Source organism: Electrona antarctica (assembly GCF_951216825.1).
Source record: "Electrona antarctica genome assembly, chromosome: 6".
NCBI lineage: Eukaryota > Metazoa > Chordata > Actinopteri > Myctophiformes > Myctophidae > Electrona > Electrona antarctica.
This window is the reverse complement of record NC_136811.1, coordinates 44,701,671-44,773,759: the sequence shown is the minus strand read 5'-3', so window position 1 is coordinate 44,773,759 and position 72,089 is coordinate 44,701,671. Positions and strand designations below refer to the sequence as shown.

At 43.0% G+C, this 72,089-nt stretch overlaps 2 protein-coding genes across 4 annotated transcripts; one reads left to right on the top strand and one right to left on the bottom strand.

Moving 5' to 3' along the window:
* Positions 1 to 19,377: 19,377 nt before the first annotated feature.
* Positions 19,378 to 22,728, bottom strand: tpbg (trophoblast glycoprotein). Its single transcript, XM_079502651.1, has one exon. It carries the CDS (start codon positions 22,175 to 22,177, stop codon positions 21,032 to 21,034), a length of 1,146 nt encoding a protein of 381 aa, XP_079358777.1. The 5' UTR covers positions 22,178 to 22,728; the 3' UTR covers positions 19,378 to 21,031.
* Positions 22,729 to 27,083: 4,355 nt separating this feature from the next.
* ibtk (inhibitor of Bruton agammaglobulinemia tyrosine kinase) lies at positions 27,084 to 65,526 on the top strand. Of its 3 annotated transcripts, none has more exons than XM_079503065.1 (29): positions 27,084 to 27,248; positions 28,733 to 29,648; positions 30,011 to 30,107; positions 31,908 to 32,032; positions 39,666 to 39,776; positions 39,950 to 40,120; positions 40,537 to 40,654; positions 40,900 to 41,080; positions 41,452 to 41,575; positions 41,720 to 41,897; positions 42,073 to 42,226; positions 44,974 to 45,355; positions 46,448 to 46,716; positions 46,804 to 46,890; positions 47,153 to 47,235; positions 47,526 to 47,563; positions 48,597 to 48,693; positions 48,809 to 48,910; positions 49,023 to 49,140; positions 49,625 to 49,685; positions 51,534 to 51,661; positions 52,315 to 52,427; positions 53,043 to 53,185; positions 53,454 to 53,662; positions 54,566 to 54,664; positions 56,362 to 56,487; positions 58,205 to 58,384; positions 63,199 to 63,331; positions 63,797 to 65,526. In XM_079503065.1, the coding sequence occupies exons 2-29, from the start codon at positions 29,325 to 29,327 to the stop codon at positions 63,920 to 63,922; spliced, it is 4,077 nt and encodes a 1,358-aa protein (XP_079359191.1). In that variant the 5' UTR covers positions 27,084 to 27,248; positions 28,733 to 29,324; the 3' UTR covers positions 63,923 to 65,526. The 3 variants fall into 3 exon arrangements, with proteins under 3 accessions (XP_079359191.1, XP_079359190.1, XP_079359189.1); XM_079503064.1 differs by having other exon boundaries at positions 42,067 to 42,226; positions 56,365 to 56,487; XM_079503063.1 differs by having other exon boundaries at positions 42,067 to 42,226.
* The last annotated feature ends 6,563 nt before the right edge of the window (positions 65,527 to 72,089 follow it).

Genomic DNA, 72,089 nt, shown 5'->3' with positions numbered 1-72,089 from the left:
TAATGATCATTAGACTCAGAGCAATAACCCACCTATTTCCCAGACTCCCCAGTCAGAGTTTAGTTTTAATGAATGTAGAATGTGCAGGATGTAATTTACACACAAATGTGAGGGACTTATTTGACTACGGCAGTATAATCAAATGTAGAAGTAGAGTTTGACAGTGACAGGGACTAAACATGGTGGAACTGGCAAGTGTGGGGGGGGGGGGGGGGGGTGAAAAACAAAACAGTTGGTAAACATAACATACATTTTCCAGGTCTTTGCCTGCTCTAATGGGACTGATATTATTTTCATATTTAGCAGCACAGCGATGTGTGATATTACACATTTTGGAATGTGAGAGGTCCTTTGAGAGAATTAAGCCATAAAGCTGGGCTGATCTTTGAAGAGTAAATGAGGCATAAGATTGAGTTTCCCATTTTAGTCTCTCTGGCCTAATGAGTGATTTGTGCCAAATAATCGTCCAAGTCATTCCACCAAACACAATCCTGGAATCTGCGGTTTCTCATTAGAGTTCACTATCTAATGAGATTGTAAAGATGTGTGGTCTTTTCCCACATTAAGAACGGCCCTGCACTCCAATGCTTCCATCCAATTAATCTTTTTGTCCAATCCAAGTTGTTTTGATCCTGCCATGTACTCTTTTCACTGAATTATTATTTTCTCCTCTCATTATCTCTTCACCATGATAATATTTCTCTACTCTACTGCACAACAGCCCACATCCAATGACTAGCCGTGTGTGTGTGTGTGTGTGTGTGTGTGTGTGTGTGTGTGTGTGTGTGTGTGTGTGTGTGTGTGTGTGTGTGTGTGTGTGTGTGTGTGTGTGTGTGTGTGTGTGTGTGTGTGCGTGCGTGCGTGCGTGCACGCGTGTGTGTCTGCATGTGTGTGTGCACGTGTGCGTGCGTGCGTGCGTGCGTGCGTGCGTGCGTGCGTGCGTGCGTGCGTGCGATGAATCTTGTCCAGGATCTGTTGACTAATTCACTTAGCCCTTGCCGAAATGAAGTTTGGAGCTCCAGGCATTTGTTCATCATTCCATAATTTTTAATGGTCAACACAGCTTAACTAGTTACATCAAATATGACATTCAGTTGTTCCATAGTGACAGCAGGCAACAGGCCTTCCCTGGCAGTGCCTGCCAGGAGCCAGTCATAGTGACGCTAGTTGTTCTCTGTTCCTCCTGTTAGGCGCGTGCGTGCGTGCGTGCGTGCGTGCGTGCGTGCGTGCGTGCGTGCGTGCGTGCGTGCGTGCGTGGGCCAAATGCGGCCCGGGGACAGATATTATACGGCCCTCGGCTTCATACCTGACTTGTATTACCCCAATTTTTTTACATTGTACTTTTGTATAATTTGTCAGGATTCATTGTTCCTTGTTGTCTCATTCTGAAGTGGTAAAAAAAGGCTATTTTACCTTGCACGTCAATTAGTTTTGTGTTTTGTTCACAGCACACCAAACAAAATACAATTGATATTAAATATTGATGATGATAGTTACATAAAAATCGTTTAAATGAGATGTATATGTAGGTACGAGGCGCGTCCATGCACACATAAAAACCCCAGAAAAGTGTTTCTTGTGTCCTAAACCAGTGGTTCCCAAAGTGGGGTCCGGGGACCCCCAGGGGTCCTTCCTTGAGGGAATTGGGGGTACCCAGCTAAATGATAGTTTGGAACCAAATGGACCCTTATGGGTCTGTAACTCTGAGAGTGTACAAATGGAACCATTAGGGTCCATTTGGTTCCATGTGTACACTCTCAGAGTTACATTAACATTGATTTTACAATATAAATCGGGGGTCCCAGAGATAGAAATGCCATTAAATGGGGGTCCGTATATTAATTCATGTCAAACTGGGGGTCCTTGAAATTAAACGGGTTGAGAATCACTGCTAGAGCAGTAGAGCCGTAAAAATCTTCTCTCATGGGGGTCCCTGGCATATCCTTTTCAAATGTAGTGTCAATTTAACATCATTAAAATAAGATCTGGTTGCAAAAGGGGTGAAGTCTTCCACTGCCATCCGTGAATCTGTGAACGGAGGCTGCATGCTCAACAACACCGCTGGCTGACTGGCTGCAGTTATAGTTATGGTGCTCAGTGTGAATAACCCAGCGGTATTGCAGCTGTTTGTACCTCCCAGACAGACAGATGTTGTATCTGTTACCAGCTTATGTCTCCCATATATTGTTGTTTTAACTTTAATCTCCAAAATGACAAAGGCAGACGATGAGTCTAGGATTTACAGTTGTATTTACACGTATGTGTGTAATGACACACAAATAATAATGACACTGTTTTAAATGACAGGGTAAGAGAAGCAACGCACATCCTCCAGTGAACAGTGAACAATGAAAAGAAAGCAGGGGCTCGCAACTCACTTAATGATGCTCCAAACTTTTGTCGCTAAATAAAGTTTGGAGCATCATTAAGTGAGTTGCGAACCCCTGCTTTCTTTTCACTGTTTTAAATGACACCAAAACGTCTGAGGGCTGTTTCTGATAGCAACCAAAGATTAAAGTCATTTAATCTCTGTCATTTCTCTAAAACGACCCACTACCAGCAACTGGACTCGAGTGTTTCCTTCTTCCGATTGGCTATGGCCGATCACGTGACACTCATGTCGACGCACCAGCAAGACATGTTGGGTTACAGGTGCACGATGGGAAGACAGTTATTATTTTGTTATTATTATTATTTTTTTGTTTTGTTTTGTTTTGATTTTTTAAGCTACTGTAGCTGTGAGCGCGCCAAAGGCCTGTGAACCTCTAGAGTAAATACAACTGTAAATCCTAGACTCATCGTCTGCCTTTGTCGTTTTGGAGATTAAAGTTAAAACAACAATGTGACATATTTGGGAGACATAAGCTGTCTAATGCAACATCTGTCTGTCTGGGGTAGAAACAGCCAATACCGCTGGGTGACCTGAAAGGGCCATTCACACTGAGCACTATAACTATAACTGCAGCCGTAAAGTGTCCCGAAACAATGTATGCCATTGCCTGGTTTACAAACACGTTAATGATTCTGCTAACAGCAGAACCTTTCAGCACCACTGCCTTATAGTGTTGTTGTTAGTAGGAATAAACAATGAATCACCCGTGAGGATTGATTGGATGACTCCAAACATGAGGTCAAAATGAAAACAATCGTGATTGGATGACTGTGGACACAAGGACACATGGCTCATTCATTATTCATAATGTCTAAAATAGAATTATGTGAAGCTCAGATCCACATGGGATCCACATCTATGACCGTACTGTATGTATGACATTGACTAATATGTCATACATACATTGACTATTAATGAATTAATGAATGTTAAATATGTAAAAATATGAAACGTGAAACAATTTTTTGGAGCCACTTACTTGGCCTACTAGACGTGTGCTTAACATTCCAGAGGTTGATCCCGGACAAACACACAGACAGATATACAGTAGCCACTCACAGACACCGAATCTAGCCAAAGCCACTTTTAAATCAATAGAAAAAAGATTAAAACAAAAAAGCTCTTTTGTATATTTCACAAATCAGCAACAAGGTTGCATAACGACTCTTGGGGATGTGATTATTGTAGCATGTGCAATAACAATGTCACACATGTTGTGCAAGCTGGTGAAGAGTAAGCGGTTTTCTGGGGTGTCACTATGCTTGTGTCATACATAATGAATTCCTGAATATTGGTTTCTGGACAATGCCTCGTACCTACTGGTGTAGCTGAGCTGTCCCATCATACCCTAGGGCTGGTTGAAGGTACGCCGGTTCTTGATTACAGGCATGGCATCATCCTTTGCTCCAATATTGTCACTGAAGATCACAGAGATCAATGAATGAGCAAACTAATAAACCCCTGGGGGATCCACTGATATGCACCATAACCCTGGTAGTACACTCTAGTATAAAAAAACTAGCAGCCCCTAGAGATCAAGTTGTTCCTTTGAAGATACAGTATAATAGATTTGGAGGTCTCTTGGGTGCAAGTGGATGTTTAGGCCCCTGCCTGAGCTGACAGCCTGCTGTGCCTGCTCCAGGGAAGCTCTGCATAAAATATGGCTAGATGTAGGAATGGGGGATGTTAAAGACGGGGCAATCTGTTCCCACTCATGGCTAAGACAAATGGTTCAATTTACACAGTCCCATGTCTCTTCCATGTGCCTCATGGGTGCATTGGAACAGCCGTGCTGTGGGTGTGCAGCCATTTAGGATATTTGTGGCCAAATATAAAGATAATATGATCCTGCCTTGTGTGTGTGTGTGTGTGTGGGGGGGGGGGGGGGGGTGCAGAAGTCATGCTATATATTATAGAAATATATCATCTTGGTTTTTCATAAAGGTCCAATAATTGTGGCCAGGAAGGGGGAAAAAAAGCAAGAACTTGGAACAAGTTGTAAGTGTGTGTGTGTGTGTGTGTGTGTGTGTGTGTGTGTGTGTGTGTGTGTGTGTGTGTGTGTGTGTGTGTGTGTGCGTGTGCGTGTGCGTGCGTGCATGTGTCATTGGTTTTCAGCTGATTATTGCCTAGGGTGAAGGTCTTAATATGTTTGTGTGGGAGACATACCCCCAGGACACCATGGCATTATATCTTTCAGCTCAAGAAATATGGAGACCAAACCAAAGAAGATGAAATACCAAGAGATATTCCCAATGGCCCTGCTCTGTGTGCATGTGCGCATGCATGCAAGCAATTTCATGTGTATATATGCATGCATGCACATCATTTTACTTACGTCTTGTGTATTGTGCCTTTTGTCTAGACGTGCCCTGCACCACGCCACACCACTGTCTGGTTTTTCTGAATATTCCCAGTGCTCTTCGCATTACTCTCATTCTCAGAGGCATAAAACATTTATCCTGTGATGGAATCATCACTGGGACACAACAAAGACCATCACTCTCCCACTGCGGTGAGCAGAGGAGAGACAGCGAACTCCAGAGACCGTTTCCTTCCAGTCGAGGCTATAATTGTCTTATTTCCCTTCTTATCAGAGAGCGATTGCACTGCTCTGTCAGCATGCCGTGCCTGAGCTTGAATATGATTTTCTTTGTTGCCGTAATGGTGTTTTTAGTTGTGAATGTGCACGGCTGTCTTGTGTTAAACGAGACAGTTTAAGGCAAGCAGCACAGAGTGTATACTCGTCTCAAGGTATTCCCATGCTGCCGCTGGATCTTGACATCTCATCTTCTCTAATGGTGTCTGCGACGTATAGTAGTTAGGACGTTATTCACTCCCGCATTGACAAGTATCATATGTGCTGTACAGGACGAGGAGCATGAATCAGGTGCCACGAATCACGATATGCAATTATAACTTTTCCATTCAGTTGTCATCGTCCACAGGGGGATGAGAAGATTTTCACTGCTGATGTTTTCCGCTCATTACCATACTGAAGCTTTTGGGCTGTCACTTTGCAGCTGCCTGTCATCTTCAGGCCTCTTCACTTACACTTCACTAGGTTGCCGGCGTCTCCGTCAGAATTATTGAACCGGGGAGGGTTCAGTTTATCTCTGTCTCGGCATGCTGCCAGTCTCGTCTTCCAACAGTTATCATATACAGACTTACAGCGTGTCCCAAGACTGGGGCTGAAACATTACTCTGTGTCATGTGTCAGAGAGCCTACTGCTGCCAACGGCTACGAAGGACACATTATCTACTCGCAGATGAAGACACTTCACAGTTCACACACATACTGCTAAGAGGTCACCGCTGATCTCGACAAAGAGATTAATATTTCACTTGCATGTGGGTGCAGTCTGTATGAGAACTGACTTACATTATACTTTCCCGTTTGTAATATCACTATACCACTATCATTGGTGGCATCAGCTGTTTCACCCGTTTCAATCGAAATGGGCCCGCACCCCTCCCAGGAGCCTCTGACTAAGAATTGAATAACCTCACCCACGCTATACTGTATGATTATTTCATTCAAAGCTTTAAATGCCGTTATAACCAGTAAGCAACTCAACATTCACAGCGAAATGGTATAGGCAGGTTATCGATTCTATTTCACTGCAAAGTGCAAACACTATATACCAACAGTGTCAGCTGCTGCAAACTAGTAAATTCTCTGTCTAAAAAAATTCTATAAGCAATTATTTATCACCAACAGTGCATGATAAACAAGAAAAATAATGAGGTCTAGAGTTAACAGTCTCTCAAAGCATGCTGGGCGGTACATGGAGGCAGGGCAATCTGGGACCTTACAATCTGAGCTGTCCATGGTGCTGAAAGTACAGAAAATATGCTATTATGGATGCAAACCAACTTGAATCCCTGATTTTTCTTTTCTCTTTTGTTTTCCCCCTCTTGAAACAGGCCTCCAGAGAGGCTGTCACTGGCCACTATATGTAATGTGCCCTGTGTCCCTCAGCACTGTTCAGGATCATTGTTGATGATGAGATATCTGAATGTTTGGCTCATGGGCACAACATGAAGGAAACTGCAGATGTCAGCTTGTCTTTGTACCGGCTTAGTCACATTGCTTGCTCTGTCTTGTTCATTTCTCTCTCTGGCACACAGACATGCATGCACGCACACGCACACACACACACACACACACACACACACACACACACACACACACACACACACACACACACACACACACACACACACACACACACACACACACACACATGTATGTACGTATGTGCCTGTGAAGCTTCCTGAGGTTGTAGTCTTAAGCCGTACAAAATTAAACAATACAAAAGTACTGTATTGTGGTGTCCTGCCATGCACTATAGTAACAATGCCCCACAGACATAATTGCAGAGTTTTCTGTCTGTTGCTGTGATGTACAGTGGGCCCTAGAGCTTATCTGACTATAAGAATGTATATGAAATCAGCTTAAATTGTGTCACAGGGGAGAGAGAGAGGGAGACGGAATATAAGGTAACAAATCAGGCTAGGAATAAGGAAAAGTAGAAGTGCCAGGCTGAAAGAATTACTTCAGGGGAAATAATTTGTTCTGAGGAGCACGTTTGTGTGTTAAAGGGTCATTTCACCGCTGGAAGAAACTGCAGTCACTCAATGTTAATAGTATTTGTAGTATTTGCACCCTATGGCCAGAAACATAATGTAGTCTGTGTGTTTGACTATAGGGTTTGACTGGATTGTTGAATTCCTACAATGACCACAATAATGCTTTAGTGCACTTCCTCTCCTTGTGGAGAGGCGGAGGCTGCATGGAGGTGTGACTTGTAGTCCTTCCCCTCCTTGTGGAGAGGGGGAGGCTGCATGGAGGTGTGACTTGTAGTCCTTCCCCTCCTTGTGGAGAGGGGGAGACTGCATGGAGGTGTGACTTGTAGTCCTTCCCCTCCTTGTGGAGAGGGGGAGGCTCCATGGAGGTGTGACTTGTAGTCCTTCCCCTCCTTGTGGAGAGGGGGAGACTGCATGGAGGTGTGACTTGTAGTCCTTCCCCTCCTTGTGGAGAGGGGGAGACTGCATGGAGGTGTGACTTGTAGTCCTTCCCCTCCTTGTGGAGAGGGGGAGACTGCATGGAGGTGTGACTTGTAGTCCTTCCCCTCCTTGTGGAGAGGGGGAGACTGCATGGAGGTGTGACTTGTAGTCCTTCCCCTCCTTGTGGAGAGGGGGAGACTGCATGGAGGTGTGACTTGTAGTCCTTCCCCTCCTTGTGGAGAGGGGGAGGCTGCATGGAGGTGTGACTTGTAGTCCAGGAAGGAAGTGAGACCACATTTGCATGACAAATTTTGGTCATGAACATGGCGCCATGACTAAAATATCTAAAAACACATATTACACACATAAAAACCCCATGATAGTGTTTCTTCCTAAACATCATTACCTATGAATATATATTGTTCTGCAGCTCCAGTGTACTGATGCTAGAACTCCAGAGCTAGTTTCTGAGTAGCGTACGAGTTGAGTATATATCAGATCGGTTATTGATTACAGTGCCTGCAGGGGCCTGCAGGTGCTCACAAAGGATAAGTGACAGAATAAGGCAATCTATCATTCTGAAGACAAGTCTGCACTATATATACTTTAGATGATATGCTCTGAACTATACCAAGCAGTGCGATGAGCAGAGTCTTGGAGCAATATGAGTAGGACCTGTAGGTTGACAATGCCTCAATTTGCTGATCATCATGAGCAACAAGGACCCCTAAACCACAGGGCTAGCTGTCGAATCAAGTCTTTGTTCACGTTTTATTCCCACATTGTTGAAGGGATTTGTGAGAGACCATGTTAAGTTAAGCCTCCTTGGCCTGCAATTAATTTATGCTCCAGTGAATTGCAGGAATTTGCATTTCTCAGAGTGAATTCCAATTAAATTCCGGTGTCTCAAGAATCTACATTGTGTACACATAATGAACTTTGCTTGCACTTTGCCATAAAATACAATATATGTGACTGAGGGCATTCAGAGTGGCCAGCTCCTTACAAAAGCTAAATGAGCTTTTATCTTTATTATCTGGCCCTGGGCTTATGTACGTACGTACGGCAGCGTAACTGGAGAGAGCCTAATTGCCCAAAGCGTTGGCTTGTGGATGGTAATAGTAAAGTACTATCTGATATCTGCATATGGAGCTCATGTTACACAGCACTTGAAGAATATTGCATTTCATCTGTCAGGCATGGGGGATGGGGGGCCGTCGGTGCTTGTATCTGAAGCCTATTTCATTATTCTCCATCTCTGCTGCCAGACTAGTGGCATGAGTGCTCGTCTCATTTCATAGAGAGAATAGAGAATGACAAGATGGAGAGCAAGGGGCGGAACGATGCACATGACAACTGGGGGCCGAGATTGTAACCAGAGCATTGTGATTGTAAGTATTTCCACAACCTCTTCAGTTGGCCTTCAGATAAGGTCATGTGATATGTAAATATCAACATATTACACACACACACACACACACACACACACACACACACACACACACACACACACACACACACACACACACACACACACACACACACACACACACACACACACACACACACACACACACAGACACCTGGGGTCCACCAGCGACCAACAGGCATGTTTTGGAACAGCCATTACCGAAAACGACTCTCCTTGCTAATGCTAATCCTGCCTATGAGCACGTATCCTGGGCATAGAAGCTGTATGGACAGCTATGCAGTACTGTCCATATACAAACACCTAGGGAGATACTTAATGCATGTAACTTTATACATGTTTCTAATTTTCTCCCCATGTTTATAGTCCCTGTCACTGCCAACCTAGCCTCGGAGACCACAGGCGTTTTGTTTCAAAGGAGAAAAAAACGCCTGGGCGAGAGATGCATGAGAACTGGCATACGAGCGGAGTGAACGAAAGAGAACCTTGTATTTCCGTTAACCAATAAGAGTGCAGAGGGGCGTCACTCGTGGTGTTCTCTGCTGTGTGGAGTCGGGAGCAGAGAGGGGTGGGGGGGTTGGTGAACCAATAGCCGGGATATGGTCAGCCTTAGCCCCTCTATGCCCAGAAAACCATATAGAAAACCATATAGGTGTCTTTCAGGCTGCCAACCTCTACTAGTTGGTCTTGCGGAAGGTGCAGCGAACCATGTCTCCTCTAATCAAAATGATCACCGGCCACATCTTTGCCTGTGAGGGATTTCCGGCGGCCATAGCTTAATGGGAAACAGAAGGTCCCTCAGTCCCAGGTTTGATTTGCAACCCTGGGTATTTGTCGAGGTGTCCAAGACACTTAACCCTAATTGCTCCACCACATGGCTCATTATGACCATCTGAGCAGTCATCAGCTGGGTGAAGCTGAATTTCCCCCGCAGGATTAATAAGGTCTACACACACATATTCACCGGGAGGTGAACATGTGGAGGAACTTCCTACCACTTCCTCACACAGCTTCCTGCTGAACAACAGGCTCCCCGACCAACCTGTAAGGGTCACTAGCACAGTGAACTTGGCCACCCGTGAACCTGGCTAAATGTGTTCGTTGAAGCGTCCAGCCAAGCCGGAGGCACCATGGAGGATTCTAACCCCATTCTCCATAGCCGTGGGCAGGAACCTTACCTCTGTGCCACCCAGACGCCCATTAGCGGATCAAGCTGCCAAGGAATTGTGAACCATGTAGAACCATTGTAAATTTCGCTGAATATTTATGCCTGAAAACAGATCGATCAGGGTAATAGTTTTTAAATTTCAGCCATCAATAATGATTCTTCAAGGACTGCCGAGCATTCCAATTTGGATAAAACAAAACAAAAGCGACACCATGTTTTCCGATGGGATTGGTTCCCTCTGGCCCCATGGTAAAAGCATGGCTGAGCATCTCGGCTGCCTGGGTCTGCTGTAGTGCAGAGGTCATTACTCACTGTGACACTCTCAGTCTCCACTGATCTACATCGCATTACCAGCCACTTTATATCAGTCTCTGCCGACCACACGGCCTTGCAAAACTGCTGCTATAGGAGGAGGACCCTGGTCTACTAAGTATCCCTTAATAATTACAACCACAACACCTACACTGTAAAATCCTCAATGTTAACTCTGAGGGTGTATAGTGCATTTAGTTCCATTTTTGGTTTCAAATGGATAAATTGATGTGTGCTTTTCATTCTTCTTTCTTTTGCTACCGTTTGTTTATATTTTAATGATAATGATGTACAATTCTCTGATGTAGTTTTGCTAATTATTTAATTGAAATCCAGCCTGTCTCTTTTTTTCTTTTCTTTTTCTTTTAGTTTTTATACCTCATATATGGTTTAAGCCTTAGACCATATATGAGGTATAAAAACTGCCTAAGGCCATGATTATGAAAGTGGGCCCTCGTGGCTCCTCGGGTGGTTCCAAGGGGCCCCCAACCAAATGAGAGTAGTATATTTGAATTAACTTTAATTATAATTCAATTCACTTGACGATATAACAGCAAAACATTATCACATAGTGATATTTGTCAGGTGAAAGAAGCACTGTCTCCATTGTGTTCTTGTCTCCGTTGTGTTCCCCCCCCCATATTAGTATGAATGATTATTGTTTTAGTGTATGTTTGTGTGTCACAACCTCACGCATCGCGGGCTCTGTTTACGTTCGTTTCGCTGCGGTGCGCTGTCTCCGTTTCCCCCCCATTTTATTATTATTTTTATTTTAGTAACGTGTACGTTTCTGTGTCACAACCTCGCGGCCGTTGTTTGCGTTCGTTTCCGACGCCGTGTCAGGGTATGCAGAACTCTTCCCAGTGAGCGAGTGTGTTGATGCTGCTCTGCTGCGCTCTGCAGCCTGCCTGGCTGGCAGGCCATTGGCCAGAGAGGAGGCAGATGTAGCAGACGAGGCAGCCAATCAGATCAGTATGACTAGGTCGCGCGATGGTCGCTTACATTTCATGAGTGTTCATAAGTCACAAAAAAGAAACAGGTATATGAATTACTATTCTAAGAATATGTTTCAGTGTCATCACTGAATCTTTTTGAGTGGTGCAACCACTCCAAGGAACAGCAATGTCCGTGTTAACCTATGTGACTATGTATGTGTGTGACTATGGTCTGGGTTTCCGAGGCTAGTGACTATGTGACTTTAATGAGTACCAGTAGGGGCGCTGTTGTGCCAGAAACAGAGAGAGAGAGATAGTGCTGCACTGTTGCCTGCTAATGAGAGAGAGAGAGAGAGAGAGAGAGAGAGAGAGAGAGAGAGAGAGAGAGAGAGAGGGAGGAGGGGGAGGGGAGTTGCACCACTCAGTTCACACGGGTGTGATTTTTTTAATCAATTATAACATTTAGGCTACACTATTATGAAGCATTTTGGTTTAAATAATAATATAAACCAAGAAATCACACTTGTGTGAAGTGAGGGGCCCACTATGGCTGCCACATATGACGTCACTGCTTAAAGCAAACATTAAAAGTCCATACATTTGGCTGCCACATGACGTCATGAGTGGGGGCCTGTTTTTTGGGGGATGCATGCTTAAAGACAAACATTAAATGTCCATAGACTTGGCTGCCACGTGATGTCATTTCTGGAAGCCAGACGATGGAGGGCCTAGATTAGAGCCCCTCAAAAAGATTCTCATGTTGGGGGACAGAATAATTTGAAATGGGGACCAAGGCTTAATTAAAGTCAATTTGGAGTTCACTTTGGAACATCAAACATTTAGAACCCCTATGTGCGGCAAAAATTCTACTTCTAGACAGACAAGACAGTCAGACAGACTGACCCTAGCCATCTACACTTGGTCTGCACTGAGTTAACATATTGTATATTCTTTTAACAGTTATAAGTACAGTAAAATATAATTGACTATGAATTGATACTGTTTGAGACTGATATTATATGTACAATGTCAGCTGGCCTACAGCAGGGTCTCTGGATAACACAATGTAAAGTCTATCAACAGAGAATATCATTGCCAAATAGAGTCTATCAACAATGAAACCTTATCCTTAACAGGCGTGGTTTAGTAGTGTACATCCTAGTCGTCCATGTGTGAATGTGCCAGAATCAAGCACGAGTCAGTAATCCAAGAACAGAACAGAACATATGGGGGTCAGCCTTGGCTGTGGAGCTTGATGGCTACTGGCACAAAGGACTGTCCAAGTCACTTTATTTTGTGCCCAGGGACAATGAGTCTGTGACTGAATGTGCTTTTCATCCCCATTAGCAAATAATTTAATGTCCTGGTTAAGGCACACTACTTCCATTCCCCGTGGCTTGCATCCTTGTTTTTAACAGATGGAAAACAAATTTTAAAAAGTACAAAAACTGCACAGAAAGCAAAAATAAATAAATCATTTTCACAAGGCAGGCAGTTTTTCTCCACACTAAAGTCTAAAGTCTAAAGTATCTCTTTCTCTTTCCTATGCACCTCAGTTTATATGGATCTGGTAACCTAGTTCTAAAACGGTAAACCTGTCAGGGCATTTTTGGACAAGTAAGAAAAATGTGGATACTTATTCTTGCTCTTGGGCTCTTGTTGTGTATGTGTGTGTGTGTGTGTGTGTGTGTGTGTGTGTGTGTGTGTGTGTGTGTGTGTGTGTGTGTGTGTGTGTGTGTGTGTGTGTGTGCGCGCGTGCGTGCATGTACATTGCACGTGCACACACACACACACACATGGACCATCAGGGCTCAGGACTATGCACGCACTCACACACACACACAGCTCTTGTGTTAACATTCAGGGCTGGATGCATGTGTTGAGGTGCAATGTCAGAAGATAATTCTTTCATCAAAGCTGCATTGCATTACTCATCCATATTTTATTGAAATTACGAATGGTATTTATAATTCCACTGATTTAAATTGAGTTTTGTTTCAATTTAAATTAGTAGGCTACACAAGATGGATTAATAAACAATCTAATTATAGAAGAATCACACTCGTGTTGCATCATCATACATCAGCCAATCAAATCATCACATTCCGTGCTGCAAACACATTACGTGCTCAAACACACCTACACACAAAGCTGGGCATTGGAGGGGCTAGCACCCCTCAAACATCATTGAATTCCCAGAATTATAACACAAAACAAAAACAAGCACTACATTTGCAGATGTAGAGAATAATTCCTGTCACAAACTCTAAATATCTAATAAACCATATGTTTAAGAACAGCTTAATGGCAACTTCTCTACTACAGAGAGAGAGAGAGAGAGAGAGAGAGAGAGAGAGAGAACCGAAATAAATCTAATTGTGGAAAGGGCTTTGTGTCCTGGCATTGTAACCAGAAACAAAATGGTTATGTCTAATGACCCAGAGCTGTGCTGAATCTCTAAGAAGGTGGAGCAGACAGGCAGATGATGTATCAGGCTAGACTAGACGGTCTGCAACATATTGTTTCCATGAGCTCATGGCCAAAGGTATCATAATGCTTTCCAGAGTATTTAGTCCAATGTGATGAGGCCATTTGTAGCAACGGAAGATCATTTACCCTTCAATGACAGTGTGAATGTCTGCCAAGTTAGCAACCATCGATTCTGTTGTTTCCAATACTCTTAACAGCTCCTGAAGTGACCGCTTTGATTACAGCCCATAACTACTTGGATTACAAACCTGTTTTGGGTGATGCTGCGGACAAGAGGGAATGCCAAGGGTGAGGGCCAACATTCTGACCAGTTAGACAATGTCACAATTATCTCCTTGGCAATCCTGCAAGGGTATGCTCACTTAAAGTTGGTGTCAGTTGGAGGCTGCAATTGAGTGATGACTTGATTAATGACTTGAGCATCGGATGGAACATGTGTAGTTTTATCTGCCAGGAGTCACACGTCACACTACATCCTCTAGCCACATGGTATTTTTAGCTTTTTACCCCATTATCTCATGGGGTCAGTTTTAGGAAGGACTGTCTTAAAATGTGCAAAATAAGTACGGGCAAGGCTATCGTCTGCGATCTAAAGGTCAAACCTTAAAGGTCGGTATGTTGTTAACATTTTGCATCTTCAACTACCATTCAACATTTTGTAAAAAAGCCACCAGCTACCTCACACACTAGCCTGGCATGACCAGAATAATATCACTGCAATCTCCCCTTCCTGTGGGCTGTGGCACATTCGTCTGGTTTCCAGGCTAACCTCACACTATCCATTTCTAACTCTTGAGAGTGCATTCATTTGGTTGACTCTCAGTTAGATTTGTACTGAGGATTTTACTGTGTACTTGCCCCCCCACACACACACCCCCCGACTCATATAAAGGTCATTCTCAGTTTTTGTCATCATGCACAGTGACGGCCGGTCAGCATGTTTAACTTTTTTATTTTTGAGTGGTGCAACCATAGGGTGCAGCACTCCTATGCCCAGCTTTGTCCGTCCCTCCCTATGTCTGTCTGTCTGTCTGTATGTTTAGGGTACCAACAGGGGGTGCTGTTGCACCACTCACTTCAGACAGGTCTGATTTTTGAGTGGTGCAAACCACTCCAACAACCAGCTTTGTCTGTATGTTTGTGTACCTGTGTACGTGTCCGTGCACAGCTTTGTCTGTATGTTTGTGTACCTGTGTACGTGTCCGTGCACAGGTGAGCATGGTTACTATGGTCACTGACATTACGTCAGACCACAGCTGATCAGGCTATATAAGACCTTGCACCACTCAGTTCACACGGGTGTGATTTTTTATATATATCTGCTGCCGGGAAGAAACCACCTAACTCCAAAATGCTCATTTTTCAGGAAATGAAAATTATGTTTTGTTTTCCAGGAAATGAAGAAAACCTTATAGGCTATATTGAAAACAAAGCAATACTGCCTCATCAAAGTTGGTGTTGTGACTTTATATATTGTTAATAATACTTGCATGAGAGGGGGAGAGGTGACGGAGTTACCTATATTTTAGCAAACAGTTTGAGAGGTTTTGTCCTTAGTGCTTTTTACTACTTTTCATTGGTTCAATATTGTTTTAACCAACACACAGACGTAAGGGTGTTCAATAGCACTGATTTATGCAAAAAAAATCAAGCCCCTCAAAAATGGAGTTAGGTGGTTTCCTCAGCAACGATATATAACTTATTCCAAGTTCAGTGTATTCATTTTTATGAATGCCACCAGATATCCTGCGTGGCCCTAGTTGGCACTGGCCCATAATAACGCCTCCATCACTCACGTGTTTGTTTCCATGTGTCTGTCTGCATGTTCTGCATGTGTCGGATCAGATGCAGCACGGTAGACGCAGCGACGCGCACACAGCAGAGGCTGTGGTGCTGTCAGCCCAGATCTGTCTTCGTTTAGCAGGATGCTCGTTCATTAAGGCCAGCATGGCTCAGCAGGAGGCGGCATGCCACAGAACACTAATGTGTGCGGCATCATAAATCAACATTAGAGAAGAGGAGGCATCTCATGTTAGAGGGTAGGGGAGAGGCGAGATACTGAACGTGAGGCCACTCGTGCCTGTTTTTACTTGGCCACTGTGTCGCTCGCCGAAACGTGACGCACAAATTGGATCTTTTGCCTGAGTGTCACGGTTGTATGGCCACCAAGTGTAAATGAGGCTTAAACAGCCTGAATTGTATCTTGTACCAGGGAGATTCAGTGTTATTTTAACTTCCTTATTACATCCAGTGAGGACATTTTTACCATTATTCAAGCTCGCAAAGGGCATTCACATGATCACCATTTTCAGAGCCAGTTTTTCCAGTAAAAGGTCAGCGGCTGGTGGCTCGTGGCTGGCCAGGTGTCTGTGAAGTATAGCAGAGCAGACCAGAGCAGGGAATGTAATTATATGGTACTCTGGCAATATGATCACCTGCCAGTCCGTCTCTCAACACTGGCAAATAGGACTGGCATATTAAATGCAAGGTCAACAAACATGGCCATCAGCAGAGCACAGTGAGCGTACGCAGGGTTAAGAAAACAAGTAAAATGATGGTTGCCTGCAACGAACGAACGATTGATCGAAACACAGATACACTTATACAGGTTAAGAGTAGAGATACAGAAGAACTAGTAACACTAATTTGAGAAATATAAGACTTAGTCCGACCGCCAGACCATCTGCAATTGGTCTGGCCAGGTTTAACCAATAGATATGAATATAGGGAGAAGTATCATGTATCACCAGTATGATGTGCATACAGTAGCTATGTATGTAACAATAATATAGACCTTATTAAATTTAGTTTCTTCTTCACCCAGCTACTCAGGTGGTCAAATTGAGTGCTCGGGGGGAGCAATTCGGGGTTAAATGTCTCGCTCAATATGCTCATGGACACCTGGACACATAGCCAGGGCTAGGAATCGAACCTGGGACCTTCTGTTTCCCAGGCGGCAGCTCTACCTTTTTAGCTATTGCTGCAACCAATGTGCAGCGTATCAACAGTGGATCAATATGGATCAATATGTAGTCGATATACAATGAATAACTCCATATCAAATGAGTTCAGATCTGAGACAAGTCTCCTGAGGAGGTGCGTTTGAAGCCTGTCCTGGACAGGGTCTCCGGACGTAAAAACAAATCCATAGTGAGCACTATACAATATATCGATGGTGAAACATCAACAGCAGTAACTCGCAATACATACAATACTTCTTCAAACATGGGGGTTTGTACAGGCTTTTCAAACTATATTAGTAATCATAGGCTATTTGAGGACTGTAGAGTAAAAATATATGCTTTCCCAGTCACAAACATGTTTTGCTCCTGAATTGAGCTGAGGCAATGAGTTTGTTATCAAGACTATACCTGGCACACACAGGAAACCTGGAAGTACATTGCCTAGCGAAGTGGCAAACATGTTTGTCACTCTTCATGGGTGTCTGCTACTCCTCAGACATGACAGTCCCCAGAACAGGATGCCAGACAGGGAACTCAATGCACCCTCTGACCTGTTGTATGAACCTCTGCAAACTATATCTAACCAACTTCCCCTTCTGCTTTTGTATGCTTACAAAGCACTTATGACTCACTATAAGATACAAAAAAAATCACACCTGTGTGAACGGAGTGGTGTAAGGTATTATATAGCCTGATCAGCTCTGACGTAATGAAATCAGCTCTGACGTAATGAAATCACACCTGGGTGAACTGGGTGACCGTAGCAACCATGCTCATTTTTCATGCACTAACAAAGCCAGTTGTAGGAGTGGTTTACACCACTCAAATCACACCCGTGTGAACTGAGTGGTGTAAGGTATTATATAGCCTGATCAGCTCTGACGTAATGAAATCAGCTCTGACGTAATTAAATCACACCCGGGTGAACTGGGTGACCGTAGCAACCATGCTCATTTTTCATGCACTAAAAAAGCCAGTTGTAGGAGTGGTTTACACCACTCAAAAAGGGACATGCAACTCTGTTCAGCTCGCACTTCAGGGATTTTGGTCTGTCACTTTGGACTTTGTCCGCAGACACTTCATTAAAACCTTCATTTAATTTTGTACTTTGGACTCACAGGAAGCCCCATAATAATCATATTTGAACTGGGGATCCCGCAAATTAATATTTGAACTAGGGACCCGTCACCCAGACAAGCACTTGGAATTGTAGGAGTTGAGGCATTACATTTAGCTTGACTCGGTTCCAGATACATATTTTGAAAATAGCAGATCTAAAAACGGTTGCGAGGCGTTGTGAGCTTGTAAATCGGCTAAAAATGCAAAAACTTTGGTCAATGCTTTTTGCCCCCAAAATCATGTGGGGGACCCCCCTGGGGGTCCCAACCCACAGGTTGAGAACCACTGCTTTAGCCTGTACATAATGATCATGAGATGGCTACGGACAACACAGCAAGAAGAAATATCAGCCTCTTTCTTTCTCTGAATTATAAATGGCCATTTCCCAGCATGCCCAGACAGACAGCTCCACGGCCTAGGAACCGACCTGTCCGAGACAGACGTCTGTCTTCTAGGCCTAAAGTTGAAACCACAAGTCAAGCGAAAGCTCTTTAGATGTCAGGGCTGTTATAGGAGACTGGTTTTAACAAGCACAAAGGGCCCACTGTGTGGATCAGACAGGGTGCTGAGGTTGGAACACAGAGCGCTCACCTCCCCCTTTTACTACTTCACATTGCATTTTCTCCCCTTTAATTACACCTGCTCTCCCAAGCGTGACTGGAGGTGTGGAACTTACAGTACTCGTTAATATAAATCTGCAGAGAGTCAGTTCACAGCATGCCATGTGTGTGAGGAGGACTGTCTTCCATGGTCTCTGTGGAAACATTACTGTGCCTCACCCAGCCTGCACCCGTACCTCTCCAGGGGCAGAAACATAAAAAAGACCTCACATTTGAGAAATGGTGTGTGTCTGTCTATGAGCATATGTATATCTTCTGGGGATTATTCATTTACATTATGTGGTAACTCAGTGTTGTTTTAACTCAGAGTGTAAAACAATGAGTTAAATTAACTCTGGGGATTTACCCGCAAATACACTAATGAATGTCCATTATGGAAAGTCATTAACTGCCTCTGGCTTGAGCTGGTTTACCTCACCTGCAAACTGATCAGAAATAAAGCTTTCATCATCAGAAAACAGCAGAATGTTATGAAAAAGACAAACACTGCATATTGTACCGTGACCCTCAATACACTAAGGACTGTCCATTGTGGAAACACGTGCTCATTAATGGCTTCTGGTTTGAGCGGTTTACTATAGACCAATCACGAGCAAAATAAAGCTTCCATCATCAGAAAACAGCAACATGTCACAAAAAAACTAAAATAACATCTGGAATTATGGGCAAATGGCCACCCTCCTTACAATATCTCGGTCTGTTTCCAGGCACATGACTCCAGGGATGCGATGCGAGCTCTGGGAACCACCGACTTGTGAAACTACAGCCGTGGCGGCACATCTTCGGTCCACAGAGACAGTCTTCTTCTCTGCTAGCGGCAGTTGGAAGGAGATGCACAGGGCATTAACACTACCCAGAGCACCAGATCAGACAGTGTTCCAAAGAACAAGAGTGTTGTGAAAAACTTCTAGAAATGATCAAGATTACACCAAGGGCCAACGGTGGCATGGATGAATACAATCCTTTATTTTTATATAATAAAAATATGCTCAGGGAAGACAAACATATTTCAACGTTTTCCCCCACAAAATGCATCCATTGTTCTTTCAAAAAGAATAAATAAAAAATAAGGACATGACACTATACCCCATTTCACTGCTAAATACAGGCCTGACAAACTGAAGGAAATGTGTGGCTGAGGACTGTTATTGTTATGGTCTACGGTATAGCTGCAGGCAGTCAGTTGTTAGCGGTGTGTGTGAGAGAGTATGTTATCTAGGTGGTCTTCAAAATGCTGACACAGTTCAGTGCTTTCTGATTAAGACCAAAAACACACTAATGAGCCATGCTACAGTATTTAAGCATGGCACATTCTTCAAAGGAATACCCTATTTAATATCACAGAATGGTGAGGAAAGAAATTGTAAGTAATAAAAAGATAACACTTGATATTAAAGCCAGTTCAAACAGGGCCACATGAAAGCACAGCCGACTAAGCTTATTTCCATAATACCTCGAGTCAGTGTGCCCCATGAGAATCTTCTGTTCAATGTGCTTTGCGATGCAACAGCCTTCATTCGCTCCTCAAATGTTGTTTTGATTTCAATTATTTGTAAGTACATTTATTGGGAGATTACAGCGAGGCAGTTTCTTCACCTATATACCTATAGATAGATTAGCTGATGGAAGCTACTTCAAATTTAGATTCTAGTGCCCTCCCTTCAACTTGACTCACTCTCTCTATCCTGCAGACAAGCCCAAATCAACTTTGCCCCCTCCCCACGTAAAAAATCCAATATGAAGCTGAAAGTAGCACTTTGAAAACTACAAAGATATTGCATTGTTTTGAGGTGAGTAATGTGAGCTAAGTGCTACCTCTGTGGCAGTGGCATTACCTCAGGGCAGCGTTAGTGCTGTGTGAAAGTAGAAGTGAGTGTGCGCGTGTGTGGCCCTAAATTCTTCTGCAAGCCATTGCTTTACATTCCTCAGACTTGAGATGAAAGGACCTCAGTCAATAGAAGTCAGCAATTCAAGGCATTTTATTTAGCTGAAGATCTTCATGGGAAAAAACAACTATAAATAACATCCACCTACTAAATGCAAAAACTATAAAGTGAGCACTATAAATATTCAAAGTCCTACATCACTAAATCACATATTAAAAAGAATTTACTGTTTAAGCAGCATATCAATGTGCAGTAGAGGCATGTTGAGAATGCTGGAAGTCAGTACCAGACTTGCCAGATATATTTGCCATCTTATTTAAAAAGTCAAATAAACTCCATTTGTTTATCCTTTGGAGAAAAACAATAAACACAGGACAAAAATCACAACACTGTCCATGATTCATTGTCCATGCAATGGTTAAGTGCATGAAACAAAGGGAATTGGACATCGTTATCACAAGGGCTGTTGTGTGGACAGGGGCATGCACAGGGCTGTTGTGTGGACAGGGGCATGCACAGGGATGTTGTGTGGACAGGGGCATGCACAAGTGGCTGAATGGAGGTCGTGACATCGGTACAGGGACTAAGTTGAGATCAATGTATTATCTGAAGAAGTGGCAGAGGAAGCCGCTCATGCATGCATATCGATATTGCAATAGCATAAAGTCATGTAATGTCCCCTTGCAGGACCAAGAGTATCCTGTCCTCACTCAAACATCTGAATTGATGCTGAGGTTGGCCATCCGCGGATCAGTGTTTATCTCATACCTATAATGGTACCCCTCCATGTGGTCCCTGCACGCATCACGGATGTTATATATCCAACGCTTGATCCCCTTCCTGTTTAGGTAAAGCACCAGCAGGAATATGACACCAATCAGGCACAACACCATCCCCAGGAAGGCATACGAGGTTTCCAGTACTCCTTTCATGTCACCGGAATAGTTGCACTCCAACTGAGACGGCTCTAACTGCAACAGAGGCAGGTTTTTCAGGACTTCTGGGTCTGCACAGGTCAGGTTCTGTGCATCGGTGACCTGATCTGAGCTTTTCAGCCAAACTACGAGGTCCTCAATGAAGCAGTCACAGCGCCAGGGGTTCCCTGCCATGTGGACCTGGAGATCAGTCTTGAGGCTGAAGTCTGCCAGTGTGGTGTTGGGCAGCTCCCTCAGACCGTTGTCCCTCAGGTCAAGTTCCTGCAGTGGAGGAACCCGCAGCGTTCCGTTCTGAAGAGAGATGATGGAGCTGTTTTGCAGGCTGAGGTTGGTAAGCTTAGGGAGGTCCATGAATATTCCATCTGGCAGAACCACAAGGTGATTGTTCGACATGTCCAAGTTTGTAAGCTGGACAAAATTCCCTTTCTGTAGCACACTCAGGACCACGTCCATAGACGAATAGTTGTGGAAAGAACTGCTGAGGTTCAACACCTGTAATTTATTGTCTTCAGAGAAAGCTATAGCACTGATATTCAGAATGTTGTTGTTGCTCAAGTCCACACGCTCGAGGTTTGGTAGGTTGTGGAATGCCCCTGAATCCACATACTCCAGCTCGTTCCCGTTGAGATACAGCTCTGTTAATAGGTCGAGGCGGGTCTGAAAAGACTCCACACCGATGCGGGATATTTTGTTCCCTGTAACGAACAGTTGTCTTGTGTTGGCTGGCAATGGATGCGGAATAACCTTTAAATCCTGGTTTTGGCATTTCACAGTTTGTGTGGAGCACAAGCATTTATCTGGGCAACACTCACAACATGACAAAACGAAAGCTAAGAAGAAAAATGCATACGCAAGACCCAACTTCTTTGTCCTGTTTGGGATTTTTCCGCGTAAACGCCCAAACAAACTCGCTACGCACATTTTTAACTCAATTGGTTTAAATCGAACTATAATACCGTGGAAAGGATAGGTTCAGGACAAATACTACCTCGGCTCGGCTGCTCGGCACGACTTTGTTCCTCAGTCTGGGTGGGAATGGAAACTTTTCAGCGTTTCTCCCACTTTATCCCCTTGGATCTAGTCCCACGGTCCCACCTCCGACACAAATCTGTTGGAAACGACCCAAATCATAACCCCAAACCGTTCTGGTGTGGGGCTTACATATCCATGAGGTTCAGCGGGTTAACTTGTGCGCCAAGCTCGCTAAATTTAAGTTATATCCTAATCCTCTTCGTGATCATATTCGTTTTCTTTTTCCCATCCGAGCTATGAAGCCTACGATGAGTATATCCTCTTGTCCTGTCGGTCGAAATGGCCTTCTTAAGACGGCAAACAACTTATTTTATTTCTCTGAAACAGACAACAAACAATCTGTGTCTCCCAAAGGTGGCATCCATCCATCCGACACGCGCACTAACCTCGCCGATCTCCAAGCCCCGGAGAATGATGAACACTCCAAAATAGTGCCACGGTGCAGCCCACCGGAGTCTCGGAGAACGGGAACATACCACTTCTCTGGTAAAAGGGGCGAACAATGAAACTTTTTTTAGATTGCAATCGGCCCGCAAAATGAAGATTCTTGTGTTATGTTTCTATTTAATTCACATTTACTTAATGCTTTTTTTTATATAGTCCCGTACAATAACAAAATCGAAGTTTATACTAGGCCTATAACTGGGATTGGTATGCGCCAATTTCACTACTTGGGATTTAAGACAATATAAGACTATTGGTCAAACAAATCTAATAAATCTATTGCAATATTACATATCGGATAATTTAATCTGCATATGATAGGCTAGTGTGCGCGCGCACATGGCATTTGAAACGTTTCAGCATATCTAATATAGTGGGAGATATAGCCTCCTATAGTGCCATATTTCATCTGGAAAAAGCAGGATTGTTTTATAATTATTTTTTTTAAATAACAAAATGCTTCCATAGCATGCAGAAACAAGATAGAAGACTCTTCTAGGTCACCCCAGACTGCACTGCACACCACCAAAAAGGGAAATTTAACCCATGTTGACTTATGCATCTGCTGTCTGTGATGGTGTCAGTTCACACAAGCCCCCCCTTTGCTGCTGCCGGTGCACATGCACGACCGACACACATGCACGCATAGGGGAGAGAGGGAGGGAGATATCGTCCAGGCGTCCAGAGAGACACACACACACACACACACACACACACACACACACACACACGTGTGTGTGTGTGTGTGTGTGTGTGTGTGTGTGTGTGTGTGTGTGTGTTCCACAACATTATGCATTGTGTGTGTGTGACACACACACACACACAATGCATAATGTTGTGGAACTTGTGGTGTATGTTATTGATAGCAGGAATGCCAACTTCGTATAAAGTATAAAGAGTATACAGACAGGATTCCCCCTTTTCAGCGTTCCGCTAGATGTCTAAATGTCTAAACCTCACATGAACTATGCATAAACCTAACCTCAAAACCACGCTCATCCGAGGCGAGACCCTCTGAAAAGAGAGAGACTCAGTTATGCACAGTCGATTGGAATGTTATTTGGCTCTAAATACTAGTGAATACACTGGCAGAACACACTAGTCTGTGACTGATGCTAAACTAATCCTTTATATGTACAGAGCACAGCCTGATGACTGAGAGAGGCTGCCACAGGCAAACCTGGCTGGCTCAATAGAGCAGCCAGACTGTGCACCCACAGAGCTGCATATTTAACTACCTGCCAACTACACCAGAGTCACATCCCGCAGTTGAAACATTCAAAAAGAGTTTGAGAACACGACTAACAAAAAAGACGTCCATATCTGCTGGGTGAAGTCATTATAGGGTGGGATGACTAGAGGACAGAGCAACTTCAGAAAGGTTATTTTGAGAGAGAAATGTCCCGCAAAATGAATACAATATGTTATATTTTGATGGTAACTGTTGTATAACCACAATATTGCACTTGCAATAAATAGAGTTCATGCGTAGCAGTGGCTCAGAGCCTCAGCCTGATGGCCTCAAATGTCTAATATCTCCCCCAGTCCATAGGGATATCCCTTTGGTTTAGTGGTTAAGATATTGGACTTTCACACAGGAGACCAGAGTTCGAATCCCAGGTGTTTTCATGTACCGATTAGCGTGAGGTTTTGATAAAATAATAGCAATATAAAAAATATATATTATTAGATAAGTCGGCCCTCCTGGTGGGGCTATACCAGGCCCACGTGAAAAATTGTTGCAGAGGTTCTTCTCTGTCATCCAAGCGAGTGTGTGTTCACAGTTTTGTTGCGACTAAGCCAACGGTGCCGGAGATTAGCTGCTCACAGACGGGGACACACACGGACAGACGGACGGAGTGACGGACAGGGTGCAAAATGTAGTCTCGGCCACGCCTTCGGCCTGGGGGTAGAAAATAAGCAGGCTGACACCCACAAGAGACACACACAGAGTCTAGTTTTGGCTGTCTTTGCACTCCATGTTACATTCAAGCACCTCCTTCTGTCTGAGAAGGCCTATCTGAGACCTCCTTCTAGTGTCTCAATGAGGGGCCCCGTGAGAGAGGCCCTCTCCACATGAGGAGTCGGACATGGAGAGCTGACAGAGGTGCATGAAGTCTAGCCTGGCTGAGGCCTGACTGCTTGGACAGACTTTTAAAACGGTGGGGAGATGACTAAATACCTGTGTAAAATACCATGTAGTGCTGTAAGTAGTAAGAAAACACTGATTAATTGACAATTTTGACAAGATAGCCATTTTACGATTACGTTATATACTCAGGTCAACACCAACCCATGAAGTATCTTTAAGCAGACTTTATAGGCACTGTGCATGTAAGTCAATAGACTAGCATAATGAACCTGCAGGTTTGCTATAGATTAGGCTACTCCCTTTTGTGTGCTCATATAGCAAATTTGTTTTTGATTTATTATTATTTTGTTCAGAACTGAGCAACTTGCAATGGGCCTGGTCTTCAAGATAAGCAAGAAACCAGAGATACCCAACCCATATACTGTACCTGTCAGACTACTTCAATAGTGTAAAAGACACACACAGGCACAACACCAGAAGGAGCCCCACTGATCTCACTGAACCCAGTTTCCTCAAAAATGGGGTCAAATTCGTTCTACTGCTATATGCCACCAGAATTCCCTATCAAAAGTCTTAAAAAAGTGTGACTCTTTATACCCTCCTTCAAAACCACTCTAAAATAGCACCAACAGGTGGCTGAAAATTGTAACTGGCCTCAGTAAAAAGTAGAAAGTCTAAGCGTATCACCAGAGATGCCCCCCCCCCCAACTGTTTACTGTACGTATATCTTTCTTGTATTACTACTCGTAATTTTTCTCGTAATGATGTTTTTGCATATTACATGTATATTATTGTTTGTCTTTGAATTGAATACTTTTCTTTTGTATGAATCTGTGCCACTGTGCCTTTTTTTTTATCAATTTTATTCAGTCAATCAGTAAAAAAAATAAATAAATCACACCCGTGTGAAGTGAAGGGCGCTCTTACATCATCCATTCATTGTTAATGGGAATTAAATCTTTGTGTGGGACAAAAATAGCCGATTTGCTCGTCTACATATGTTGTAAATTCTCCATTCATTGTCAATGGGAATTTAATCTTTGTGTAGGACAAACATAGCCGATTTGCTCATCCACATATGATGTAAATTCTCCATTCATTGTCAAAGGTAATTTAATGTTTGTGTAAGACGAAAATATAGCTGAATATAGCGCCCCTCAAAAAAACAAAATAAAACATCATGTGCAGTGGTGGACAAAAGCCTACTCAACTCCAGTACTTATAGTCTACCCCTCTCCAGTGTTCACTGTACTGATCTTGTCCTTCTAATGGAGCAGGACAACAACAATTAGAGAAGGCAATGGAGCAGCTTAGACAGTTAAAGCCTCTTTTATTAAGGTTCCAGGTACAAGTAATGACTGACGTTTTGAGTCATGACTCTGAGGAAAGGCTTTTTGCCTTTATTGATAGATTTACAGTAGTTTTGACAGGAAAGGGGGAGAGATGGGGGGAAGACAAAGCAAAGCAAAGGTTGTCGGGATCGGGACTCAAACCCGCGACACGCTGTCAGGTTACCTGCCTATAGGTGCCTGGACCGCTCGGCCGGCCCAGGCCGCAAGAACTTGATTTTTGTACGGAATCTCCTCACGGGTCACAGTGGTCAGTAAGAATACTTTGAAGACTAACAAAATGTATTTCCTATGCCACAAAAATGTGGAATGCCCTATAGCAACAGTCGTAAAGGAATTTTAATCCCTACTACTCTCCTTCAAAACCGCTCTCAAAGAGCACTTAAGGGTGGCTGCGATTCGAAACTGCAGGGCCCAGTAAAAAAGTCAGTAGCATACGATACATTATTTTCTTTTTTTTTAAGATTTATTTTTGGCTTTTTGCCTTTATTGACAGTTACCAGTGAATATAGACAGGAAAGAGGGAGAAGGGGAGAGACATGCAGCAAAGGTGGTCATGAGCGGGACTCGAACACGTGACACGCTGTCAGGCCAGAGCCTATATGTGGCATGCACCTGGACCACTAGGCCAGCGGGCGCCCATTATTTTCTTTTCTAAACAATTTATATGATGTACTGTATATTTATGTCATTAAATATTCTGATGAATTGAAAATGGAGGACCCCAATGGAAACAAGCCTTCTGCAAACTGTTAATAAAGTTTGAAGGGGGGGGGGGGGGGGGTTAGGGGGCGTGACCGTAGCACCCAATAGGGAACCAGGATGTTTTACTGCTCTGCTCTGCTCTGAGCCAATCAGAAATCATAGTACTACCCAAGACCTGCCCTGGGTCCCGCCTGTCTGTCAGCAACAACATTATCCTACAGTTCTTCTGCACCCAGCCGGGTTTCTTTCCAAGTTGACTGTAAACTGTAAAACACGTTGTTTTGCATTTATTCACAGTATAATGACACAGTGGATGTGTTCTGTTGTTGATGCACGCTCCATGACTTCTCCTTTCTTCATCTAACGGAAGGTGAGAGGAAGAACAGAAACGGTCCGCCGGGTCTGGCTTGTTGTTTGTAACGTCGTTAGCTAGCTGCTTCGCTGCAGCTGCATACATGGCCTGATGCGCCGCAGGAAATAGCCGATCTACAAGCTCACAACGCGTTGCGGACGTGACGCGTTGTGAGCTTGTAGATCCACTATTTTTAGGAGGAGGCGCGGCACGTAGCCAAGGGGCTAGCGCTGATGTGTCAGTGAACGTTAGCTGCTGTGCTTATGGTGTTGGCTTGTTAAATTATTATGTGCATGGCTTATTATGCTGGTTATAATAGCAGTTGTGACACTAATAGTTTACCTGTTTCTGCAGTGTCTCTAATAAACGCTAATATTGAAACTATAATAAAGGCTAGTATGTCTCTTTACGTCCAGGCTCCAGCTACGCTATTACATAATGTTATAACGGTGTATCTACGATATCATTTTCATTTTGGTGGGGTTTAGAGTCAAATTTGACGCCAAAAATATGATACTTTAGCAAGGAAATAATGCAATGAATGAATTGCTAATCATCCAAGCTAGCTCTGAACCCTTGTTGCATAATATTATCCTATTCGCTTGCTTGCCTTTCAACCAGCATGATGAATTCCTGTTCTGTCTATAGAAGTGTCTATTTGTACGTCTCTAAATGTTTTGATGATTTGAACATGGTGGACCCTATTGGAAACAAGTGTAATGCTTAATTGAGTCGTCCACTCACAGTTAACAGCCTTTGTATTGAGTTTGTGCTTGAAATGTACTGTAATTCTGCAAACTGTTAATAAATTCTTCAATCAATCAATCAAGCAACTCATTGCTGAGAGCAAGAGAGCCTATACTAGCCTAAATATACAACCCAGATAAAGGTTGTAACTTCTTTACGAAACTATGCAATTCTGTACCCAATTGAATTCCCCAAATATGTTACACATGGTATTTGTCTAGTATAGCGAAACTAGCTGGCAAGAGTATTGTCAACAATAACTTGCATTTGTCTGCTACCAATGCAGATTGACCATAGGCAAAACTTGTGGGCAGTGCAAGTGTGACATTTGCATTTCCTTTCTTTGGCAAGGTTTCCCATGCCCAGAACGATTTTAAATTGAATTAATTTAATTGAGGGAGAGAGAGGGCATTATGATTCATTAATTTTGAACAATAATGTGTCAGCAATATTCTGTATTAGTCAGCTACCAATGCAGATCGATCACAGAGGAGGCAAAATGTGTGACTCTTGCATTTTCAGGTCTATATATAGCTTTCAACTGTGTTTTGTAGGTCAAAGTGGAGACCTGACTGATTGATTGATTGAAAATTGTATTCACTTTCAATTAATCAGAAACTATCTTTTTTTTGTGGTTCATTTAGCTCTTTAACACATGCCTAAATTAATTAAATGGATTCCACTTAGGTTTAATGTTTTTTAATGTAGCATCATGGTTTAACATTTTGAGTAAATATTCACTTTTTCTTTCTCAGGTGCATCATACAATTATGGAGTTTTGAAAGCCCGGCCTGGTGTTTTGGGGGGAAAGGGAACCTTTCCCCTCAAGTTGGATGGTTGGACTGCTGGATAATGTCAGAGGGTTGCCTTTTTGTAAATTATTTAAAAGTAACAAGTGAGAAACTATTTTTTGAATATTTGTAAAATTTTGTATAAAATATATAGAACTTAATAGTTATTAACGTATTGATGCCATTGTATATGTATACTGAAAGCACCTTAGATTGTATTGTACTGCCGCCAGTCGAAATGGTAGATTGAGACGAGTCAAAGTAAGGCTCTGGGGTTGCTAGGGTGCAGTGGAACCTCAACACAAGCACAATTCTAGCACCTCAACTATCTCAACCATATCATTGTATAAATACATCACTTACTTTGAGTGCAGCTCTTTTACGATAACTATTCATTTGGTAAGCTGTGCTTGCCTGGAGGGATATTCTCTGGAGTTTTTTTTGTTTGTTAGTTTGTTTTGGATTTGTTTGTGTTTTATTCTTTATTTAGCTATTGGTTGTATAGGTGGTTGGTCTTTAGGAGAACAGGGTTAGGGTTATAGGACTGGACTGGAGGATGAGCCTAGCTACACCGGACTGCACACCAAAATGCAGCTCACCTCGCCATGCAGACGAGGTGGTGGCGGCCATAACCGGTGGCTCTGAGGGGCAGCTGCGAGGGTTCCTCACCGCACACTGCCACAATGCAGCCACTTTGAGGGATGCCTTTGGTCGCACCGCCCTGCACCTGGCTGCCTCGCTGGGCAAGAAGGCCCTGCTCGAATGGCTCCTTGAGTTTAAGAATGCTGACCTGACAGTAAAGGACAAGGAGTCTGGCTGGACTGCTCTGCACCGCAGCGCCTTCTACGGACATATCCACTGCCTCATGGCCCTGGTTAAGGTGGGTGGCTGGTGGATCATGGGTGTTGCAATGTTAGATTATAAATCATTAGAATGCAATGCTATCCACACACTCCAATTAGTGTGCTTGTCGATGCAATGTTTCAACTGAACACTTAAAAGTAAGGCATATTGATAGATTATAACAAAGTTATAGATTATACAATGTCATTATTAGCAATCAATAGTGATTGATTTTCATGTAATCAAACAGTGCTCAAAGAGTGTCTTAAGACATTTTCTTGATATTTGTCATTTGAAACTTGAATAATGGTGGCTAGAATGTCCTCCACAACTACAGTAAGGCAATATAGGGAGTGTTTGTCCTGTAGTTGCATCCTCTTTTTCCTTCTCTTATTTTAGCATGGTGGACTACTCTCTACCCAGGACAAGGAGGGTCACTCTGTCCTGGACTTAACAATGAAGGACAGACCAGCACATGTTGTATTTAAACACACTGGTAAGAAAAGAAAAGCTATGAAAATACATTCTCTGGAACTCGATTTAAATTGTTGTGCCTCAGTTAGCTTGTGCTCTTACTGGAATGGTTTTACTGACATGACAATGTACACTTTAGCTATTTAGCTGATACTCTCATCCAGAGTGACTAATGAAAGCACAAAATAGGAGTCACAACCCTCATCAAGTCATCAATCAACAGGTGGCAAGTGGTTGAGTAATTACAGTGCTAAGAAGTATGTGCTACAATACAACATCTAACCTCTATCAAAATAACAAACTTGTTAGATGTACAGTATGTTAACTTATTCAGATGCTATCTAAATAAGTAAACATATCAACGTCTGTATAAATAACACAACTAGCATCTATCTAATAGAGCGTCGCAGTCCCGCCCTCTTTCATGACGACGCCAGGCCCAGGAAATGAATCCCAATGCATTTTTCCCATAGACATTTAAGTATTTATTTAAAGACCTTTTAAGCGTCGTACGAAGCCAACTCGAGTCGTGACAAATCATGACAACAAACACAATATTTTGGACCAAACAAATAATTACAAAGAAGAAAAACAACAATTTTTTTCTAATTCTTTGTTTGGCCCAAAACATTGTGTTTATTGTCATGATTTGTCACGACAAGAGTTGGCTTTGTCCGCGGCGTAAACGTCTTTAAATAAATACTTTCTGAAAAGTCTATGAGGAAAATGAACGGGGATTTCTTTTCCGGGTCTCTCTCGAGGGGGCGGGACTGCGACACTCTATAGGCCAACATGACCTGGCTGCAGACAAGAAGGCGGACCTCCACAAAAAGTACCTCTGTACAGTTGCCAGTAAATCACGTGACCTCCGCAACGGAATTCGATCCTGGGCTACTTCACTGAATCAGACTTTTGGTGAATGAGTTAGAATCCCCCATACAGACCTAGCAGGCTAGCCAGCCAGCCTCCAGTTGACATCTAAAGGCAGCTGCTACTTAATGAGGGGAAAAGACCACCTTCTGTTGCTGAGGTCATATGATTTAAACGTCCACTGTTAAAGGACCACTTCACCACTTTTCAACCTATCTTCATATAATAGGTCCTCACTAATAATCATGATAAAATGGCACGATTTTTTTCTACTCAATCTTTGTCTCATAGGAGGGCTGTGGGCAGTTTAGAAACCGTCTTCCAGTGACATCATCATTAGGCAGATTTTTTTTTTAAACAAGATTTTTTTACAAAAATGTTTAGATTTTCATTATCGTGAGAATGATGGCTTCCATTTTTGCATTGCAACTTTTCAGGACTAGAAAGACTGCAGTTTCTATTAGCTTGTATTCCCCATCGATGATGTCACTGGAAGACGGTTTCTGAACTGCCCACAGCCCTCCTATGAGACACAGACCGAGTAGAAAAAAAATCATTTTTTTCATGATTATTAGTGAGGACCTATTATATGAAGATAGGTTGAAAAGTGGTGAAGTGGTCCTTTAAGGTGTCAAAGGTACACTGGTACAAAGGTACAAAGGTATACTGTCAAAGGTTGAGGTGCCTCTTGCACCAGATCTCAAGTGCAGAATAAGGAGTGATAGGGGATGAGGTGGAGTCTGAAGGGGTGACTTATCAGACTGCTGCGGTGGAGGCACTATGCTATTTCCAATAGCTCAGTGCTGTGCTATTTGACAGCATGTTCTTAAAGTGCAGGTTCTGTCCATTGGCCGGCACTCAACTCAACAAGGTGCTGCTCAGTTGCACTGACATTTGAAAAATGTACATCAAAAGGCTTGTGTTCTCTTTCTTTATCTTGTTGTCTTCCCAGACCCAACTGAGGTGTACACTTGGGGCAACAATACAAATTTCACTCTTGGGCATGGGAACCAGGAGAGCAGACAGCACCCTGAGCTTGTCGACGTCTTCGCCAGGACGGGAGTCTACATCAAGCAAGTAAGCCAATAATAAATTGTTTTTGTCTCAGCTCTCATGAGGGCATGAGGGTGTTTGTCAACGTTATGTAAGGTGTTGTATTAAAAAAAAACATCTTGTTTTTGAACCAGCATGTTACCTGGGTCACCCTGCAAAACATTGCCTCCCCAAAGACCTCCCTGAGTCTGAGCCTCTCTCTAGGGTGGTGTTTCTCAATGGGGCGCTACCGCCGCTCAGGGGGTTGTTCAGAGAACGTTGGGGGCACTGGAAGAAATATTGCTGACAAGATGTTTCATGTTCACTCTCTCTTTACTGAAGCCAGTTAAAACAGAGAAATAAGTATACATTGCTGTACTGTCCTCGCTACGTGTACATTAGTGTACATAGTTAGACAGTCAGCCAAACTCCTTTAAAAATGAGATGGGAGTCAGGATGTAGTGTCCAAGCTCCAGTATTTAATGTCACACTTCATATCACCAATAAATGGAGTAAAACTATAAAAAAGAAAGAAAAAGACAGGCTCAAACAAGCAGGTGAACACACTGAGCTATAATCTACACAAAATCTCAATCTATCATAGCACATGTGGAAATAAAACAATTAGGCCTATGCATGAACACACTATAAAGTTTGCATACCAAAACAGAAACTACATACACTGACATAAGAACATGAAAAGTTCCCACTTACAGACAATGCTGTCGACTGCACAACAAGAGATGGTGTAATGAGGGTTTTCAGAGCACACACATAATTAACAGCACATACACCTGTGTGCTTCTCCTAATCAGGGCAATACACAGCACACCTGTTCTATATAATGAATTGAATGACCAGTAAGTGGCTCTGGTAACACTTTGCCATTTAAGGGCAGAACACTCCCCGTCTGGTGTTATACACCACTACAACATTTTGACATACTGTAAGAAATAAAGAACACTCAGTCCACCTTAGGTAAGAAAAGTACTGATAAGGTTCTAAAGAACTGCTTTACTGCCCCTTGCGCTTCTTCGGGCTGGCCAATTCCGTGGGGTCCACTTCCCCGTCCGGCCGGTTCCATGTTATCTTTAATCTTGGAGTAGTGGTGCTTCTTTTTCTTCCTCTTCCACAGTCGGTCGAGCATGTGTCCATATGGGCTGCTGAGGTCTGGCTTCTGGGGCCCGGAGATGGGTCTTCTGGAAGACGTGGGTCTCTTTGGAGAAGGAAGATGGTTGATTTTAAGAGAGCGGCTGGTGTTTCTGAGCACCATGGGCCCCCATGCTGTGTGGTAGCAAACATCCTGTTGCTCCCCGCCGTGGCTTGCCCTCTCTCGCACGTGGACTTTGCCAAGGCAAACATCTCCCACCAACACCCAACCCAAGTCCAATCTTTGGGCAAAGGGGGCATCGTGAGGTCCATTAATTTGCTCTCTTGCTTTATGCACCCTTACAACATCTCTCCCTAGCAGGAGGAGGATAGATGCCTTTGGGTCCAATGCTGGGATGTGTGGGGCTATGAGCTTTAGATGGGCATGGTGGAGTGCTGCCTCAGGTGTCGGTATCTCCAATCGGTTATTAGGGATTTCACTGCATTCTATCAGTGGTGGTAAGTCTATAGCCACCCCTCCACTAATGGCCTCCACACAGAACCCTTCTGCCTTTCTTCCCATCATCTCCAATTGTCCAGCGCAGGTTTTCAATGAGTAACGGGCTCGGCTGCTCGCAATGTCAAATATGTCGAAAAGGTCTGGTCGTGCGAGTGACCGGTTACTTTGGTCATCGATTATGGCATATGTCTTTACTGAACGATCACGCTGTCCTTGTGGATAGACCCTTACGAGACATATTTTGGAGCACGATTGTCCCGTGAAACCGTGACCGCACACTTCTGTGCATAAGGAGCTCACTGGTGGTGCAGTGGTTGAGGCTGAGGCTCTTCGATAGGGGGGTTACTGGTTTCAGAGGCAGGACTGGGGTGCATAGCGGTGCTGTGACGTTCACTGTCACACTCCATGCATCTTAGCACTGTCCTACAGTCTCTTGCAATGTGGGAAACAGATGCACAACAGCGAAAGCATATCCCCCTGTCCTTGTGGTAGGCTTTGCGTTCCTCAATGGTCTGGTTTCTGAAACCTCTGCATTTTGCAAGTGGATGAGGCTTAAGGTGGATAGGACATTGTTTTCCAGGATCCTCTTCCTCCTTTGCTGCGTCTGTGCTGGAGTCAGTTTTAGCATCTAATTCCGTCTTATGCACAGATATGGGCATCCTTGTGCTTACGTACCCTGACATGGGTTTCTCAAACTTTGAGGGTCCACTACTGAAGCTGGACAAGGCAAAGGCTGGATCATTTTTAATTTGGGCTTCTCTGTAAATTAAATGTGCAAAGAACAAAAAGGGGGGGAAGCACCTGTTTTCTTCTTTGAATCTCGAGCCTACAGAAATCCATTTCTCTTTCAGAGGGTGGGGCAATTTCTCTACAATTGGGTTTATGCCACGGGGAGTATCTAAATAACTAAGCCCAGGTAGGTATCCATCTGCTTTAGCTGCCATTAACTCCATTAATAGGTCTCCAAGCTCTCTAAGTTTGGAGTAATCTTTGTTACCTATTTTAGGAAAATTGTCTAGCCTATTAAAGAGGGCTTGCTCTATTACCTCTGGGGCACAGTAACATTCTCTAAGCCTTTCCCAGACCATTTTAAGGGCAGTGACAGGATCATTGATGTACACGGACCGGATCCTCTGGGCGTGTACTGATGATTCTTTTCCGAGCCATGATGACAATAGATCTAACTCCTCACTAGCACTCAAGCCTAAACCACCAGTAGCATTAAAGAAGGATGATTCCCATGCTCTAAAGCTCTCGGGCCTGTCATCAAATTTTGTGAGCCCCGTTTTTACAAGTTCTCTGCGAGCTAAATATTGGGCAAAGTCTGTCATGTTGGGAGTCTGTGCATGAGTTGTTAGAGTGTGATCATGTTGGGAAGACTGTGAATGGACAGAAGGCTGCCAGGCTGATTTACTGAATGTCACCGTGGCCGGTTTGCTCATTGTAACTTTGGTCTGTGACTGGGTGGGGGGTTGCCATGCCGGCTTGCTCACTGTAACATTGGACTGTGACTGGACGGGAGTCTGATATGACGGCTTGCTGGTCGTCATGTCGGACTGTGACTGAATGGGAGTCTGATGATGGCTTGCTGATGGTCATGTTAGACTGTGACTCGATGGGAGTCTGACATGACGGCTTGCTGATGGTCATGTTAGACTGTGACTCGATGGGAGTCTGACATGACGGCTTGCTGATGGTCATGTTAGACTGTGACTCGATGGGAGTCTGATATGACGGCTTGCTGATGGTCATGTTAGACTGACTCGATGGGAGTCTGACATGACGGCTTGCTGATGGTCATGTTAGACTGTGACTCGATGGGAGTCTGATATGACGGCTTGCTGATGGTCATGTTAGACTGTGACTCGATGAGAGTCTGACATGATGGCTTGCTGATGGTCATGTCGGACTGTGACTCGATGAGAGTCTGACATGATGGCTTGCTGATGGTCATGTTAGACTGTGACTCGATGGGAGTCTGACATGATGGCTTGCTGATGGTCATGTCGGACTGTGACTCGATGAGAGTCTGACATGATGGCTTGCTGATGGTCATGTTAGACTGTGACTCGATGGGAGTCTGACATGATGGCTTGCTGACCGTCATGTTGGACTGTGTCTGGTTTTGATTAGTTATGTGTTGAGCATTGGCATGACTACTGTTCAAGCCATTGGGAGCAGTATATTGAGGTGTCAATGGGATAGATGGGAGCGGTGTGAACTCTTCTCCAAGTGTCCACTTGTCAATAACAGACAATAGGGCATTATCAGTACAGCGTGAATGACTCACCTGAGTGACCTCATGTTGGGCTGGTGATGATGAGTCTGTGTTCTCGTGCAATGACCCTGAAGAAAGTCTATCTGATTTTATCCTAGCTTGCTCCTGGACATACTCGCTTGTCCGGCTGTGAGTGCTTTGGCGTGATTGAGGGCTACGAGTGCAGCTGCAGCGATCTTCCTCCTCTGTGGCAGCAGCTTCCAGTATCTCTGCTTCAGCAGCAGCAGCTGCTGCCTCTTCCTCCACATGTAGAACTTTCAGTGTGGCGTCCAGCGTTGCAGCCTCTGCTTGCAGTCGGACCTTCTCTATATTAATTTCCAGCTCCTTTGTGGCAAAATAAACACGAGCCTGTGCTGCTTCGGCTTTAGCACGTGCCCGAGCTGCTGCAGAACTGACTGATCTTCTTGATGAGCTTGTGCTTTTTGATCTCACACTAGATGTCTTCTCACTTAGACTGTTCTGATCGGCCATGGCTGCACTGTGGTGCACTTATAATGCTTGTTGTCCAGCTGCTGCCTTGTCTTTTTACTGTACTGTCCTCGCTACGTGTACATTAGTGTACATAGTTAGACAGTCAGCCAAACTCCTTTAAAAATGAGATGGGAGTCAGGATGTAGCGTCCAAGCTCCAGTATTTAATGTCACACTTCATATCACCAATAAATGGAGTAAAACTATAAAAAAGAAAGAAAAAGACAGGCTGTAACACCATCAAACAAGCAGGTGAACACACTGAGCTATAATCTACACAAAATCTCAATCTATCATAGCACATGTGGAAATAAAACAATTAGGCCTATGCATGAACACACTATAAAGTTTGCATACCAAAACAGAAACTACATACACTGACATAAGAACATGAAAAGTTCCCACTTACAGACAATGCTGTCGACTGCACAACAAGAGATGGTGTAATGAGGGTTTTCAGAGCACACACATAATTAACAGCACATACACCTGTGTGCTTCTCCTAATCAGGGCAATACACGGCACACCTGTTCTATATAATGAATTGAATGACCAGTAAGTGGCTCTGGTAACACTTTGCCATTTAAGGGCAGAACAATTGCCATTAGAAGAGCTGTCGGGCAGAAACCATCTATGTCCAAAATATTAACCTTTCACAAAATGTACAATACATGAAAAAACATGTTTTTAGAACAACACAATACTGCCTCATCAAAGTTGGTATGGTGACTTTATACATTGTCAGATACTTAGTTGAATGTGTCCTTAATTTATCATCACTTTACCCAAATACAGCTCAAGTGGAGTTTTTGACCATTAATGTGGACATAGGGTTTTTTCCTGTCAGACTTCGTCATTCTAATCCAGCGGTTCCCAAACCTTTTTGGCCATGTACCCCCTGTTACCTCCTGACCTAGCTGATGCACCCCCCCCCCCCACATGGAAATATAAATTGCATAAGCTATATAGAGACATATATTTCCTTTTTATCCACATATATGCACATATATGAACCTGAATATGGCATAATATATGCAGCATATTGGCCGTAGCCGCGGTATCAGATTTTCAACCGAGGCTTCCATAGAGTCACCAGACCTAAATTTCCTGAAACATATTTTTGAATGGCCATGCTAGCGATTCAGGGGCTGGAGCCAGCCTAGGCTGTTGCTTCTTGCTTTCCCAAAAACATCTCATTTAGCAGGAATTTAGCCTGGTCATCCACATGCAATCCGAGTGTGGACTTGATGGCACTCAGATACAATATGGCTGAAACTAACTTCTCTGCAACCTGCGGTGAAAAGAAGAAACTGTCAAAGAGCCACAGATTTCTAAGCAACTTAGCTTATATCCTTTTGAAATTTAGCAAATTAGGGTTATTTCATTTTGAAAGTTAAAATAAATAGGCAATCTACATATCTTAAGTTTTTTCCCCTTGTATTGGCAGGCTTTTTCAATTGGCTGCTGTTTGTGAGTGTTGTGACCTAATAAAAGTTTGAATGTCAAAATTGACATTGCTAACATTTCTATTCACACAACCTTTTAGCCCTCTGGGAAATGACATTCCAACTGTCCAGCAACCTGTTATTTGGCATTCAGTAACATGTTTCATTTGTATCTTTTTATGATATAACACAGATTAACAATATTAATATTCAGGGAGTCTATTTGCCTTAAGGAGCAAGGGACCTACCTACGTACTGGATATGGGTGTGCCGTTGAGAGCACTTCTCTAAAATAAATCGGAATATGAAAACAAAAAATTATAATAATTGTATTATGCCATTGTCTTGATTAATCAATTAGTCATATTTTGCCCGAGAGAGATACCAAATAAATGAGGTCATACCTATACGGCTACAGTAATGTGAGAGTAATATCATCCTTATTGTGTTGTTTACAGTAGATTGGTTCGGTAAGGTGTTGTTAATTTCAGTCCGAGTTGAGTACATTGGAGTCCAGTGCAACAGGTGCTTGGACTGTATCCTTGCATAGGGTAATTTGTGTCTCTGCATGGGTTAACACACTGCCTCAGTGAGTCAGCCAGGCTATAGTTTCATTTCATGGCACATTTTGCTGCTGCTCTCTGTGTGATAATTATGGCTGTTGGCACCAATGCTATACATGCACCAGATGCTGTGTGTACCAGATCATCTAAAAACAAAGTGAACTTATTGAAGGTATTTCCATTAAGGGTTTTCTTTTCTGGTTTTGTTGCATACACGTTTTTCCACAACCAGGTTTAGTTTTATTGTTGTTGTGAACAATTTACCAAAATTGTGTTTTTTACCATAGTCTGGCAATCGAAGTAAGAAACACAATGCTTTGGTCCTTCTGCTGACCTGGGGGCTTATGATGCAGAGTAATATCATAATGCAAAGTGGGGGGCAGATGGATCCCCTTTCACGACCAGAGTACGACCCCGGTGGGGCTGTACACAAGTGGGCACAGCCTTTACAGCCTTTGTCTTCACTACTCAGTCCTGCAGGTGCTGGGGGGTTAAATATTAATCTCAGAATGTCATGTTTTAATTAAATGAACCATGTGTGTGTGTGCGCTTGTGTGCATGCGTGCGTGCGTGTGCGTGTGTGTCCATCAATGTGATACTCCAGGATGCATCCCTGTGGTCTTTTGTGGGCTTGAAGGGATCAATGTATTAGTAATGATGTTTGCTTTTCCACTTGGACCACGGCCTTTATTGGTGCACACTGTTTTACTATTACTACATGAGGGCTTGTCCACGAAAATGGAAATATATGCATCACTGCCTCCAATTTGAGGACAGGATTATGATGTCAGGCCACTTATTCAGCACAAAGCATGACAAAGAATAGCCAAATATGTCTTCTATGATTATTTAATATTTACCAATCCCAACAATACTAACTAACCACATAGCCTAAGAGTACACTTTCGCCTATAATTGACAGGCCAAAAACTGGCATGCCAGGTTGAAATAGGTTCAGGGGCGACTGTGGCTCAAGAGGTAGAGCAGGTCGTCCAATGATCCATGGGTCGGCGGTTCGAATCCCGGCTCCTCCTGTCTACATGTCGAAGTGTCCTTGGGCAAGACAATGAACCCCAAATTGCTCCCGATGTGCTGGTTGGCACCTTGCATGGCTTCCGCCGCAATCGGTGTATGAATGTGTGTGTGAATGGGTGAATGTAATGCACATGTAATGCACAATCTATGTAAAGCGCCTTGGATAAAGGCGCTATATAAATGCACCATTTAACTAAATCGATCACGCCCCCACCAAAAATGGTTTGTGAATATTATATAATTCCAATGTTTTGTTTTGTCTTCTCCTTTCCTTTAAGGTGGTCCTGTGTAAGTTCCACTCTGTGTTCCTATCTCAGAAGGGCCAGGTGTTTACCTGTGGACATGGACTGGGAGGGCGACTTGGCCATGGGGATGAACAGACTTACCTGGTAGGATATCGGCTGGATGGAAATCATTACACAATGATTATTTTAGAAGTACAGTATGCTCAGCAGATTCAGCACTGACTTTAACTCCCTCAAGCCTATTTTAATATAGGATGTATAGTTTTGTTTTAATCTATTAAATTGATCAGTCTAATCTCATGTGTTCTCCTGCACAGGTTCCTCGTATGGTGGAGGGCCTGCAGTCCCACCACTGTTCTCAGATAGCTGCAGCCAAGGACCACACGGTTGTATTAACAGAAGGGGGCTATGTGTACACCTTTGGACTAAACACGTTTCATCAGCTCGGCCTATCTCCTCCACCCGCCTCTGCGCACGTCCCTCGACAGGTAAGGCTGGTAGGAAGAATACTCTGTGCTGTAGCTAGACCACACGGTACAATCCTCAGTAATTACTCAAAGTTGCAATTACTGTGTAGCCAAAGCCATAGCTTTGCATTTGAGATGCCATTCTCCTGGGAAATGTAGCCTGGAGATATGTTCCAATTGTTATGTCTTCACTGACTTTTAAGTGCAAACAACTGTCTTTATGGTGAGTTCTGCTTTTGACATGACAAATACGTATAATGTATTTACCTGGTAGGTTTTCTTTTAGTGCTTCAGGTAGCGCTTGTTTCCACCTGTGTTTGCCGTCTCTTCCTCATATTTTATAAGGGTCATCATTATATACCTTCCATTGTAGTTGTCTGTATTCCTTTTTGTAAAATGCTTCAAAATGTTTATTGAATGTATAAAATGATGTACAGGTGTCCTGTAAGACCCTGAAGGGGAGGACAGTGATTGGAGTTGCAGCTGGGAGGTTCCACACAGTGCTGTGGACCAGGGAGGCAGTTTACACCATGGGACTCAATGGGGGACAGCTGGGTAAGCTGCAGCTTTAGAACAGCAACCCATTTAGCGTTTCATTCTTATTTGGATGTATTTTATATTCATTCATTTAATTTAACCTATACGTAGGTCAGTCTCACTTAATAATACAGTTTTCTGGTCAAGGGTCAAGGTAGAATCAGTAAAACAGGTTGCACCTTTTTCCATGTTATCAAATTGTTCCAGTTGTACCTGGGTGATCCGTACCCTCTGTCATCTGTTATCCCATTCCCCACCATCAGGGTACCTGCTTGACCCCAATGGGGAGAAATGTGTGACAGCCCCCCGGCAGGTGTCAGCTCTGCACCACAAGGATGTCACAATCGCCATGGCAGCTGCCAGTAATGGGGCAACAGTGGTTGTGACTGAGAAGGGTGATGTCTACCTGCTGACTGACTACCAATGCAAGAAGCTGGCCTCAAGGTGAAATCTGTTAAGACATTTCTGTTAGTGCTCTATATAATTGTGTTGAAATCATGATTTATTTTATATGCAATAGTTAAATATGGTTCCACTGAGTACTCAGCATTTCTTAATTATGTTCATTTGTTGTGCAGTTTATGGACAAAGCTGCAATAAGTATTCTGTGTTCACTGTTCAGTGGCGAAGGCCTTCTATAAAGAGAAAATCTGGATGGCATTCGTAACCACATTAACAAACTAGGTCCAGGTTGCGTCGACTACTGTGGTGACTGTGGTGACATGCATATTACATGGGGTCATTTCATTCGTTATTATCAAATATATTGCTTATTTCAGCTTTAAACATTATTTCTTTTGTCTTGTAATTGTCAGACAATTGAACATCAAGAAGGTCCTTGTAACTGGAGGAACCCTGGATCACCGTGTGGACCCCCAGGTTCTGAACGAGGGAGGAGGGGAAAAAGTGTCCCTCTTGGCCCTGGATGAAGCTGGTAGAGTAAGTATTGTCACTTGGCATACGAGATGAAAACAGCTTTTCATGTGCAGTGAAGCAGCATACGTTTTCAAAATAAATGCATACATGTATTATAACGATATTTCTCTGCCCTTGTTTCTCTCTCTCTCCTTCCCTGTCGTGAAGGTGTTCTGCTGGCGTTCCTCGGGCAGCTCAGTGAGACAGTGCAGGTGGGCATACAGGCGACAGGTGGTCATGTCGGACATCGCTCTCAGCAAGAACAACATGATGTTTGTGACTCAGGAAGGGGAGGGCTTCAGCGGTGTGTGGGCTGGGGAGTACAAGAAGTACGAGGAGAAGAAAGGTGAGGGAATAAACAGTAGACACCTAATCATTAAGTAATCAAGGTGTTACAAGATGTTGGGAGTTTTGTGGCCGTGAATCAATAATACCGCTTGGGCTTGAGTAATGTTTGCCTTTAATGTCAATTGCATAATACAACTGCTTGATTTGAATGCTCGACTCTCTTGAAGTTACAGATGGTGGTGTGGAGGTGTGTGGCCACTCAGATGCTGGAAAGGGGTATGAGCGTATTCGCCTGGAAAAGCTCACCAATGTCCACAGAGCAGTCAGCATCACCTTGGACTCCAAAGGCCGCAATTTTGGAGTCCTTCAGTCTGACCCTAAAACCAGGTAGGTACTGTGCCCCTTGACCACATCAATCCTAGCGTCACTAGTGTGGCCATGTCATAATAATTACAATCAGAGATTTGGAAAGGAAGAAAGGAGGGGAAAACCCCAGGCCCTGTAAGCTTTGTGACAATGGTCAACAAAGTATACAGTGTTTAAATGTTTAATAGATACGTTTTTTTTCCTCCACATTTGGTTCCACTGATATAAATACATCAATGTCAAAATGTGGTTACATAAAACATACCATACTGTATGTATACTTAGAACGGCTCAAAATACAAATATTGTACTTCATTAAAGTAGACATGCAGCCATGTGTGCACCCCTGTTACTTTCCTCTATGGCAAGTTTCACAACAGAGAATTGGGACGGTGACCTACTGGCCGCCTAATGGCCCCTACACTGCAAGATATTTGCTCCGAATATGCTGCTTTTTTGGCGCTGGCAGACAAAACCCCCAATCTGACACAAGATCGCTTGAATATGTTGAATATAAAACAGCGTCGGTGCGCGCACACATACGGAGAGACGCAGAGAGACAGAGAATTATTCAATGAAAATCAAGATTTATCGCCCTGTCTCGCTCTAGCGCACGTAGGCTATCGCATACCTTTCACCCTGTGTATTCCACTATTCCTGTGTGTGTGTGACTGAGAGGAGAGCGAGAGAGAGAATCTCCTGTGTTAGTTTCGCATGTATCCTATCACAGGGAGCCTGCACCTACGTGAGATGTCAAAATGATTTGGAATAAAAACAACATATGTATCGGGTCTGGATCGCATCTTGGTGAACTCTTGCAGTGTGTGTGTGATCCCTAGTCTGCGCTCAATCATTTAGTGTGAAAGCCACAAAGATATAATGACAGACTATTTGTACATCATCATCATCATCATCATCATCATCATCATCATCATACTATAATTAAGCCTCTGTCTGTCTGAATGAATGAATGAATGTGTGTCTGTGTGTCACTGTAACTGCCGTAGCTCCTCACTGCCTGCACCAATCGCTCCCACTTTTCACACAGGCATTGACCATAATAATATGGAGGTCTTAACAAAGCCCTTTTTCCAATTTAACAAATTATAAATTATTAAAATTAATAATGAATTTATTAGTAAATTAAAAATGCGAAAACGCACCCAGGGCGCAGTAACCCCCATGGCCACAAGGGGGGGGGGGGGGCAATATTTCACAACGGGTAAGGGCTAGTATACATGAATACAGTACATAACGATCTGATGACTCCCCAACAACTTTAAAAGTCCCACAGTGTGTAGGGTCTATAGGTGACACGCAGCAGCTGCTCCCCTTTCCTATGACATTGGGCTAACATCTTTGCTAGTGATGACTGATGACTCTGTTTACTAATTTATACAGATTAAATGTGTTTAGTTTAACCCATTTTGACCTGAGATCAGATTCTAAAAATGTCTTCTACATCCTGACCGTTTTCTGAAAAAGCTATGTTTCTATGTCAGTCGTTCTTCGATTTTTCAAAAATAGCAGACCTACAAGCTCGTAGCGCGCCACTCGGTGGCGCGCTATGAGTTTGTAGATCTGCTATTTTTCAATAGCTAAAGCATAACATAATGCTAACACCAAAAGGTGTTCCCGCCCAAAATGGGTTAAATGGGCTACATGCCAAAATAATTGCTACCCTGCGAAATGTTATGAATGTAACTACTAAAATGCAGAAAGCTACAACAATTCAGCATGAACTCAACAAAATTGCTTATTATCACACTGACTGAAATGCAGACAACAATTAATGCCACTCATTTTGAGTCCTGTTTCATCCCCCTTCACGCTGCCTGCACCAGCCAATTTGTGAGAGAGAGACAAAAGAAAGAGTCAGGTCCACCGAGGCTCATCCTTGTGAACAGACAATGCATCACTTTCAACTCCTAATTGAAGCACGCCGCTACGAGTTGTGCCACTGCCAAGCTTTAGTTTACACACGCACACATGGCATTACAAATTAATGAGCACGAGAGCATGGAGTAGGGAGGGTGGAAATTGAAATCAAACGTAAGAGTTGCTCCTTGTTTCATTGATCGTATGTTACAAACTGATGGAGGATACAAAAACGTTGCAACCGTGTGGCGTGTGTGAATAATTACAGTAATCTCTCAAGACAGATTCAGAGCTCCGCAGCTGATTCAAATGAAAAAAAGTCCCTTGCCCATGGGTTCCCCGATTGTAACGACAGTAACTTGTAGGTTGTTAATCCCTTTTACCTCACATCTCTCTGTTCCACCAAGAAGGCGTGTAAACCCCGAAAGGCGAAACCCATCAAGCGCCAAACTGGCAATTCAAAACTCATTCCACTTCTATTTCGCCATGGGCATTTGTTAGCAATGGTAGTGAAAGTCAATGAGGAATGACGCGATTCGCCTCAACATCACATGCAAGCCGTTAACTTATTTAATTTATTTTTATAAGCTGCAGCAATAAAACTTAATTGAGCTGTGTGAAATGGCATTCATGTGACATTGAGAGCAATGATTTCACTCTTCATTTGGGGCTTCAACAAAAACTAGAAATTCCAAAATAGTTTATTACCAAACGGGTTCATACAGGTAATTTACCGTGGCATTTCGTACAATGACATCCTAACAAACAAAATGATGAAATGAAAACACAATACTACCAACAATGTACTTGCATGTTATTGCATTGCATAGCCCTGCAGAACTTAAAAATCATGATTGTTTTGACACTTTGACACTTTTTCTGTCACTCAGCTTGTTTGAGATCCCCATCGCCTCCCCGTCCTCCTTCTTTCAACACTTCCGGAGCCTCCTGGAGGAGGTGGACGAGACGGACAGCATCCACGACGTGACGCTACAGGCGGGAAACCGCACCTTCCCCGCCCACAAGTACATCCTTTCCATGAGGTCCGAGTTCTTCAGGAAGCAGTTTGCGCAAGAGAACAACAGCGAGCAGGAAGTGGATGACGAGGTGCGACGGAGCGAGGACGCGGTGGGCTGTGACCTGCTCATCTTGGACAAAATAACCCCGGAGATGCTGGAGTATGCTCTGTGCTTCATCTACACCGAGTCCTGTGAGCTGCTGGTGGACGGGACCCAACCCAAATTACCTAGGACTCCACCCAGTCAGAACCAGGTGAAGAGAATTAAGTCATGTTGTTGAGAGCAGTGTTTTTTTCTGGTTTTTTTGCACACAGTGAAAAAATACGATTTATTCATAGAAGAAAGACCGGAATACAGAATGGTCAGTCAATTCTGTGTTATATTGAAATTTATTTAAAGCCCCTTGAGATGCATCATCTCATTTTCGAGGGGGTCCTCGTGGCACAACACATAGACAATACATCAAACATGTCAACAAACGTACAGTAACAATAAACTTAATTACATCAACAAGGACATACCTGTACACATAGGCTCTCCCATCCACTCAAAACACTCTACATCTGATACCAGTAACATCTGCAATGAAACACCTTACACAGTAACATCTGCAATGAAACACCTTACAAACAACAACAATAATAACAACAATAATTAGAATATTCAAGCATTGTCAAGCAATGTTGGACCACAGCCTCCCAAAAGAACCGCCTCTCCCTCACTCCAGGGCAGCCCTCTTTCTCCTTAATTGTCACACCACACCTAGGGACAGCCAGGCCTCTAGTTCTGAGCCTCAGACCCTGTGATCTTGTGGCAGTGCTGGGCACGACAGAACGAACCCCCATCCACGGCTAACATGATGATAACCTTTACACAGAAAACACTTATCTCATTAAATGCTAGTAAAACTTAGGGCCTGGGCTGGACATGAAAAGAATGAAAGATATGTTCTCCCTCAACAATGGGGTATAAAGGACAATAAATACCTTAGCTCACAGGTTCTTGAAATGGGGCCCCCGGACCCCCAAGGGTCCTTGAGGGGATTCCAATTAGTTCACTATAGCATCAAATCACTTCATTAACCTATATAGAGTGAGTGGCTATTTTCAAAAGATCTCAAAACATTATGAAACAGCTTTGGAATATTTTAACAACAAATCATTGTATGAGGGTTCCTGGCACATCCTTTCACCGTGGCCCAAATACATTCATTTGGGCATCCTTGACATGGAAAAGTATGAGAACCACTGATGTAGCTGATGTGTGCTCAAACAATACTATTCAGGATGCCAGTATTGCCATCCAAATTGTCCCCTTCACTCACTGTGTCATTGTATTTTCCCAGGCCCAGGATCCCCTACAGGAAAACCTCATTAGCAGCCTGCAGGACCTCGACCTGCGAGGCCGATCTGCCTTTGACGTGTATCGCTCCCTGCCACCCACAGCCAAGGGCGATGGGGATAAGGTGAAGAACAACAAGGCCACCAAGCCTGGGAAGAAGGGAAAGGGAGGCAAGGGTGACAAGACCGGCGCCAATGAGGGAGGGGCTGCAGACCCCATTAAGACCTTACAGGGCATCGCAAAGAAGCTGGGCATGGGCAGTCTGTCTGCACGGTGAGGGGGAAAAGCGGCTTTTAATGATGATGCTTTAACTTGGAGAAAGCATGCAATTTGAGATGATTTCTTTCTCTTCTTTGACAGTCTGGATGGAGTCAAGTATGAAAATGGAAAGATCAACGTTATACACAAGAAAAATGGAAACAAACCCAAATTCAACCAGAAAAAGTGGTTAGTGTTAATACGTCCTTAAGCTTAAAATAAAAATGGTGTGTGTGTGTGTGTGTGTGTGTGTGTGTGTGTGTGTGTGTGTGTGTGTGTGTGTGTGTGTGTGTGTGTGTGTGTGTGTGTGTGTGTGTGTGTGTGTGTGTGTGTGTGTGTGTGTGTGTGTGTGTGTGTGTGTGTGTGTGTGTGTGTGTGTGTGTGTGTGTGTGTGTGTGTGTGCATACATAATCTCTCCATTTCCTCTCTGATGTGGATGTATTTTTTACAGCTCCTACCTTTGTGATGTTACTCTAAAGTCTGATGATGGGAAGGAATTTCCCTGCCACAAAAGTGTGCTGTGTGCCAGGCTCGGTAAGGACCACTATTGTTTTCCACCTCCGTAACCCACGAAAGCACTGATCCACTTAGGATTTACATTATTTATTTAGCACCAGAAGATTAGACGGTGAGACCTCAACACATGTCCTCAAGGGTGTGAATGTATTGTATAGTTAGTTAGTTGCTGCGAGAGTGAGGTCTAAATGGGCAACATTAACAATTGCTGCGAAGGACTGTGTAGTTAACAATGGCTGCGAAGGACTGTGTAGTTGAGATGTGAGTGGCTGCATTTGAATCTTTGAACCTGTTGTATGTATCCACAGAATACTTCCACAGTATGCTTGGGAACCCCTGGATTGAGGTATGATATGTTTCTCTATGTTGAAATACTCTTTAACAAAGGATGTATTGTTTATGTATTATGTTGTGTGTTGGCGAATTTGGTATTTTTCTTGTCTTGGTATTTTTGCCTGCGTTGAGGCTGTGTTGCACCTTACAGAGAAGGGCTCATACTGCACTGATGTGTCATCATGTATGCTAATACAAGTTTATACCGTATATGATATGGTAAAACTGCCCCAGAAAAAAAAAAGATTAGATCATTTCTGAGGACTCATTGCCTAGGCGTGGTGCTTATTATTGCTAATGATCGTACTTGGGCACAAATGGGGAGAATGTGGGTTGTGCTTCCTGCACATGCACACAGAATTTGGCTATACCAGACAGAATAGTGCTCTAAATGCCAGCATTAATCTGCTGACATCCCAACAATGGTTGCCAAACGTCCGGTGTCTAGGCCCTCTCTGTGACTAATTCATCTGCTGAATTTATATGTGAGGTCCCTAGAAAATGCTAGTACAATATCTATCTTTTGGACAATATTACGTTATATTTCTGTGTAGAATCCCCAAAACACCACAAACCACTGACGTGAGACTTGTGAGTGGTAGTGGTAGCGGTCATGCTGAAGTCTGCTACATACGAACGACCACAATGGAAACTAGTCCCCAGGACTGGTTTATTAGGAGTTATCCTTTTAGCCTTAATGTCTTACTGTACCACATGCTGTTTACATTTCTGACTAATAAATATTCAATTAATCAACAAAAAAAAGTGTAGTATTCGTGGATCTGGAGTTCTGGACACTGAAAAGTAACTAACATCTCATACTTTGTGTTATTTTTGTGCATGCATATTGTATATCCACAACACTAATAATTGAATTAGAAGGAAATCACACATTTATATGTTTATTTGGGGAGGGGCAGCACACATTGATGAACCACCACATACAATGCAGATTTGGAAAGAATGCTAATTTCCATCCGTTGTCCCCATACAAAAATATAAAGGTTCCTTGGGGATTTAACAATATTATCTTGGTTCCCCCATAGGCCACATCATGTGCTGCACTTGAGATGCCCACCAGCTCAGAGATCTTACAGGTCATTCTTGAGTATATTTACACTGATGAGTCACCCACTATCAAAGGTAATTTCCAAGTTTCAGGTTTATTGAAAGCCAAATGCTGTGATACATATTCAATGTATCATAGTAACATTGATGTCTGTCTGATAATACTACGCTCTGCCTCCCTTTCTCCCAGGGTCGCTGAATGTGGAATTTATTTGCAACGTCCTGATAGTAGCTGACCAGCTGCTCATCACTCGACTCAAGGAGATGTGTGAGGTTGCCATTACTGAGAACTGTAAGTCTCCATGTTCTCATAATGACAGATTGAAGAGCAACGTCTTTACAGGTGACAACTATAAAGTAATGCATAACCCCCATATTAACATTCAAACTGTTCGCTTCCTCAGTGACTTTGAAGAATGCTGCAGAGTTGCTGGAGTTTTCTGCCATGTATAATGCTGAGCAGCTCAAACTCTCCTGTCTTCAGTTCATTGTGCTCAACATGGCCGCTCTTTTGGAGTCAAAGTGAGTGAACTCTAATGTTTAGTTGAGTCGTAAAGATTTTCTTTCTCCCAAATTTCCACTGTTTATTGTAATCGTGATGTGTCTGTGCGTGCGTGTGCACCAGATGGCCTCTGTGATGATGATGTGCTTCTGTGAGATTGATGGATGGGGAAACTGTTTGTACACTGTTCTGCTTATTAACTCTGGTGTAATGCTGAGGAGGAGATGAAAGCATCGCGCAACAGCTGAACAAATAAGAAGTTTGGTCTTTGGAGTTCCAAAGAGAATGAGAACAAAGCATTTGATTAACACATTTATTGAATCGATAGATTAGAATAGAAGGAAATGGTAATGTAGTACCGTTGGGTAGATAAACCGCAACGGCATAATACATATACGTACCTATTATGCATATAGAGAGACACACCAGGAATAAAGTAGATCCAGTCTTTGCTATTTTATTTTGTGCTTCAGATTTCAATTCTGTGTGTGTATGTGCCCTTAGAGCGTTGAGTATTCTCAGTGATGAGGTGCTGCTGGAGCTCTCTGCAGCCTACAGGAGAATGGTGAGCAGTTTTCTCACGTTTCTGTTGCTTATATTCACTTTAGAGATGCACCACACCAAAGCTCAGCTATGAACTGAAAGAATCCCATTTAACAAGTGAGCAAGAGAAAACTGAACAAACAAACATGTTTTCTTATCGACCTATAACACTGTTAACATGGTATCAATTGCTACCCCCCCCCCCCCCCCCCCCCACACACACACACACACGCACACACACAATCATATCATATGGTGAACGCTGTTAAAGAAAGGTCTTATACTAGCATAGACATTATTGGAATCACCCAGAAATGTTCATGTATTTGACAGAAACATATGCTTTTGTGTTACATGTATTTATAGCCACAACATTAATAATTTTGCAAATGGCTCTTACTGCTTGACTGATTCATAATGAATTAGTCCCAAAGAACCGCAAAGCCCCATTTTCAGCATTTTCAGCAGCGTTAAGTGCCCTAATGATGAGCCCATTCAGGCCCTCCTTGTGAAATAATTAATGTATTTCTTTGATGATTAAATATAACACTGCACTGCAGTTGTTACGTACATAAATACATACAAAAAAACACATTTGTTTTTCTGTGTGTTTCTGTTCACACATCCATCAGCTCATTAAAACATCCCTTCACAAAATTGAATGCAAAAGTCATATTTTGCACAACAACAAGGAATAGACGTCTTGTGTCAGGAAGTTAATTCTCATTCTACTACTGTTTGAACTGAGTCTGACTGTCTGTCACCATTCATTAAAAGATGTAAACTACTGGTTTCTTTCAAAACTGGCCTGAAAAATCAGAAGACCGCAAGGGGAGATAAAAGCAATTTCCGGTAGAAAGGAGGTGTCATTTCTCCTTTGTACTTACGGGTATAGTGTTTTGTATTTGTTGATGACATGTATTATTGTGTTATTTACTGTTACTGTAGTTTGAGAAACCGGCACCTTACAGGTCCAACAATAATGCCAGATACCGTGTGAAAATGAACAGTAATCAATGTGGTCATGTTGGTACAGTGTATAGAAACACAATTGAAAGCTTCAAAGAATCTCGGATGATATGAAGATTTCTTGGTGATTTAAAGGTGCTGTAATGGATAATTATTTGGTAAAACAAAGTTTGTAGTTAAAGTTAAAGCTCTAATGGTCTTGGTAGTAATTATTGCTATAGTGTAAGTTTGTTCAGTAATAAATAAAGGCCTCTTCATCTTCTCAAGATCTTTAATAAATGAAAAATACGTTCTCAAATCTGTTGCCAATCTCATCCAAATTTTAGTATTTTCTGTTTACTATTGAGCTGGAGAGATGGAGAGACCCAAACAAACACTACTATGGGAATATATAGCTATTTAATACTTATTTTAACAACAAAATATCACTTACCCTTCCTTTACAAAATAATGAATGATAGGAGTAGGCAACCATTGGCACCAAGGATGGTGATGACTGGCACACTGGCATAAAGTGTGAGAGAGAGGCTTTTTGGTAAACTATTAAAAAAAAGTCTAATAAATAAAGTCCCTCACATTTGTATGTAAATTACATCCTGCTCATAATTCTACATTCATTATAAAACTGTGACTGGGGAGAGAGTCGAGTTATTGCTCCGACTCTAATGATCATAACGATGTGAGACATTTTTAAAAGGAAGGGAAAAGGTTATATTTGTGGACAATCTAAATATGTTGGAATGTTCTATGTGGTGTCATTAAAATTAACGTTGACAATTGACACTAGAAAATACAAACACGGCACTTTGTTTCAAAAAGGTTGCAGACCCCTGGTGCCCCTGTATCCCTGTATGCACTTGAATACGGAAAACCTATTCATGTTAAACATGTACATTGGCAGATCCCAGCCATGGAGAGGAGAATGATTACCCCGTATCCTGATGCCCCAGACCTTAGCTTCTACAAGGAGGAGGATTTGAACTCTGTCTTCAGCCATAAAACTGAAACGGAATTGGAAAACTCTGCCAGGTACACCAATGGGATTTACACTGTCAGTTACTTTTGGATTCTCAGCATGTTCATATTGTCTGTGCTTTTGTGTGAAATGCAATCTTAATACTTTTCATTATTGCATTACTTATGATACAGTGATGAATGAACTAATATCGTTTTTGGCTTCAGGCACAGAGACATGTAGTCCTTCAAACTGAGACTCAGGCTGATTAAAACATTATACTGCTGCTTTCAAGCCGAGAGCGACTCCAGTCACCACAGTGTCTTATTAGACTGTGATGGAAGTGGCCGTAATATTGCATAGTCCTGGCTGTTAATAGAGGGTATGCACGTGACATCATCATCATACCCGTAGGTTATGCGGGAACGTCTACTGAGTGTCAAAAAACTACTTTCTGGCCTTGACAGCCCATACATACATACAAACAGAAAAGGCCTAACTTATTGCATTAAACAACGTTAAACTCACTTTACCACTCGATGTGCCACTCACTTTATGCATGTGCGTACCCTCTATTGAATCTGAAAATTGACATGTTAAAATACACGCGCGCACTCACTCACTCACTCACTCACTCACTCACTCACTCACTCACTCACTCACTCACTCCAGATTAATAATCAGCAAGTCATATTGTTGTATCATCCTATACATTTTGTGAATCCAGAGAAACTCTGTGGAAGAAGGCTAAGATTAAAGCTAAAAAGAAACCACGACGACGCTCCGACAGTTCAGGAGGATACATCCTGTCTACGATCATTCAGAGCCCCCCACCTGCAGGTACGCACGCGCACGCACACATTTTAGTTGTTTATTTGAATCCGAAAATTACAATTACTTTTACAGGGAAACAAATAAAACAGGGTTGACCGTTCATGGACACCTAAGGATACACATGGCACCTTCTCCTCCACACAGACAAACTGCCTATAACAGCTGAAACGGAGCAGTATTTGGCAAGTTGTTTGGCTTTGCTCGTTGTCATGCCAGCTATTGTTGGGCCACTCGCGGTCGGTTTATATACATGGCCCAGGCTTCCGAATATCAGTATGGCAGATCTACATCCATACCCAAGGTTTGCTATGACTGTAGTCATAGCAAACCATAGCAAGTAATGGTTGGTACTTAGAATGTTTATCTTGGAATGCCTGGTCCATGTACAAATCAAAGACACAGCCCACCTCCAGAATCAGGACCAGAATTGGGATGTTAGCAAAGACATCGCATGCACAACTAAACCAATCTGGTAACACTCTTGAATGTTTATACATTGCTGCACTGGATGGCACATATTTTCGAACTGCATCTCTCTCTCTCTCACACACACACACACACACACACACAAACCCATTGAAATGTTGTGATCGTTTCATCAATGTTCTCTTTATCTCTCAGCGGTTTCTCCACCACTGGTGAAGTCAGGAAAGAACAACTCATTCGAGTCCCTGCAGGAGCTGACATCAGACTCGGAGGGCAGCCACATGGGTGTCGGCAGCCCCAGAGACTTGCAGTCACCTGTCTGCCTTGACAAGGCTGAGGTAAGAAGTATTCACATCAGGCACTCGGCACTACACTACACCATTATTAGTGTAGTGTGAATGTGTGATTATTACACTGCTGTCATATTGCGCTGGTGGACACTGGACATCTCTAGAGCAGCACACCATTGCAAATGTAGTGGTGAATATATTTAATATATGGTTTAGGTCTTGACCTGCTGTTGCATTAGACATTTGAAACGTAAGCTGTACGTGATCACTCTGTATTTGCATCATAGATTAACTTTGATAAAACCTTTTTTTTAAGGTTTTCTCACAAAATGGTGTTGATCCTTTGTCGGATGAGAAGTATGTGAGCCAGAAGGTTAAGACGCCACCCAGCACCCCAACCTCTCTGAGGAATGGCCTCCCCACCCCTCCATGGACACCACCCAGCACCCCAACCTCTCAGAGGAACGGCCTCCCCACCCCTCCATGGAGCTCTGCTCCACAGCCCATCCCCAATGTGTCAGGCAGGTATGGTGAATGCCATCGTGAACAACCCTTATTCTCCTTATGTTGAAAGAGCTGAGTTTGCATGTTCTCCCTGTGTTTGCGTTGGGTTTCCTCCGGGTACTCTGGTTTCCTCCCACACCGAGACATGCATTTTAGGTACATACCCCTGCCTTTAGGTACTTACAGTATTCCTGCTAGTGCCACTGTTAGGTTCTTAGCTTACGTATGATTCATGATGACTTTTTGAGTGGTGTAAACCACTCCTACAACTGGCTTTGTTAGTTTACGTGTCTGTCTGTCTGTCTGTCTGTCTGTCTGTCTGTCTGTTCGTACCAAAAAATTAGCACGGTTGCTATGGTCACCCAGTTCACAAGGGTGTGATTTCATTACGTCAGACATTACGTCAGACCACAGCTGATCAGTCTATATAAGACCTTACACCACTCAGTTCACACGGGTGTGATTTTTTTTAATGTTTTGTATGTGTTTGATGTATTACCATGCTTTTGGTTTTGCTTAGTGTACATCGCTCTTGATTAAGAGAGTCTGCAAATGCCTAAATTGTAAATTGTGCCCTTGACGCATGGTGGCTGCTCACTGCTCCATATAGTATCACTGTTTTCTAATTACAGCCGTTTACAGCAACTCTAGCGCATTGTCCCCCAAAACGGTTCAAGGATTCAAAAAGAGGAGGGTTGCACTGGAAAATAAAAGCAAAATGTTTTTTCGTGATTATTCCATAATGCTTCAAATTGACACAGATGTTTCGTCTAGCCGGCCTCCAACAGTATAATGTGATGTCAAAGGCAGAGGATAAATGTCCCCCTAGGGGATAATAAAGTACTCCTTTACCTAAATTGCTGGTGAAAGTTGAGCTGTATTTCCTTTGCAGTTTTGTGTGATTATTGTGCCGGTCTATTCCAGTCCCGCTGCACCGCCCCCTGTCCTGGACCTGAGGGCCATCATGGACATGGAAGCCAACTCCCTTCAGAGCCGTGGAGCCATCTCTAAAAGCCCTGGCAGGTGGGAGAACACTTTCATTTTCTCTTTTAACACTCCCATGAAGGCAGTATAAGGCCAACTACCTCACAAACAGACTTCAGAATTAATTGACAGGTTTTCTTTTTCTCCTGCGGCGCCACTCCCTCCCCCCTGGGGCTTCAAACGCTCCGACACCACCTCCACCCATGCAGCAGGGATACCGCATTGTCTTTTAAATATCTAATTAAATTTCAAACCACTCAAATCTCACATCATTTGGTTACATACAGGCAGAAACAATATAATATAGGCTGTAACTGGAATGTGAATGAGTAGGCTTACTGGGGGTGCATACTTAGTTTAGACTAGTCATTGGTTAGACATGGGTTAAGGTTAGGTTTAGGTGTGCTGCCCCGTGGGAGGTTAGGGTGAGGCGATCGCTGGGGCGTTTAGGAAATGTGCCGGTTGATGAAGTAGATGATCGCTGTAATGAGAGCTACACAGTTCATAAACTCATATAGGTCAAGTCACCAGGATTATGGCACTTTCTATTTATAGCCTGTGCATAATCATCATGTTTATTTTATTTTTTTAAGAAAGAAAAATAGTGAAAAATTAAATGTATTTTTAGGCTTTATGCCATTTCTTGATAGTACAGTAGCTTGACAGGAAATGGGGAGAGGGAGATGGGGACTTTGGGGAGTAACACGCAGCGAAGGCCGTCAGGATCAGGACTCGAACCCACAACGCGCCAGTCAACATTGAGCCTAGGTGCCGCCCTTGTGTAGCCTAGGACAGCTACACAAGCTGTCCGGGCCATGGATTTAGATTTTATCACAAAGAAACATTAGAACATCCAACTCCATTTGATTACAGACTATAAACATAAACTAATACACTAGACCCACATTAACTTTTTCAGAAAGTACATAGTGTCGCTACAATTTGGCTTCCCATTTGTCAGAAAGAGGCACTTCTGTCTCCCTCACTCTCGGCAAGGGAAAATAGCCAGGCAGCCACCTAACTTTCACCAAAAGTTCTGTGCCTTTATTGTCCAATCTAATCCTTTCAAAAATCATTTTAATTTAATGCTTTATTGCACTGGTTCTCAAAGTGGGGTCTGTGGGGATCCCCAGGCTTCATTGAGAGGTTCCAAAGGGATCCCCAGCAAAATGAGGAACGTGTCTAAGCAGTCAGTCTGACCTATTTTGAAGTCAATTAGCTCTGCCCATGGAGCTCTCAGAAGGCTCCCCTTCCATCACTTTTTCTAAATATCCGATTCAAATCATCCCCTAACAGAGAAGTTAGTCACGCCCCAGACCACCTGAGATCGTCATTGTTCAGCTTAATGGGATCATTTGCATTTCATTTCGCATAAAAGGTCAATTTGATCTTTAGTTTGTTTGTGTGGTAGTTGGTCTCACTTTAGTCATGCATGTGTTTAAGCCCTTTTTTGTGACTATTAGATTAAATTATAGTTTATCTACAAGCTGACAATGCCTTTCCACCAAACATCTTGACAAATCATAGGTCATAGGGGTCCCAGACTCCCGGGCACAAACTCTTTTCAAATATGAGTCTGCAGCCAAATGCATATAAATGTAGAGACCCACTGCTTTATTGCATCATGTCATTGCTCCTGTGAAGGAGTACTTTTTTGTTACTGGTTTGTTACTCTTTACAGTTGGACTTGGTGACTAATGTGTGCATCTCACTCCCTCTCCTCTCCGTCATCTCAGTAGCAAGCACTTGGTCTTCCCCAGCAGGACAGCCCAGAAGCAGAGGAAGGTGATGGCCAGCGTGGAGTCCCCTGTGTCCAAATCCACCCCTATTGTCACCCCACCCAAAAGCAGTGCAAGGGCCTGGTGAGTGGGCCTTAGCCATTAACTACATGAACTCTATTCTTGGTATGTCATTAAGCAGTGGAAGGGCCTGGTGAGTGGGCCTTAGCCATTAACTACATGAACTCTATTCTTGGTATGTCATAAAGCAGTAGAAGGGCCTGGTGAGTGGGCCTTAGCCATTAACTACATGAACTCTATTCTTGGTATGTCATAAAGCAGTAGAAGGGCCTGGTGAGTGGGCCTTAGCCATTAACTACATGAACTCTATTCTTGGTATGTCATAAAGCAGTAGAAGGGCCTGGTGAGTGGGCCTTAGCCATTAACTACATGAACTCTATTCTTGGTATGTCATAAAGCAGTGAAAGGGCCTGGTGAGTGGGCCTTAGCCATTAACTACATGAACTCTATTCTAAAGCAGTGGAAGGGCCTGGTGAGTGGGCCTTAGCCATTAACTACATGAACTCTATTCTAAAGCAGTTGAAGGGCCTGGTGAGTGGGCCTTAGCCATTAACTACATGAACTCTATTCTAAAGCAGTGGAAGGGCCTGGTGAGTGGGCCTTAGCCATTAACTACATTAACTCTATTCTAAAGCAGTGGAAGGGCCTGGTGGGTGGGCCTTAGCCATTAACTACATGAACTCTATTCTAAAGCAGTGGAAGGGCCTGGTGGGTGGGCCTTAGCCATTAACTACATGAACTCTACAAAGCAGTAGAAGGGCCTGGTGAGTTAACTTAGCCATTAACTACATGAACTCTATAAAGCAGTGGAAGGGCCTGGTGAGTTAACTTAGCCATTAACTACATGAACTCTATTCTTAAAGCAGTGGAAGGGCCTGGTGAGTGGGCCTTAGCCATTAACTACATGAACTCTATTCTTAAAGCAGTGGAAGGGCCTGGTGAGTGGGCCTTAGCCATTAACTACATGAACTCTATTCTTAAAGCAGTGGAAGGGCCTGGTGAGTTAACTTAGCCATTAACTACATGAACTCTATTCTTAAAGCAGTGGAAGGGCCTGGTGAGTTAACTTAGCCATTAACTACATGAACTCTATAAAGCAGTGGAAGGGCCTGGTGAGTGGGCCTTAGCCATTAACTACATGAACTCTATTCTTGGTATGTCATAAAGCAGTGGAAGGGCCTGGTGAGTGGGCCTTAGCCATTAACTACATGAACTCTACAAAGCAGTAGAAGGGCCTGGTGAGTTAACTTAGCCATTAACTACATGAACTCTATAAAGCAGTGGAAGGGCCTGGTGAGTGGGCCTTAGCCATTAACTACATGAACTCTATTCTTGGTATGTCATAATAGGCAAACCTTTGGCATAAACAGTATATTGTGAGCTTGTAAATTGGTAATTTTTGTTATTTAATGTACAATAAAGTACTACATAAGTCAACTACAAATGCAGCAGAACAGTTCATTTCCCAGTTTTTTGACATGCAATGTTTTCTCAGCGCTCTGAGTTTCTCTAGTTTAAAAGTATGCTAGGCAGTTATAACTGAAAGCTAGGGCTGGCCAATATCTGATGAATTAAATATGACATTTTACCAAATTAGATTTCCAGGCTGTCAAACGTAGATTTTCTAAATCCACTTTCAAGTGGTCTCCATATAAATGGCAAGTGACATTTGTGATGTTAACATTGTGTTCGTAGCATAGAGAACTGTTGTCCCAGTGAGTTCCTGCCCTCTCGTTTGTCATGTATCATCACTCTTTCATTCTGTGTCCTCTTCATCCAGGGCCACAGCAGTGCAGTCACCACCCTCCTCTGTATCATTTCGGGATCTCCTGGCTGAGGAGGAGAGTCGGATGGTCAAATCAGGGCTGACAGGAGCTCCATGTAGCCCAGTCCCTGCTGCTGCTCCTCGGAGGGTCTCCTTTAAGAGTGCTGAGCCCAAAGAGCCAGAGAGACAAGGCGGGTAAGTGTACGCATCCAAAGTGGCATCTGTGCAGTGTGCACACTCACATACACCTGCTGTTTTTTTTGTTCAGTTCAACTTGTCTCCACTTGATGGCACTGTTGAATTGTGTGGTCAGTGCTCATGGACCATCAAGACTATACACACATGCAGGAAACTGTTAACTCATAACCAACTAGAAAAAGTGCCCTTCTGGGCACAGGTCTCCACCAGGAGGATAGGAGTGTGTGTGATGTTTGGCAAAATGTTTAGGAGTAATATAATCATGTTTTGTGTGTGTGTGTGTGTGTGTGTGTGTGTGTGTGTGTGTGTGTGAGACACGGCTTGGCCTGTTGTAGCGCCACCATGAGGCTGATTTAAAAACTGTCAAGTGGCATTTCTTCCTCAGCCTAGTGGGAATATGCATGCAGTTTCACCGCAATCGGACGCTGCGTTGAGTAGTTGTGGCGATTTGTACAAAACGGGCACAAAGCGGGCTACTCCTGAAAAGTTTAGAAGCCAATCGTAGGCAATGAAGGTGGATTATGAGAAATCAAACAAACCCGTCTTGATCACATGACTATGGAGAGCATGTGTACCGATTTGCGTGAAATTTGGATAACATCTGAAGGAGTAATATTAGAAAATGTGTTTTACATATGTCGGCCTCCTGGTGGCGCTATAAAGAGCAGATGTGAAAAAATCTAGGCAAAGGTTTTTCCTTGGCCTCTAGGGAGTTGGCATACAAAGTTATCCACAAATCCGTGCAGGTGGAGGTAAAAACACTTTTCGGCCAGTTATAGCGCCACCATGAGGCTGAGTTGAAAATGTTCACGTGGCATTTCTTCCTCGGCCTAGTGGGAATGTGCGTGCGCAATGTCACGGAAATCAGACGATGTGTTCATGATTTGCAGCATTTTGTTTGAAACTGAGCACTCCTGCGAACTTTGGAAGCGAATCTTAGCCAATCAGGATGGAGTCTGAGAAATCTGAAAGACCCGTTTCGTTGAATGGCTCTAGAGAGACTGTGTACCAATTTGCGTGATGTTTGGACAAAATCTGTAGGTGTACGTCCAAAAACTTGTTTTGCACAAAGCGGCCTCCTGGTGGCGCTATAACAGGCCGTTCTGGAAATTTTGGGGCAGAGGTTCATCGTTGGCATCCAGGGAGTGTGTGTGCAAAATTAGGCATCGACCGGGTTAACGGTGCCGGAGATTAGCTGTTCACAGACGGACGGACACACGGACACACGGACGGACGGACACACGGACACACGGACGGACGGACGGACGGAGTGCAAAACATACTCTCTCCCCATGCCTTCGGCCTGGTGGAGACAATAACCATGGCACAAATGTAAACCCTAATACTAAGGACTATGTCAAAATAATTGATATGGTCCCCCCCAGCACTGTCGGTGGTTTTTGATAGCTACTGTAAGCAGAATACTGTGGTGTAGATTAATATACTACTAATAATGCTACTGATAATTGTAAAATAAAGAAAGAAAAAGAAGTTCAATTCAACTGACAATCAGATAGAGGCTTTCAGTGCTCTGGTATCTGGTTAGACTGAGGCCAAAGTTAGTATCTGCTCTTCCACAGGGTTAATAACCCGCAGCTGGGTTGAGAATTGAGATGCCCACTAAAGCGTCCAGTCACCCTGACCTTTTACAAAACTGAGATTGAGCTCAAGTCCCGTAATGGTTATTCCTCCGTTGAACTGGAAATGGCCAGTTGTCCGTGTGGGTGGAGAAAAACACAGCTATTTTGTTGTATTTCCTCTAATCTCACGTACCCTTCGACTTATTGCATTGAAGCTTATTTTTTATTTGATTGAAGGTCTTAAAAGTGATATTGGACTGTAACTATCAAGTATTGCCTTAGCGATTATGTTTGTGTTTTTTTGTTAGTTTTTTACATATCAATGAATCGATTAACTATACTTAAGCATTAATCGTTCAAAGGTGTCATGCAAAAATGGTAAATAGATCTGCTAGATTCACTATTTCTTTCTTTCTTTTATTGGTGTTTGTATATAATGACATGCCCAAAATAAGGATTATTAATCAATTAACCGTTACACCCCTAAAGTGCTGCTACCGAATTAGTTAAATTGACTGACTGACTATCGTAAACGATACAAAGCCACCTCCCTGACAATATCCCTGACAATATCGCAGAGGTTTGTTTATTTTTGGACCACAATAAGACTATTTTAAGAACCCCAATGTTCTCCATAGAGAAATTGCTTCCGGGAACCAGGGGATGAGCGATTCATGTCAGGACTTCTGTGCTATATTTTGGGTCATCTTACATTTGTAACGGTTAGATATTAAATATCAACAATTACTATTTTTAAATCACGGGTTGTGAATGATCTCCCTTTAAGATACAATTGATAAAGTTGAAATGCAAGAAAATAGCCTACATAAACAAGCAGCAAATACAGACACGTTTAGTAACCATTTATCTAGTCAAATGAAAGAATCAAGCATACAGACAGGTTACAGCGAGGATGATAATGAATGAACCGTTGTCATCGAAAGTCAGTGTCGCACGCACGCACGCACGCACGCACGCACGCACGCACGCACGCACGCACGCACGCACGCGTGGTTGTTTTTAAACAAAGTCTGTTGCTCCCAGAGCTCCCAGAGCTCCCTCCCGAACGTAAAAGTCCCTCCAAAGCAAAGTAACTGAATCCAAACTTAATCCATCCCAGAAGCGAAAGTAATCCAAACGAAGAACAAACCAGTACAAACAGGATCCCCGCGGGATGTCAAAACACCAACGATCTCACCAGTTTAGAAGAATGTCTCGAGCCTCTTACCGCGGGATGTCAAAAGACCAACGATCTCACCAGTTTAGAAGAATGTCTCGAGCCTCTTAATATAGTGAGCACAATCGTTCTTGTAGCTATAGCGTATTTAACGAGATATTAATGAACAAACTTATCCAGGTCCCTCGTAGACTCCCTGTTCTCTCTCGTCGGGTCTACCTGTCAGGCCGGTAAACTCCGCCTACTATATGGGCGTCAGTCCATTCTCAGACCTGTGTCAAATTATATCAAATCATAAACATAGTCTTTTAAACCCCCCAAATCATAACAAAATCACAAATTAGACAGCACAGAAGATCTAGGATCTTACCCTTGACAGATTGCATTATCTTAGAATTATTAAATAATTAAATAAATGCTGTCATTAAAATAAATCATTTATAACTTGTGTGGCAGCGCTACACATTTTTGCAGAAGTTTGCATCTGCTCCCTCCTTCAAAGGGCATTTGAGGTCTTTCTTGAGCCTTCAGTGTTTCTGGGCTCTTTTATCTGATTTGAAACGGTGTACTTCTTCCATTGTCCATCTGCTGGACATGTCCGCACTGTGTGCTACATTCTGTAGAATAGCCTGCTGAATATCAGCCAGCTGTGTGAATTGATTAGAAGTCGAAGCTTGTGATGTTAATCAGAGTTGATCCTCACGTCAAAAGGGATCATTGTGGACCGAGAGCCGGTTCCAGAATCCTCTCCTCCTTGCGGAGAATGAAGCCATGGCTTACAAATTAGAGCCAAACCGAAATATTGGCCATTATTTGACGACATCTGTATCGGCAAATATGTAGCCAATGTGTCCGAATTTTTAAGCACTTTCAACCTGACATGCATGTCATTATAGGTGAATGTTTTCCACCTATAATGTTCAGAAATTCCTATAAAGATTTTAACATTTTTCAAAAATAGCAATTGCAACGCGTTGATCTTGAAAAAAGTGGATTCAGATGCAGAGCCAAGATGGATCAGATAGGTACTTCTCACTGGCAGGCTGTAAATAGAATTCATATAGTAAGTTTGCAAACCGATAAATGAATCAGCAACTAGTCAACTGTGAATCTTTGAATCACAATGTAAGTCAAAGTCAACCTATTATTCAGAATAAGTAAAGCTAACAATATCGACAGAACTTTACTTTACTTGTTAATCCCTGCCAGGCCAAGCCAGAGTGCAAACAGGCAGTCAAAGACTTACAGTATGCAATACATTATGCATGATTGAATTTGTGTCATCAACATTGTTAATGAAATGAAAAAATATAGGAATCGTAAAAGGGAACCGTTGAGGAATCGGACTGTTTTTTTTAAATAGTTTTTTTTATCCCACAATTTTGTAACCCATTTTTCACCCGTGTGTCAATTATCTAATGTGATCCTGGGCTCTACGCACCCTCCGCCAACCTGGGGAGAGCAACGGACTTGAACTCATGCTTCCTTCATGCATGAGTGTCCAAGTTGCTCCCTGGTTGGACGTAGCGCATGGAAGGAACACGTCTGGCCAGGGGGGAGGCAGTTTAGAGACCAGGATTACTGCATGTTTTTTGTGAGGGTACCTACCTACCCTAGGGGACACGGGGAGAACATGCAAAGTTATCTGTTATCTGAATCGGACTGTTAAGAGCGAATCGTTAATGTCTCACCTCCTCCCTAGGGGAGGGACGATTCACTTACCGCCCGATACCGATACCTAGGGTGTCGATTCGATTTATATTGCGATTCTTAATTATATTGCAACTGGATATTTTGCGATTTATTGTGATTTTTCTCCGAAGTTGCTTTGCTATTATTATGCTAGAACCTTTTAAAACAATTCTAAATAATATAGACCATGAAAAGTTCAATCATACACTTCAATGCAGCCAGATAACATCAGTCAGTCTTTCTGACATGAACAAATAAATACAAACAAATAAATAAATAAATACATAAATAAAAATCGATTCTGAACTTGGCGATTCGAATTTAAAAACAATTGCCAACCCCTACTCCTCCTCTCCCCCCAGGCCCTGGGTGCTGGGAGCTGTGGACAGCCCCCCGAATGTCTCCATGGTAGCGTTTGCCTCCATCGTGGAAGAAGAAAAACAGCAAGAGGCTGCGTTGATCCGCAGCCGAGACAAACCGCTGGCACTCATCCAGGTAACCTGTGTTCGTGCACACTTGGATGCCCCAGTCATGACCCTGGGTGTCGTGTACTCGACTGGAAAGTTGAGCGTTGTTTACACTGTCTGCATTTGTTCTTTTCTTTGTGTAGCATATCGCATGATATATTATGACAGCTATAAATGATTTGCCTCCAAATTTGTTCGGCTGTCAGCTTGCTTTGAAAAGTCAGCCCTATTCCAGTTTATGTCAGGCCACTGTCAGAGCCTTCATAAAACACTCAGCTGCGATTTACTGTGGGTTTCTGGCTACCATTATATAAAAATAAAGGCTCTGTCTGATTATCGTTATGCCTTCAATGTCAGCATTTTTATGTTGCCCACCAATGAATTGTGGTATTTTAATCGATTATAATTCCGCCCGGGTTTCCCGGCTGACTGACTTTTCCTTCCCCCCCTGTCTTCTCTCTCTCTCTCTTTCTCTGCCTCTTCGTCTCCCTAGATCGAGGAGAGGGCTATCCAGGACCTCTTGCTCCACTATAATGCGTGCAACAACCCCGAAGAGCTCATTGTGGTCGAGAGGTCCTCGCTGGGCCCCATCGCTACGCCCACCTGGAACAAACACTGACAACAACTCGTCAACACGCCACCGCCGCGCCGCATGCTGTCAGGGTTCTAGGCCACTGGTTCCCAAACAGTGGGTCGGGACCCATTTGTGGGTCGCAGACACATTGCTATGGGTAGTTTTTGTTTCCTACATTTGTTTTTTAATTATTATTTCAAAACTTTTAAAAAAAACATTCCCAAAAAAAGCAAAACAATGTATGCATTAATAACAAAATCATATGATTTATTTTCTCAGTAATGCCATGAAGAAATGAAAGAGAAATCGAAGAAATTCTATAAATTAGAACAAATATTTAAGAAGTCGTGAATATAGCCGATCTACAAGCTCACAACATGGCGCGAAGCCATGTAGATCTAATTTCTGTTTTGCTTCACGGCCTGAAAAGTTTGGGAACCACTGTCCTAGGCAACTCCATACCTGCAGTATCCCCCACTGCAAATGAACACGCCGTCATTATCACATTACTTCAGCGAGTGTTAAGGTGCACCTCAGACTTGGCCTGGTCCGATGCAGGTCTGATGCTCATCCTGTCCCATGCAGTGCAAAGCTAGATTTTGACTTTCATCGCTGCTTCGTCGTGTATCTTAATGAGTGAGGTTTGTTCATTTGCTTTATACTGTGTTAATCAAAGGAATGTGCTGCCATTGGTGGAAAGCTATTTACTCGACCTACAATGTTTGGGAAATGAATTTACAGGTATGTGTGCATGATGATGATGATGATGATGATGATGATGATGATGATGATGATGATAATTATTTGTTTTATTTTCTTTAAAAAAAAAATTGTCTGCTTTGGAAAACAAGAATGACATGAATGGAAAACATTCTGATATAAACTCTGTGACCCAAGTTTATAATATGTTGCCAAAGAGGAAGAGGTCCAAACCATGAATTGGGTCCAAACTTCCACATCGAAAAAGCGATTGAGTCGGGTGCAGGAAGCTCCGATGTAAGATTAGTGCCAATTTTCAAACCGCTGCAGAGTATTACTCATGCTGCGTGATAAATAGGGCCATCTGCACTTGATAAATAACCAATTGGCTGAATTATTTTTGACTGATCACTTCACTTCATTCAGCTCATTAGTATGGGGAGTCTGGGGACAGTATTTCAGGTAGAAATCCAGCGACTTGGCAAATCTTTCTAATATGAAATGCAGATTTATATTTTCTTTATTATTATTTGACACAAGCTTTAGTAACAGTAGCGCAAAGCAATACCTACTGATTAGATTGAGATTGCAGTTGGTTTTCTATCTGCTGTCAAAATGTTGCAAGCGATTGAAAAGGTTATGTGCCTTTTTTCCATTGTCTTGGTAAATTAGCTTATCACATCATTTTCATTATGTTAGGTTCTCTTATTCTATAGCACATGTATTCTTTTGGTACCTCAGCTCTGGACCATGTACATTTATATTTTCTCTCTCCAGTGCCCTTCATGCACACAGCAAGTGTTGGCTTATGTCAAGAGTGTAAAAATCGATCCTTGTGGATCACTTTTTACACAGTCCATTAAATTCTGTTTTTGCTGTGTGAATATGTTACACTTTGGGACGCAAAGACAGAATGGCATGCAATAAAAAGAACTGACCTGTGCAATGAACCTGGCTCAATTCTATTTTATTAGTCTGTTCTAGATTACAACAATGGTTGGAATTGTCGTAGGAGGAAGAAGGAAAGGGAAATTTAGTTTATTTTGTCACTTTTAGTTATTGTAATATCTCGGTGTCTGAACTCTGTCACTTTGGAAAATGAGATTCTCTTTGCACATAATTAACATAACTTTCATCTCCCTTTCCACTCACTTTATCTGCCTTGCATTAGTGAGCAGCCATTATCGAGTCTTAACCTCTGATTAAGTACAATGGCCGTGCTCTGAAGAGGGAGCGTAGTGATTTAGGCTTTTTATTAGCTGTAATTGCAGGTAGAGCATCGCATCAAGAGTCAGAGAGAGGCAGCCCATGGGGGAAATATTAGTAAGCCATTAGGCTCCATTAGCCAGTGAGGAGAGTCACCACGCGTTTGCTGCTTTACATCTAATGGTAATGAAGCACACAGACAAAATTAGCTGAAAACTACAACGGGCCCATTTATTTTAACTTAACAATATTGTGTAAAAGTACAGTAGTGTAATGTAATGCCATCTTGCTGCACTGTTTGCTAATGAAGTATTCAATCAGTCAATCAATCAATGTGAAGCGGCAAACACAAATGTTGCACTTAATTTAATTCTATGCTGCTTTAACGATGTTACTGTACTTTTGAGTATTATACGGCATACTGTAGGCAAATCATTTCTGGATGCCTGCTGCATAAGGAGGAACAATGACCATTTTGAATGGCTGCGGTGTGCTTTCACTGAGGCACATGGTAGCCAGTAATGGTGATGATGGAGCAGAGACACATTTAAGGAAGGTACACTCTTCATGTGGAGAGCGGAAGATAAATGCCTGGCCCCCTGCCTTACTGCCAGGCAGATGGGAAAGTCATAGGGCTGTTGTCCAGACTGAAGATACCTCTAGGATTAATTTGTTTATGGGGGGAAAAAAAGACACGTTTAGGCACTCTATGGAATACATCTTGCATTCCCAAACTGCTTTGACGAAGCAGCCTTGCCAGGCACAACCAAGACATGCCAGTCTAAATCAGCGTTTGTCCAGCCTTTCAAAGCAGAAGACAGGCTTAGTTGTTCGCTCACTCGGCAGGTTCAATTGACAATATCATTCACTGTCATCTAAAGAAGTAAATGTCTTTTAAATCAGTAATCCTTCTGTCATAAAAGTTATGGCTGAGGTCAGATCAGGCATGCTCACCAGGGGACAACCTCCTTCAGAATGGAAATGTGATGATCTTTCTCTGTTCAGTTTCAGAATGCTATACCTTTGCCATGTTTTTGAGTGGTGTAAACCACTCCTACGACTGGCTTTGTTAGTTTACGTGTCTGTCTGTCTGTCTGTACCAAAAAAATGAGCATGGTGCATTGTGATTGGCCGGAATGAGACATTATGTCAGACCACAGCTGATCAGTCTGTATAAGACCTTACACCACTCAGTTCACACGGGTGTGATTTTTTTATTATGCCAGTACTTATCTCACCGTCATTATATCAGTTTTGAACACTTAAAACTGACGTGTGTGTGTGTGTGTGTGTGTGTGTGTGTGTGTGTGTGTGTGTGTGTGTGTGTGTGTGTGTGTGTGTGTGTGTGTGTGTGTGTGTGTGTGTGTGTGTGTGTGTGTGTGTGTGTGTGTGTGTGTGTGTGTGTGTGTGTGTGTGTGTGTGTGTGTGTGACAATGGGGCCATTTAATTAGATTACCGTATATCTAGAGTCTAGACAATTTTACGTATAATGTAAATCTTTTCCTCAGTAGAGACGGGAAACTGAGGACAGAGAGAGGTGGAAAGACAGGCGACACCACTTAAGTTAAGTTTGAATAACTTCCTGTGGCAACAAATGTATATTTCAGTTTGACTAACCCCTCACTTTTTCTCAATAGAGAGCATCACAGATTGACCCAAAGAGCAGCTCTCATAAGTCCATACTTAAGAGTTATTCATACACTTCTCAGCCCTGAACCCTCTCCTGTGGCTCAAAGCCCCTTCCGGCAGCTTAGTTTCTCTTCATAGCCATAGTCGGAGAGGTGTAGAGTACAGACTTGCCCTCTCAATCCCATTTAGTGGACATGGAGCCAGTTAGCCACAGATTACCTGACTGCTCCACAATCGTCACTCAGTTGGCTACTGTACAAAGACCATTGGGTCCACCTAAAAAGGCTTTACTCTATGAGCGTGCTCAGAACGTGCCCGTCTACTGTATTTTCAGATGTCTGCTGACGTCTTCTTGTCTACTCTGGGCTGTGCTGTTGATCTGACAGACTAAGGGCCATGTGTTTCTCGGCGAGGATCTGGCAAGGAACCATATTATTGAGAATAGAGCTTTGTGTCTCTCTTTCTGAGCAGGTGCCAAACCCAGGGGTGTGATGACAACTTGAGACGTTTGTGCGGGGTGTGATTTGCATTTCTGAAGTAAGAAATAAAGTATTCTGTTATTAATATAATACTTTATAATGCAAGACCATGACTCCCACGTTCTTATCTGTTATATTAATTGTCATGAAGGCAAAAGTACACAACACACAATTTCATTTCATATTTTATTTATTTAAGTTTCATATTTGTTCAGCCTATGGTGTAGACTGCTTTATAATTTTATCCTTGATTTAGGAGTCTCCTACAAGCCAGTTCAAATAAGATATAATAAATCTCTAGTTTTACCATGACTCCACTCATCGCTTGAATGCCACATACATCGCTGAATGCGGAATTACGCAGGAGCTCAATTACAGTTACTTTGGAGCCACTGGGGATTAAGCTGTTTGAATACCACGTATACCTATGGATGTTTGCCAGAGTGACCTTAAGAGGTCCATGTGGATGAGAGACTATGATTCTATTAGGTTGGATTCAGGGTGTGGCAATTATCTCAGGAACAGCACATACAGTACGGTGCTGCCGAAAGGTCTGCTGCACCTATTACTCCCCAAAGTGTTTCAGCAGCACTTTCCTTCTTTGGTGTCACTTGGCCCACGGGCTGTCAGGCAGATCTCAAACACCCCATAATAAAGGAAGATGAGGGATTACAAGCGGCATGAGATGGGCTTCTCTATCTCCCAGTGAAACGTAGCCCTGAACATTAACCAGCAAAAACGGCTTGAGTGCAAGTCCCCTCAAACATGCAAGCACACAACTACACAGTCATTGTAATAAGTTAAGAAAACAACCATCCGCATTCAAGTCTCTTCTCGTTCTGTTTATTTCCTATCCAGCAGTGACCCTATATAAACCCATTTTACATTTCCTTCATGCTAGAGCGATTCCCCATATTTTTGTGACTGGGGGTCAGAACCAATCGACTGAAAATGACTGGAAATCCCATTCTTTTCCTTGGAGCTTCTGATCCACCACCAAAACTAACTATGCCGTCAGCACTGGGAATATCGCTCCGACAGGACAAACTAATCCAACCCACCTGGAAATCCAGTTATAGCAGTGAAGAGAGGAAGAGGAGGAGGGCGGGTGGGGAGAAAGAGCCTGATGGAAGAGTTGGACAGTGAAGGAGAGGAATGGAGGGGGTGATATGTTCTTTATATTCAGGTTTTGTCATCATACAAAGTTTCAGGAGCAATGCCACCTTGAGAGCCAACATTATTTAACCTATTAAAAATAGTACACTTAAGGTCATCATTACTAGGGCAAGTGATGAGGGATCTCTGAGGTCGTTTGGATACAGGCACCATTATTGTTTCAGCCGACATTTTAGTGTCCCAGCCCAATACTCAATGTGTCGTCTAGATAGTTCATCTTATTTACTTCTTGAGATCACTCAGCCAAAAGAAAAGGATGAGCATAGGCGCTTGACAATCACGTCTCGCCTCTGATTCAGTGTTGCTTGCTTCACACTAAGCTGAGGATTGTCAGTTGTTTGTCACTGCCTTGAAGTCTTCTCCCATCACAATTAGACTACAGTTTTGCCTACATTCTATTTATTAACAGCAGTATTTTGTTGTTTTCCCCCACTTGCTCTAATGCGCACACACTCATGACGATAAATCCTCTTGTTTTGGACCATAATAATGACTGAACTGACTCCATGCTCTCCTGTTTAAGTGAGGTCACCAGAGAAAGGTCAGGCTCGCTGGATTGCTCCTAATGAAATAGAAATTCTAATCACGGCACTGGAGCACCCACCCTAGACCCCGACGTCTCCCGTGGGTAATGCCATTCAGGGCATGGAGAGAGACAAAAGCCCATGCATCTCATCCCAGACATTAACACAGTTGTAATTAGAAAGCGGTGAGGAAGATTGAGCAGTCCAATGCTGTTTTCAGATTCTTGTCTCCGTCACGTCATTAGCTGGCCTGCATAAAATGCGTCATTGCCATGGGAGAAATTGGCAAGAATGTTGAGCCAAAATCAAAAGTGAACTGGTCAATGCAAGTTCAGGGTTTTTTTTTGGTAGGGGGTGGGTGACAGTGAACAGGGAGACAGAAATGGTATACGAGAGAGAAGGGATAACATAGGCCTCGGTCGGATTCAAACCCAGTCTGCTGCAATAAGTATTTATGTGGAAGAATACTTATTTATTCTTGCTCGCTGAGCCTCCGGTGCATCGCAAGGCTGAAGATACAGTATGTACAAACTGGGGGGGGGGGGGGGGGGGCTTCATGGCAGATAAATCTATCTCAGTTGACTGGCACTGAATATAATATGTCCCACAGGTCTCTTGTTTGAATTTATTGGGCTGAACTGTCCAGAAGAGTGTTCAGTAACCCCAGACTGTGTGTTGTAAAAGATGAGTTTATTAGTAGGTGATGGCAAGAGTCCTTTTCCCCATGCAGCTGAGCTCTCCAATCTCAGCTCTCTGCAGGAAATGCAGCTCGAAAGCTTTTGGAAAGGCAGCAAATACTAATTGTTTTCAAATGATGGAAATTGCTAGACATAATTGAATATAGCCCATCTGATAGGAGAGAAAGCCATACACTAGGACTCGGGAGACAAAAACAATGCATGGCTCTCAATAGCCACAAATCAATTAAAGTCTTCAATTATGATGGGTGATGATTAATGAGATGTGTGGAGATAGTTCCAATAACTGGGGAATACATGACTGTTCAGTGAATGAATGATATATACTGCCTGTCTCTATGACAATCACTTTGATTTAGCACTGGAGAGCTATATGGCTAGAGCACCGGCGTCAGTGCACTGCTGTGGGACCGACCGTCTGTCGTTCAGAGCTACCTTAGCTCCGCACCTGGGAAACACATTGACAATGTTGCTCCAGGTCCATTTAGGCAAACTTATATAGTTCCACATATATTTCCAGATGTGTGGTGTTCTGTTTCAGAGATTTGTGACCAATGTGTCAGATGTCCACCAATCAAAAAGCTTAACTTTGAGCAAGACAAATTTGTAAGAAATTACATAAAATGTATCTTCTGCAAAAATACTGATATCAGGCAACTATAGGCTCATTAAGTAGCCACACCCCGGGTTCGAGTCCCGTTCCTGACGGTCTTTGCTGTCTTTCCACATCTCCCCCTCTTTCCTGTCCATCTCTACTATAAAACTATATTATCTATATATATGTAGCAGTGGCTCAGAGCCTCAGCCTGATGGCCTCAAAAGTCTAATATCTCCCCCAGTCCATAGGAATACACCTTTGGTCTAGTGGTTAAGATGTTGGACTTTCACATGGGAAACCTGAGTTCGAATCCCAGGCGTTATATATATATACTGATATCAATTTAGAGGGACTTTACCACTTACTTGTTCATGCTGCTGTTGTATTATTTTTGGATTAATGTAACTTATATTGTACTTCTGAGCCATGGGCCTCAGGAACTGGTTTGAATTTAACTTGAGTCATAATGTATCATTGAACACGTTAAATAAAAACAACAGACAAACAAGGGACTAAATTATTTTCGCTCCTATGCCACCAAAATGTGGAACACCCTACCAACTGTCATTAAGACATGCGAATCCCTTGACTCCTTCAAAACCGCTCTCAAAGGGCACCTACGGATGGCTGCAATTCGAAACTGGCCCCCGTAAAATCTGAATCCCCCCCCACCGCCCCCCCCTTTTCCCCCTCACTGTATATATTTCTTTTCCCTTTTTACCTCCTTTATGATGAATTCCTGTTCTGTCTATAGAAGTGTCTATTTGTACGTCTCTAAATGTTTTGATGATTTGAACATGGTGGACCCTATTGGAAACAAGTGTAATGCTTAATTGGGTCGTCCACTCACAGTTAACAGCCTTTGTATTGAGTTTGTGCTTGAAATGTACTGTAATTCTGCAAACTGTTAATAAATTCTTCAATCAATCAATCAATCAATCATCACACATCATCATACATCATCTCATTCTGGCCAATCACAATTTGTGTCCTCACTTTTGTCTCCAATGTTTTCCCACCACTGATGATGCTATTGAAACAACATGGCAACAGGAATACGCTGCTATAGGCTCTCCTGTAGAGGGAGTGCGCACAGTGCAGGCAGAGAGCTCCCACATGCAGGCTCTCAGAGGCTATAAGGCTGTGCCACAGACCAAATGGGATAATCTGGCTTTGCAGAGCTGGGGCAGCTGTAGTGACGCA

Bases quoted from the DNA above. Each gene is read 5' to 3' on its own strand.
- ibtk (XM_079503063.1), top strand. From the start codon at position 29,325: ATGAGCCTAGCTACACCGGACTGCACACCAAAATGCAGCTCACCTCGC. The intron at 29,649-30,010 runs GTGGGTGGCTGG...CTCTTATTTTAG, and splicing joins GCCTCATGGCCCTGGTTAAG to CATGGTGGACTACTCTCTAC. The intron at 58,385-63,198 runs GTAAGTGTACGC...CTCTCCCCCCAG, and splicing joins GAGCCAGAGAGACAAGGCGG to GCCCTGGGTGCTGGGAGCTG.
- tpbg (XM_079502651.1), bottom strand. From the start codon at position 22,177: ATGTGCGTAGCGAGTTTGTTTGGGCGTTTACGCGGAAAAATCCCAAAC.